This window comes from Sus scrofa, chromosome 3 (genome assembly GCF_000003025.6).
Source record: "Sus scrofa isolate TJ Tabasco breed Duroc chromosome 3, Sscrofa11.1, whole genome shotgun sequence".
NCBI lineage: Eukaryota > Metazoa > Chordata > Mammalia > Artiodactyla > Suidae > Sus > Sus scrofa.
The window spans coordinates 23,784,132-23,838,131 of record NC_010445.4 but is presented as its reverse complement, the minus strand read 5'-3'; the positions used below and the strand labels follow the sequence as shown (position 1 = coordinate 23,838,131).

General features: G+C 45.4%; 1 protein-coding gene across 2 annotated transcripts; it reads right to left on the bottom strand.

Annotated features, from left to right (window-relative positions):
- On the bottom strand, positions 2,877 to 41,329 carry CDR2 (cerebellar degeneration related protein 2). 2 transcript variants are annotated; one of them, XM_021086479.1, is made up of 5 exons: positions 40,965 to 41,329; positions 30,005 to 30,117; positions 11,002 to 11,150; positions 10,577 to 10,741; positions 2,877 to 6,957 (listed from the first exon to the last, which is right to left on the bottom strand). In XM_021086479.1, exons 1-5 carry the CDS (start codon positions 41,041 to 41,043, stop codon positions 6,093 to 6,095), a joined length of 1,371 nt encoding a protein of 456 aa, XP_020942138.1. In that variant the 5' UTR covers positions 41,044 to 41,329; the 3' UTR covers positions 2,877 to 6,092. The 2 variants fall into 2 exon arrangements, with proteins under 2 accessions (XP_020942138.1, XP_020942139.1); XM_021086480.1 differs by lacking the exon at positions 30,005 to 30,117 and having other exon boundaries at positions 40,965 to 41,041.

The window sequence follows — 54,000 nt, the reverse complement described above, 5'->3', positions numbered from 1 at the left end:
TAAAGATGTGGTACCTACACACAATGGAAAAGCCCTCAGCCACGAAAAGGAAGGAAATAATGGCATTTGCAGCAACCTAGAAATGATCAGGCTAAGTGAAGTTGGTCAAACAGGGAGACACAAACATCATAAGCTACCCCTTAAGAAAGGATACAATGAACTTCTCTGCAGACCAGATACTGACTCACAGACGTTGAAAAACTTCCCCTTACCGAAGGAGACAGGTGGGGAGGGGGAGGGATGGGCTGGGGGTTTGGGATGCAAATGCTGCAAAACTGTGTTGTGATGATGGTTGTACAACAAGAAATATAATAAAATTCATTAAGCTGAAAACATTGGCAAAGGACTTGAGCAGACATTTATTCAGAGCAGGAGCCCAGTGGAATTCCTGTTGTGGCTCAGCAGTTAATGAACCCATGAACAGTATCCATGAGGATGTCGCTTCGATCCCTGGCCTCGCTCAGTGGGTTAAGGATCTGGTGTTGCCGTGAGCTGTGGTGAAGGCCACAGACACAGCTCACAGATTTCCTATTGCTGTGGCTGTGGTGTAGGCCAGTGGCTACAGCTCTGATGCAACGCCTAGCCTGGGTACTTCCATATGCTGCCGGCACATGGAAGCCCTAAAAACACCACAACTTCAGAGCAGGAGCCCAGGGCGGGCTGGGGTACCAGAGCGGTGGTCCTGGCAGGCCAACCAGATCCCCAGGCGGGTTTCTCTCCCCTGGGACTGAGAACAAGCACAGGCTCTTCCAGAGCAGCCTCAGTTTCCGACAGCGCTCTGGCAGCCCCACGGGTTTTCCAGCCAGCTGAGGGGGCTCATCTTGGTCTTGGACCCCAGGGCTAGGCACCTAACCATGTAGCTTGAATCCCTCGCTCCCGATGGCAGAGCCCCTAAGTACGCCCTGTGATAACCCCTCTTCTGGGTCATCTGCTGAGGGTCCTGGTCTAGACCTAATCACTTTCCTACCAAACTCTGTGGTTCTTTCTTTCTTTTTTTTTCTTTTTTTTTTACAGCCTTGGTTGTAGAAGAGATACTGCTAGTCCTCCGACCCTTCTGGGCAAGAACTCTGTATGTAGTTGAAATTTGGATGTGTTTGTTGGGGATGTTGAGCTCAGGGCTCAGGGTCTTCCTATTTCACCATCTTTTTGTTTTACTGCACCTGCGGCATGCGGAAACTCCTGGGCCAGAGATCAAACCTGTAGTACAGCAGTGACATGCCTTAACCTACTGAGCCACCAGGGAACTCCCTTCACCATCTTGATCTCACCTTCCAGTTACTGTTTAATGTGTATAGAGTTTCAAAGATGAGAGTTATGGGGACAGATGGTGGTGATGTCTGCCCAACACCGTGAATGTATTTAATACCATGGAACCACATGTATACGTTGAAATGATATAGATAGTAATTATGTGTATTGTTTTTCTTTTTATTGCTGCACCTGCGGAATATGGCATTTCCTGGGCTAGGGGTCGAATTGGAGCTGCAGCTGCAGGCCTACACCACAGCCACAGCAACACCAGCTCTGAACTGCCTCTGACCTACACAACAGCTTGCGGCAATGCTGGACTCTTAACCCACTGAGCAAGGCCAGGGATCAAACCCACATCCTCATGGATACTAAGTCAGGTTCTTAACTCACTGAGCCCAAATGGGAACAACAATTATGTGTATTTTTATCAAAGTAAAAATAAAAACAAACCCCCCCAGTGTTCACATGGCTCAAACCATCATCGGGCACAAAAAGAAACACAAAGTTTAAAGATTAATGTAACTACAGAAAAATCTTGCTTGGCAAAAATGCTAATAACAAGGTTAAAGTTAAGATAACAGAATATTTATAATTTCTAGTCATAAAATTGAGTTTTCTAAATACTAGAGCTTTTAAGTTAGAAAAATAGAAGGCAAAGGACAATACAAATGGCTTAACAGATTAAAAATATACAACCTTGGGGAGTTCCCGTCGTGGCGCAGTGGTTAACGAATCCGACTAGGAACCATGAGGTTGCGGGTTCGGTCCCTGCCCTCGCTCAGTGGGTTAACGATCCGGCGTTGCCGTGAGCTGTGGTGTAGGTTGCAGACGCGGCTCGGATCCCGCGTTGCTGTGGCTCTGGCGTAGGCCGGTGGCTACAGCTCCGATTCAACCCCTAGCCTGGGAACCTCCATATGCCGAGGGAGCGGCCCAAGAAATAGCAACAACAATAACAACAACAAAAAGACAAAAGACAAAAAAAAAAAAAAAAAAAAAATATATATATATATATATACAACCTTGGAGTTCCCAGTGTGGCGCAGTGGTTAACGAATCCGACTAGGAACCAGGAGGTTGTGGGTTCAATCCCTGGCCTCACTCAGTGGGTCAAGGATCCAGCGTTGCTGTAAACTGTGGTGTAGGTTGCAGACGTGGCTCAGATCCCACATTGCTATGGCTCCGGCATAGGCCGGTGGCTACAGCTCTGATTCGACCCCTAGCCTGGGAACCTCCACATGCCTTGGGAGCAGCCCAAGAAAAGGCAGAAAGACCACAAAAAAAAAAAACAAACCCCAAAAAAACCCAATTAATAAAATCAATGCACAATTAAACTATAAAGAAACATTTTTCAGAGTTCCCGTTGTGGCGCAGTGGAAACGAATCCGACTAGGAAGCATGAGGTTGCAGGTTCGATCCCTGGCCTTGCTCAGTGGGTTAAGGATCTGGCATTGCCATGAGCTGTGGTGTAGGTCGAAGACAAAGCTCAGATCCCGAGTTGCTGTGGCTGTGGGTGTCGGGCGGAGGCTACAGCTCCGATTAGACCCCTAGCCTGGGAACCTCCATATGCCACGGGTGCGGCCCTCAAAAAAAGAAGACAAAAAAAGGAAAGAAACATTTTTCCTCCGTTAGTTTGGCAAGGATCAAAAGTTTATTGGCATGGCAATAGGCACATGAAAAGATGCTAAACATCACTGATTATAAGAGAAATGCAAATCAAAACTACAATGAGGTATCACCTGACGCTGGTCAGAATGGCCATCATTAACAAGTCAACAGATAACAAATGCTGGAGAGGGTGTGGCGAAACGGGAACCCTCCTTCAACAGTTGGTGGGAATGTAAACTTACGCAGCCTGTATGGAAAGCAGTATAGAGAATCCTTTAAAATCTCTAAATAGAGCTGCCATATGATCCAGCAGTCTCACTCCTGGAAATTTATTGGGAGAAAACTAATTCAAAAAGTATATGCCCCCCCAGTGTTCACTGTAGCACTCTTTACAATCGCCGAGACATGGATGCAACCTAGATGTCCATCAAAAGGGGACTAGGTAAAGAAGATGTGGTATATATATATACACATACATACAACACACATACACACAATAGTGTGGTGGGGCGGGGGCCTCCCGAAACAAAGGGAAGGCAACCTGCACAACCAGCATCTGTGAGCCCACGGGTAATGCCATGGCAGGATGACATGATCGGTATCCATGTGCGCAGGCGCAACTATGTAACATGAGTTATCCAATCAGAATTTACAGAAGGTATGTTACCTTATAAGGAGGACAACGGGACCAAAACGTAGTGGGAAGACTAGTGGAGGTATATAAGGCCACAGCCCGCTGCGTTTGGAGCTCAGCCTTTGGATAGGAATCCACTGAGCCAGTGCCCGTGAGAATAAACACTGCTTCCTGGAAATAAGCCTTGGTGTTCCGTCTCTGTACGAGAATCCCGCAACAATAGGATATCAGCCATAAAGAAGAATGAAACAATACCATTTGCAGCAACATAGATGGACCTAGGAGTTCCTGTCGTGGCTCGGTGGTTAACAAATCCGACTAGGAACCATGAGGTTGCGGGTTCTATCCCTGGCCTTGCTCAGTGGGTGAAGGATCCGGCGTTGCCGTGAGCTGTGGTGTAGGTCACAGACGCGGCTCGGATCCCGAGTTGCTGTGGTTCTGGTGTAGGCCGGTGGCTGCAGCTCCAATTAGACCCCTAGCCTGGGAACCTCCACATGCCGAGGGGATGGCCCTAAAAAAGGCAAAAAGACAAAGAAAAACATAGATGGATCTAGAGATTATCCTACTAAGTGAAGTCAATCAGAAAGAGAAAGATAAAAACCATATCATAAATCACATACATGTGGACTCTATAAAATGATACAAAACAGAAACAGATCCACAGACATAGAAAACAAACTTATGGTTACCAATTGCAAAGGGAGTGGGAGAGGGATAAATTGGGAGTTCAGGATTAGCAGATACAAACTACAATATATAAAAACAGAGAAGATCCTACTGTATAGCAATAGAAGAATATATTCCATATCCTATAATAAACCTACTGTAAATAATTTATGTGATTCAGTAAAATTGGAAGAGATTACTCTTATTTAAAAACTTAGAGTGATATGTTCCTGTTGTGGCTCAGAGGTTAACAAACCACCATATGCCAAGGGTGCAGCCCTAAAAAGACAAAAAAAAAAAAAAAAATTATGTATTTTCGGCTGTTCCACGTCATATGGAGTTCCTGGGCCAGGGGTCAGATCCAAGCCACAGGAGCAACCTATGCCACAGATGCAGAAAGGCTGGATCCTTAACCTACTGTTCTGGGCTGGGGACTGAACCTCTATCCCAGTGCTCTGCAAATGCTACAAATCCTGTGGCACCACAGTGGGAACTCCTAATTTATTATTTATTAAAATAGAGTTGATTTACAATGTTGAGCCAATTTCTGCTGTATAGCAGTGACCCATATACATATTATATATACATATTCCTTTTCTTTTGAGATGCTTTGGGAATCAACCAGTCAAATGCTGTTAATTCAGAACCAAGTTTGATATTTCTAAAATAACGAAACTGTCATAGAACATATTCTTTTAAAAATGTTTTTTCATACAATAATCATAATGAACACATCCGCATGAGCAGCATCTGTGCTATTACACAGTCCTGAGGAATGGAAAAAAAGTCATTGTCGATTCTTCTAGAGATATTTGTTGGAAGAAGAAAAGTGAATAGTTGGTAATAACACTGAAACAGCTTAAGCTTTAACAAGCTATGGATCCATGTGTTCATTTTCATAGGTAGCTTTATTTGGTGTTTAGAAAAATATATACAATAAATGGAACCTCCGTTCTCTTAAATAGTTTAAATTAAACATTTGCAAGTTGAGAGGATGACGACATATCCACAGACAGAACATCAACACTGTTGAAGTGGCAGGTAGGGGTTTCCGAAGCAAGTCACACACATCGACAGGCATGGGCAGGAGGGAGCAGGAGCAGCTGGCGGCCGCTGGGTTAGGCAGGCCAGACGACACACGACAGGGAAGGATTCGTCTCGCCCCCTTCAGTGGGAGTTTAAGGCAAGAATGCCTAGCTAACTAACCACTGCAGCTTTGAGTCAAAACACTTGGATGCGGGGAGGAGGCCCCCTAAGGCTCTGCTAACAAGCCAAGTGGGCCAAGCAGAGCTCGCCCGTTCAGCTTGGCACTCAGGCCACTGAGATCCATGGAGTCACAGTTCACCTGGTAACACATGTGACAAACCCAAAGGCGTGGAGTATTTGTTAATGCCGTTTATTTTGGATGAGACCCCTGCATTGTCCTGAACATTCTTCTTCATGAAGTCACAGTATCCAGCAGTGTCTGTGGAAGATATTTTCATTTGGCAGCCGTCTGACTCCTGCATAGTTTTGAGAAGTTAGGCAAGGAGGCAGTGGGAATTGCCTTCGCTTTGTTTCAACTCTGCCCTTTCCCCTGTATAATATATAATATACAAACACACACGCACACACGTACATACAGACTACACGCTGCAGGAACTCCAAGCCTGCTTCTCCAGGAGCACAGATTTGCCCTCTACTGGTTCTGGGACTTTCCAAGGAATTGCACCCTAATCATTGCACCCACCAGAGGCCAGTCTGTCACGGGATTTCCTGAGGAGCTTACAGGACTGCCACCAACAGCCACCTTCCTTCTTCGCTGTGCGCATTTGCTAAACAAGCCAAGCAAGGAGGCCAATGTCATGAGCAACACGAGGCTTTGGGATCTAGGGACACTCGTCTGAGTGGGAGAGAGAGGTGCTAAGAAACAGGCCCATCAGGAGCAGAGGTCCGCTTAGGAATGAGAAGAGAGAGATCGGTATTTTGTTCTCTGTTCGTCTATTTCCTGCTTAGTTTTCTTGATGCAACTGAAGATCTCCTTAAAAAGCGCTTTGTATTCTGGGGGCGTCGAGGCGGTGGGGGAAGCCATGGGCTCTGGGGTGACAGAGGCCGGTTCCCAGCCGCTGGTGCCGGGCTCGGGCTGGGCGCCGACAGCAGCCAGCTCCTTGGCCGGAGCCCTGGAGGTCTGCACGGCCTTGTGGGACAGGGAGTCCTCGTCCTGCTGGCACTTCTTCAGCAGCTCCTCGTACTTCACCTTCAGGGCGCTGTACTGCGTGTCCACCTCGTGCAGCAGGGAGACGCCCCTCTGCTTTACCGCCTTGGCCCTCCGGATGCAGGTCTCCTCGTGGCCCTTCACGATGTCGCCGCCTGCCAGGCTGCTCAGCACAGTCTCGCTGCTGCTGCGCTTGAGGGGCTTCCTGGGCGCCTCGGGCGGGGTCAGCAGCATCTCCTCCAGCAGGCTCTGGCTGGGCTCCCTGAAAGGGGCAAAGAGCGAGTCCGGCACCAGCTTCTCCACCCCGTTCACGAAAGGATGCTCGGACTGCAGCATCTGCCGCATCTCGGCCACCTCGGCCTCCAGCTCCAGCGCCCGGGCTCGGTAGGTGTCCGTGGCCCCCAGCTGCCGCTCCAGGTCGCGGTTCTCCTTCAGCACCAGCCCGAACTCCTCCTCCATGGTCACTCGCTTCTGCCGCTCCAGGCTCAGCTGGGCCTGCAGCATTGTCACCGTTTTCTTCAAATGCTCGTTTTCTTCTTCATCGGGGCTTTGCCGACTTTGTAAGGAAGTGATCTGCTCGGCAAACACGTGATCGTACACGAAGTGCCTGGGGAAGATGTTTAAAGACTCTGTTAACGCAGGAATGCAAAGAGGGAGGCTGATGATTTTTTCCAACTATCTATTTTTGAGGAGCTGTGATGCAACTGATTTTTTTTTGCCTACTCCATGCTAGAGCAATGGTTACAAGGAATGTGTGAGGCTGGCAAATAAACACGTGAGAAAATATAGCTTTTGTGACCGATATTTTTTTAAACATTAAAAATACTACAGGAGGAATTCCCGTCGTGGCGCAGTGGTTAACGAACCTGACTAGGAACCATGAGGTTGCAGGTTCGATCCCTGGCCTTGCTCAGTGGGTTAAGGATCCTGCGTTGCTGTGGCTCTGGCATAGGCCGGTGGCTGCAGCTCCGATTAGAGCCCTAGCCTGGGAATCTCCATATGCCGCAGGAGCGGCCCTAGAAAAGGCAAAAAACAAGACAAACAAACAAACAAAAAATACTACAGGAGTTCCCATTGTAACTCAGCAGGTGACGAATCCAGCTAGTATCCGTGAGGATGCAGGTTTGAGTCCTGGCCTGCTCAGTGGGTTAAGGATCTGGCGTTGCCGTGAGCTGTGGTATAGGCTGCAGAAGCAGCTTGGATACTTGTTGCTGTTGCTGTGGCACAGGCCAACAGCTGCAGCTCCAATATGAGCCCTAGCTTAGGAACTTCCATGCGCCTCGGATGCAGCCCAAAAAACAACAACAAAAAAACACTACAGAACATCCATTCCCAGAGAATAGCAGGATCACTGATACTGGTCAAGGAAATTAGCACGGCCCAGTGGTGCTCGGCCTTGGCCGCAGCCTAGAATCACCTGGGCAGTCAAGAGAAAACTACTGATGCCTGGCTCCCATCCCATAGATTCCGACCTAGCTGGTCTGCCTAGATGTGGGTCTCTCTCTCTTTTTTTTTTTTTTTTGCCATTTCTTGGGCTGCTCCCGAGGCATATGGAGCTTCCCAGGCTAGGGGTGTAACTGGAGCTGTAGCCACCGGCCTACACCACAGCCACAGCAACGCAGGATCCGAGCGAGCCGGGTCTGCAACCTACACCACAGCTCATGGCAATGCCAGATCCTTAACCCACTGAGCAAGGCCAAGGATAGAACCTGCAACCTCATGGTTCCTAGTCGAACTCGTTAACCACTGAGCCACGACAGGAACTCCAAGACGTGGGTCTTTCTTAAGCTCTTCATGTGATTCATAATATGCAGCTAAGTTTGAGAACCACTGCTGCAGTGATTTTTAACCAGGAACAGATGTCAGAATCACCTGGGGCAGCCTTTTATTCCCACTTAGAGATTCTGATTTAGGCCAGAGGGAGTCAAAATGATCTTGCAGTTTGAAAAACTCATGGGACCTAATCAAACTTACAAGCTTTTGCACAGCAAAGGAAACCATAAAAAAAAAAAAAAAAAAAAAAAAAAAAAAGACAAACTACAGAATGGGAGAAAATAGTTGCAAATGATGCAACTGACAAGGGCTTCACTTCCAAAATATACAAACAACTCATACAACAGCAAAAAACCAAACAACCCAATTGAAAAATGGGCAGAAGACCTGAATAGACATTTCTCCAAAGAACATATACAGATGGCCCACAGGCACGTGAAAAAAGCTCACTAAAACATCACTAATTATTAGAGAAATGCAAATCAAAACTACAGTGGGTGCCATTCACATCAGTCAGAGTGGCTATCATCAAATCAATAAGTCTACAAATAACAAATGCCGGAGAGGGTGTGAAGAAAAGGGAACCCTCCTACACTGTTAATGGGAACGTAAATTGGTACAACCACTACGGAGAACAGCATGGAGGTTCCTCAGAAAACTAAATGTAACACTAGCATATGACCCAGCAATCCCACTCCTGGGCATATATCCAGACAAAGCTTTCACTCAAAAAGACATATGCACCCGCAGGTTCACTGCAGCACTATTCACAATAGCCAGGACATGGAAACAACCTAAATGTCCATCGACAGATGAATGGATTAAGAAGGTGTGGTACATATACACAATGGAATACTACTCAGCTGTAAAAAAGAACAAAACCATGCCATTTGCAGCAACATGGATGGAACTAGAGATTCTCATACTAGGTGAAGTCAGTCAGAAAGCAAAAGACAAATACTGTATGACAGCACATACCTGGAATCTAATATGTGGCACAAATGAACCTATCTACCGATAAGAAACAAACTCATGGACATGGAGAACAGACTTGTGGTTGCCAAGGGGGAGAGGGAGGGAGTGGGATGGACTGAGAGTTTGGGGTTGGTAGAAGCAAACTATTGCATTTGGAGTGGATAAGCCATGAGATCCTGCTGTAAAGCACAGAGGAACTGTATCTAGTCCCTTGTGATGGAACATGATGGAGGATAATGTGAGAAAAAGAATGTCTATTATAACTGAGTCACTCTGCTGTATAGTAGAAATTGACAGAACACTGTAAATCAACTATAATTTAAAAATTAAAAAAAAAAAGAAAAACTGCACAGGGTAATCTGATGAATAAGGCTGCGGACCACCGAATGCACGAGCTGGCCTCTCTCTGGTTCAGGGTCCTAGACAACTTGGAACTGTACTTTATGTGTGTGATTATCTGCTTCTCTGCTTCTCCACGGGACTGAACTGTCTGTCTTGCTCACCACTCCACATACCTGCCTTGTGACAGGGGCTCCAGAAATATCTATTAAATAAAGACTCAATCTCATAACTCTTAAGTTGTAAACACAACTCTGCAGGCCAAAAAAGAACCTCTTCTATGGGCCTGCATTTTTGTTTTACTGCAATTTCCATTTTTTTCTTCACTGACATGTGAAATACAACCTCCAAATCTGTAGTCTATCAGAAGCACTGCACCTTCTTGTAAATTAAAATTTAACAAGTTAAAAGCACTGAACTAAGGAGATCCTGTTGTGGCGCAGTGGTTAATGAATCCGACTAGGGACCATGAGGTTGCGGGTTCGGTCCCTGGCCTCGCTCAGTGGGTTAAGGATCCGGCGTTGCCGTGAGCTGTGGTGTAGGTTGCAGACGCAGCTGGGATCCCGCGTTGCTGTGGCTCTGGTGTAGGCCAGCGGCTACAGCTCCGATTCGACCCCTAGCCTGGGAACCTCCATATGCCACGGGAGTGGCCCCAAAAAGACAAAAAAAAAAAAGCACTGAACTAAATACTCCCAAGTTTTTAAAAAATCAGTTTTCACAGAATTACTAATACCCAAGAACTCTATCATTTGTATGTTTGTTTTTAATTTTTGTCTTTCGTCTTTTTAGGGCCACACCCGCAGCACATGGAGGTTCCCAGGCTAGGGGTCAAATCAGAGCTGTAGCTGCTGGCTTACATCATAGTTCACGCCAACGCTGGATCCTCAACCCACGGAGCAAGGCCAGGGATCGAACCCGAAACCTCATGGTTCCTAGTCAGATTCGTTTCCTCTGCGCCACAGCAGGAACTCCCATAGGCTTTGTATGTTTAAATTCAGTGGTTTTGTTCAAAGCAGTGGTGATCTACTAGCCAAGTGGCACTTCCTAAAAGGGTCCTTTTAATGGACTGGAGACCAGAACGTGTCAGGACACAAGATGCTCCCCTGCTTGCAGTGGCCACGGGAAAGGGGGGCTCTTACTGGCGGAGGTCATACAGCTCTTTCAGACACGAGAAGCTGGGGGCCGATTTCTCCTGGTCGTGCTTCTCCTGGCTCCTCCTCCTCTGGCCCGAGGACTTCAGCTCCTCCACTTGGCTCTGGAGGTGATCGATGTTGGTTTGCAGGCATTCAATTGTTTCGGTCAGGCTGCAAGGAACAGAGGGGAGCCAGGGGCTGCTTGTCATATCACATCGAGGGCATAAGCCGCAGGGACAGCTGAGTTGCCAGCCACTCAAGCTGGCTTTTCTTAATTGGACAGGACTTCTCGTTCATCCCTATTCCCCACAGAGAATTCAGTGAAGTAACCTTACCCATATGGACCCGAACCCGCCACAGCCGTGTTCTATGCTAGTTTACACTGAATGACTTCTCCCTGGGGCTTCTTCGGTGGCGTCTAAAGTGTTTACCTCAGAATCTTCTGCTGTGAGGCCTTGCTGTCAGCAACGAGCTTGTGGTTTGTTTCCTCCAGTTCCCTCGCTGTGACATCTAACTGCTCATAAACCTTGGCGTGCTGCTCGTTCATCTGCCGGAGAAGCTCCACCTGCTTGGTCAGATACTGGGAGAGAGGGGGAGTGGGACCAGGTTACTCATTGAACAGCTAAGACACCTGCAGCATTCCAACACCAACTGGATCCTACAATTTGGTTCAATTTTTTTCTTTTTTCTTTTGGTCTTTTTAGGGTCACGCCTGCAGCATATGGAGGGTCCCAAGTTAGGGGTCCAATCGGAACTACCGCTGCCGACCTACACCGCAGGCACCACAACATGGGACTGGAGCTATGTCTGCGACCTACCCCACAGCTCATGGCAACGCCTGATCCTTAACCCGCTGAGCGACGCCAGGGATGCAGCTCACATCCTCATGGATGCTAGCTGGGTTGGTTAACTCCTGAGCCACAGCAGCAACTCCAAATTCGGTTCAGTTTTGACGCCGCTCAGTCCCACAAAACTGCCCCATTCAGGTGACAGTGGCAAGTCCCAGGGGCGCCAGTACTTTCCACCAACCAGCTATAAACTGGGGGGGGTGTCCCCATGACCTCCCCTCAGGCTCAATACTTCATTACAACAACTCACAGAATGCAGGAAAGGCCCTGACTTACATTTACTGCTTTGTTATAAAGTGACCACAACAAAGGAACAGCCACAGGGAAGGGATGTGTAGAGCGAGGGATCGGGGTGCAGAGGGGTAGGGGTGGGGGGTCCCTCGCCCTCTGCCCCATTCAGGTGCTCCACCATGAGCACGCACATCCATGTGGTCAGCAGCCTGGACACCCCCTTAGCCTTGCTTCAGAGTTTTACTGAGGTGCCTGCACAGGCACAGCTGATTACATCCCCGGCCCTGGGTCAATGAACTCAATCTCCAGCTTCTGTTCCTTCTGCTGAGTTTGGGGGACCTTCTAATCATATGGTTGGTTTCTCTGGCAACCAGTCCCTATCCCATCGCTGAGGAAATCCCAAGGGATCCTGGAGCACCTTACCAGGAACTGGGGACAAAGGTCGAATAGGTAGTTTTTCATCACACCACACCACCACAGGTTTAGTTAATGAAAAGAACTTTAAATCCCAAATTAAACTCCTTGTCCTCAAAGGAAATGAGGACTGGCCATCCCTTATATGCTGAGTTCCCCTAGTGCTTACCAACATCTCATGTATTTCAAGGCTGGTCTACTCTACAGAGCATGTAACATGTATAAAATTAATATTCAACAGGAAAATCTAAGTGAGACACGATAATTCCACAAGAGAAAAAGCATGGAACACATGATCAATGTTTAAGCAAAAATATCACATTTTAACACATAAGAAAAGCCTAGGAGTTCCCGTTGTGGCTCAGTGGCAACAAACCTGACTAGCATCTGTGAGGATACAGGTTCGATCCCTGGCCTCGATCAGTGGGTTAAGGATCCCACATTGCTGTGAACTGTGGTGTAGGCAGCAGCTGTAGCTCTGATTCCACCCCTAGGCTGGAAACTTCCCTATGCCTTGGGTGTGGCCCTAAAAAGCAAAAAAAAAAAGAAAAAAGAAAAAGAAAGAAAGAAAGAACAAGAAAGAAAAGCCTAAAGCGCAAGATTTTAGATGATTTTTGCTTGGAAAAAAAATCAATTTTTGGAGTTTCCATTGTGGTGCAACAGCAACGAACCGACTAGTATCCATGAGAAGGGGGGTTTGATCCCTGGCTATAGGATCCGGCGTTGCTGTGAGCTGTGGTGTTGGCTGCAGACATGGCTTGGATCCTGCATTATTGTGGCTGTTGCTGTCACCGGCAGCTGCAGCTCCGATGGGACCCCTAGCCTGGGAACTTCTATATGTCGTGGGTGCAGCCCTAAAAAAAAAAAAAAAGGGCAAAAAAAAAAATTTTTTTTTTTCTTCTCTGAGACGTTTTGGACAAAAAATAGGGAAAAATATGGATTTAACCAGAAAAAGATGTGTGTGTGTGTGTATACATATGTATACACACTTTTTTTTGTTTGCTTTTTTTCAGCGCTGCACCCGTGGCATACGGAGGTTCCCAGGCTAGGGGTCGAATCGGAGCTGCACCTGCTGGCCGACACCAGCAACGCCAGATCCAAGCCTCGTCTGCGACCTACACCACAGCTCACAGCAACGCCAAATCTTTAACCTGCTGAACGGGGCCAGGGATCGATCCTGCAACCTCATGGTTCCTAGTCGGATTCGTTTCCGCTGCGCCACGACGGGAACTCCAGAAAAAGATATTTTAACTTAATATTATTCAAAGTTACTGTTAATTCCGTGAGAATGTTATCACCATAATTCTCATGCATAAGAAATCTGCTAGATGATTTATCTGGGGACTGCTAAGCCTGTGTCTACACAGCCCAAGACAAAGGGGAATAGCTACAATCTGAATGCCTCAGTGCTAAGCTACCTTGATTCCCTCTCCTACTCAACTCTGCCTGAAGACGCATATGTTCTAAATGAAACAGCCCCAAGATTTCTCTGGGGCACAACCAGAAAGAGGAAAGAGATAGGTCTGAAACATAACCACTGGCCAAGTAGAAACAGACTAAAGACATGACTTGTCAAATGTTTTCCTTGAGGCTGCTTTCACAACTATGCAAGTATTTGCAAAAAGCTAACAGGTCTTTCAAAGGATGGGCGAAAGGACTTCTGATGGGCTCTTTAAATGGCAGTGTGGCAGAGCTGAAAAAAAGCCTATGAGGCCTTTTTTCAAATCCAGTTACACATCTTAGTGGCAATGTGTTGAGAAAACACTTACCTCTCCTATCTACTCATCTGAAATTCCTGACCGAGAGTATTTGGGAAATTCTTTAAAAGTGAGGAAACCCACGTGGCCTACCCAGCACCCATTTTATAACATCCCCAGGGAGGGCTGGGCAGCGCCCTGTAATCAAGCAGTAATATTCTCATCAAAAAGTATGAATAAAGATTATAAAAAGCCTCCCCCGAGTTCAGGTCAGGGTTTGCTGCCATATGAATTTGTTGCACATTTAAGGAAAAAATATTATGTAATAGAGCCTTTCAGGTTGAGAATGGATAAATACACTTGTTTTCTTTTCTTTTTTTTTTGCTTTTTTTTAGGGCCACACTCGTGGCATATGGAGGTTCCCAGGCTAGGGGTTGAGGTGGAGCTACAGCCGCCAGACTACACCAGAGTTCACAGCAATGCCGGATCCTTAACCCACCAAACGAGGCCAGGGATCGAACCTGAAACCTCATGGTTCCTAGTCAGATTCGTTTCCACTGCGCCATGACGGGAACTCTGAAAATTAAAAAATAAATGATGGATCCATTAGTACCCATCTTGTAGGACTGAGAGTATTCAATGAGATGGAGTGAGCACCCAGCATGGCCCCTGTAAAGGCCTGTGTTTATCCCTCACTCCCTCAGTTCCTACCATCTTCTCCTAGGAGTGTGTCCTCAACCTTGCTGGCAATGTCCTGGTAGGTTCCTGTCACTAATGGGATTGGGGTTATTCTCTTAGGAATCTGGAGTAGAAAAAAAGGTTTGGGGAGTTCCCGTCATGGCTCAGTGGTCAATGAACCCGAATAGTATCCATAAGGATGCAGGTTCGATCCCTGGCCTTACTCAGTGGGTTAAGGATCTGGCATTGCCATGAGCTATGGTGTAGGTCACAGATGCTGCTCAGATCCTGTGTTGCTGTGGCTGTGGTGCAGGCCTGCAGCTTTGGCTCTGATTTGAGCCCTAGCCTGGGATCCTCCATATGCCATGAGTGTGCCCTAAAAAAGACGCACAAAAATGTTTATAGGAATATATATAACAGCTGCAGGAATTCTGCAAGCCACTTTATATCAAGTATCAGGTCTCAGGTATTCTATGGGACTGATTCCCAACACCTAAATAAAGGCTGAAGAATGCATAGACCAGACACTAAGCATTAATTGACACCAGGAGCTGTCCCTGCCCAGTGATGTGAATTTTCACATCCTCCAAAGGACACATCTGCCCAGTAGAGGGCAGGTGGGAGGCCAATTCCCACGGAAGGTGGGCAGAGGATCAAAGGAGAGACGGCCTGAAGGGGGGTAGCAGTATAGCAGCAAAGAGCACAGGCTGTGGGGTCGGAATAGGGTCTGAGTCCCACTCTGCCATTTCTAACTGGGTGACCTCTGGCAAGTAACTTAGGCTTGGATCCCATGATGCCGTGGTTGTGGTGTAGGCCAGAGCTACAACTCCGATTCGAGCCCTAGCCTGGGAACCTCCATATGCAGCAGGTGTGGCCCTAAAAAGACAAAAACAAACAAACAAACAAAAAAAAACTTTACATGTGCTAAAATTCATCTGGGGGGGTCTGTTAAAGTATAGGAACCTGGGGACACTTCCCCTAAAATTCTGAGTCAATGAGACTGGGGTAGAGCCAGGATTCTGCATTTTTAGTAAATCCCCAGGTGATCTCAGTCCAAGGGGTCCATGGATCGGATCCTGAACGTGGAAAACCCTGGAAGTGTCCCCTCCCGCAACCCTACATCTCTTTCTCTTGAATCTAGAAGACATAGACACTCACTTGGATTGACAATGACTCTTAATATATACTACTTCTCCTCTCAGGACTTAGTTTAGTTGCAGTTATTCACTAAAATTAGGCTATATTTTAACTGTATCATAGCAGCATTTTTTTTTTTTCTTCTTTTTTTGGCCACTGGAGGTCTATGGAATTTGTGGGGCAGGGATCGGAGCCCAGCTGCAGTTGTGACCTATGTTGCAGATGGGGCCACGCCAGGTCCTTTCAACCTGCTGTGCCTGGGGCAGGAACCGACAGAACTTGCTTCCAGGTGCAGCAAAGATGCTGCTGATCCCACTGCACCACAGCAGGAACTCCCAGAGCAGCATTTTTTGGTACCATGTTCCTATAATTCTAATCCGTTTAAATTATATACTACTTAACCATGAATGCTCCTTCCTAAATTCTCAGTTCACCTAAATACTGACTCTGCACAAATGGCTAATCTTGGCTACTACATTTAAGAAAACATTTTAGGAGTTCCTGATGCGGCATCTTGGGACTCAGGTTCAATTCCTGGCCCAGCCCAGTGGGTTAAGAATCCAGTGTTGCTGCAGCTGTGGCTTAGGTCTCAGCTGCAGCTCGGATCTGATCCCTGACCCAGGAACTCCATATGCTGTGGGGTGGCCAAAAAACCTCCAAAAAACCTCCAAAAAACAACAAAAAAATTTTTTTTTGTCCTTTTATGGCCACACCTGCAGCATATGGAGGTTCCCAGGCTAGGGGTTGAATCAGAGCTGTGGCTGCTGGCCTACACCACAGCCACAGCAACACCAGATCCAAGCCACATCTGGGACCTACACCATGGCTCACAGCAACGCTGGAACCTTAACCCACTGAGCGAGGCCAGGGATCGAACCTGCATCCTCATGGATGCCAGTCAAATTTGTTTCCGCTGAGCCAAGAAGGGAACTCCAAAAAAACATTTTAAATAGGTGATTTAAACATATACAAATGCAGAAAAAAATGGCTTAATGAACCCTCATGTATCCATCATCCAGTGTCAATAATTATCATTACAGAGTCAATCTTGCTTTATTTCTACTCTTCCACTCTCCTTTCCCTAAGCATTTTAAAGCAAACCCAAGGAGTTCCCGTCGTGGCACAGTGGTTAACGAATCCGACTAGGAACCATGAGGTTGCGGGTTCGGTCCCTGCCCTTGCTCAGTGGGTTAACGATCCGGCGTTGCCGTGAGCTGTGGTGTAGGTTGCAGACGCGGCTCGGATCCTGCGTTGCTGTGGCTCTGGCGTAGGCCGGTGGCTACAGCTCGGATTCAACCCCTAGCCTGGGAACCTCCATATGCCGCGGGAGCGGCCCAAGAAATAGCAACAACAGCAACAACAAAAGACAAAAAGACAAAAAAAAAATAAATAAAATAAATAAATAAAGCAAACCCAAGACATCTTTTTTTTTTTCTTCCTGTCCTTTGTCTTCTTAGGGCTACAACCGAGGCATATGGAGGTTCCCAGGCTAGGGGTCGAAGCAGAGCTACAGCCACTGACCTACACCACAGCCACAGCAACGCCAGATCCCAGCCACTTCTGCAACCTACACCACAGGCAATGCCAAATCCTTAACCCACGCTCATGGCAACGCCAGATCCTTCACCCACTGAGCAAGGCCAGGGATCAAACCCGCATCCTCATGGCTGCAAGTTTGCCCTAGTCACGTTCGTTAACCACTGAGCCACGACTCGAACTCCCAAATCCAAGACATCTTAATTCAAGTGTACATATTTATATGTTTCTAAGCAATAAGACCTCATTTTAACCACAGTTCCAATCATACCATAACCTCCCCTGCAAATTTCTTAATATCATCTATTACATTTCAGTGTTAAAATTGTCCCATCTCTCAAATAGTTCGTCCAGCTTCATCTGTTGTCCTTATTTCCCACTCGAGGGGTACCTTTATCTTGAAATGGCAGAGTTGCCTCATTCCAAGCCATGATCCTCCTTCCTTTGGGGCCTTTATACCCAACCTCCCCTCTCCCAGAGGCTGGCTCCATCTAATCTAGCGGTCATGGACCTGAGAGGGTCCATGATCTTGGATGTGAGAAAAGCTACATCTTCCTTTTCATGAACTTCTGTCCTTTTTTTTTTTTTTTAAAAAAGGGCTGTACCTGTGGCATATGGAGGTTTCCGGACCAGGGGTCGAATTAGAGCTGTAGCCACCAGCCACAGCCACGCGGGATCCGAGCCGCACCTGCGACCTACACCACAGCTCACGGCAATGCTGGATCCTTAACCCACTGAGAGCGAGGCCAGGGATGGAACCTGTGTCTGTATGGATGCTGGTCAGATTTCCACTGAGCCGCGATGGGAATTCCCTTCGCTAACTTCTAATAGAAGTTCAGCACTTCAGTTATGAATGGAGGCAACAAGCCAGCAGTCTGAGTATGTGCCAAACGTAGGACTTCCTCACCACTACAGGCACAGATGCTCTCAGAGCACATGACAGTGGCTGCCTAGACTCACTGCTATTTGAAATTGCAGTTTTTAGACTGCCATTAGATCTTGGTATCTAATGTACCAATAAACACTTATATGAATATAGCACACATTAATCTTTTCACTGGCTTGATGGTCATTTCAATGTAACTGATTCCCTTTGTAATCTGATGTATTTTATGTATTTTAAGAGGATTGTCACAGACTCACGAGCCAGCCAAATGAATCCACAGCACAAGAATGGCTAAAAACGCAAGATTATCCTTTAGATCTCCGTGCAAACATAAAGGCTTCAGAAACCTTTCTGGAGCACCCCGTCTAAAGCAGCACCACTCCCAGGCACTCTAGTAACGGCCCTCAAAAACTTCAAACTTCACACTTAGGGAGTTCCCGTCGTGGCTCAGCGGAAATGAATCTGACTAGCATCCATGAGGACACAGGTTTGACCTCTGGCCTCGCTCAGTGGGTTGAGGATTGGCATTGCTATGAGCTGTGGTGTAGGTTGCACATGCAGCTTGGATCCGGCATTGCTGTGGCTGTGGTGTAGGCTGGCAGCTGTAGCTCCGATGAGACCCCTGGCCTGGGAACCTCCATATGCTGTGGATGCAGCCCTGAAAAGACAAAGACAAAAAAACCCAAAAAACAAAAAACTTCACACTTATCTTTTTTTTTTTTTTTGGTCTTTTTGCTTTTTCTAGGGCTGCTTCCCGCGGCATATTGGAGGTTCCCAGGCTAAGGGTCTAATCGGAACTGTAGCCGATGGCCTACACCACAACCACAGCAACGTGGGATCCGAGCCGTGTCTGCGACCTACACCACAGCTCATGGCAACATCGGATCCTTAACCCACTGAGCAAGGCCAGGGAGCAACCTCACAGTTTCTAGTCGGATTTGTTAACCACTGCACCACGACAGGAACTCCAAAAAACTTCACACTTAATAATAAACAACCAAATTGCTAACTTGTTAATGACTGTCTTTCTAACCCTCCTCAAAGGGAAGCCTAGATAGTATCTAGTCCATTTAGGAAAATTTTTGACACAAGGTAGGGACTAGATGGCAATTTCTAGGCTTCTGTTCACAACAGCTTATCATGCTCGGTATCACGACTCAGACTGCTGGAATGTGGACAGACTTCACTGAAAGAGTCTGAGAAGGGCTTTGGTTATAGCCCTTTAGCAAAAAGGCCCTGTTAACCACTAATTCTTTCCCCTGTTGCTCCATTTACAGACTATTTCTCTGTGTTTATTCTCATGGCACAGGTATGCCCGGGGAATCTGAAAAAGACATTTTTTTTTTTCCGCCACTGTCTTATGTGGGCCCCAAGATGTGGCTCCCTTTTAAAGAGGTAATACTCAAATTAGAGTTGAGCCCAATATAATGGAGACAAGTCAATATGCAAATGAGCACAAAGAAGCTGTTTAGAAAATGACAGTAGGTCCCCCTCATTTGACATATCAAACCTTGTGGGGAAAAAAACCCACAACGAAACCATGTAAGAACTTGTGATATTTTGGTCTGAGAGGGCTTGGCTTTAAGGGCAAGCTAAAGAATGGCAGGGAGCTTGTTTTCACGTGGTGGGAGTTTAATCCTATTATTATTAAGGCAAAACTAATCAGAAAAGCCCTTCCCTTCTCCAAGAACCTGTGAGAGGTTACCTAACAAAGGAAACAATTAAACTGGTCAGCAACTTTAAAGAAAAATGTTTAGCTTTCTCAGCCAAGTACAGACGGACATGAGGCCAGAGAATCAGAATCCATGTAGTCAGATGCTGCTTTCAGGCATGGCCTCCAAACCTTCCAATCAGCATTCATCAAATTTCTTCTGATTCCAGAAGGAAAGGGATTAGCAGGTTTCGACCCTTCATTCAAAAGTACAGCTTTGCTTCTCATCGTCTGGTTTTCTCAGTTCAGACCTTTTGATACACAGCCTCGAATGCATCTGACTGGACTGCGAGATCCTAAAAATTCAAGTGCCAAAAAGAGCTCGAGTATAAAAGTCTTTGCCGGGGAGTTCCTGTCGTGGAGCACTGGTTAATGAATCTGACTAGGAACCATGAGGCTGTGGGTTCAATTCCTGGCATTGCTCAGTGGGTTAAGGATCCAGCGTTGCTGTGGCTCTGGCATAGGCCAGCGGCTACAGCTCCGATTGGACCCCTAGCCTGGGAACCTCCATATGCCACAGGAGCGGCCCTAGAAAAGGCAAAAAAAAAAAAAAAAAAAAAAAAAAAAAAAGAAAAAGACGAAAGTCTTTGCCATATTAAAGAGCAGTGGGTATTTAAGCAGCACAGTGGGGGCCGGGGAACACAGGCAAAGGGTCAACTTATAGGCAAGAGTTTCAGCGTGTAAGTTCCGTGTGTCATCTCACACGGCATGGAGTTTGTACAGAATGTCACCTCATCTAGGAGGACAAGGTTCAGGTGATGGCGGAAAAAGCTATAAATAGGCCACCTTTACAATTGAGGAAAACCTTTTTAGAAGGCCAGCGGGATTAACACCTATTTTCGGTGGGAGAACCCTGACCTGGAATGCTGGAACAGACAGACACAACAGACTAAAAATGCATAAGGAATGCGGGAGTTCCCGCTGTGGCGCAATGGGTTCATCATCTGGCTTGTCTCTGTGGCAGTGCCAGTTCAATCCCCAGCTGGGCAAAGTGGGGTTAAGGATCTCGCATTACTGTAGCTGTCGGATTCAGTCCCTGACCCAAGAACTTCCATAAGCCGCGGGTGCAACCAGGGGGGAAAAAAAAAAAAAAAAAAAAGCATAAGGAATGGAAATTTGGCTTTTATTCAGCATTGGGATTACTCTTATATTAAGGATTACAGCCCAAATCCTCCGAATTTAGTATCAAAATGACCTTCCATAATACTGAAGAGATATTTTCCATTCCCTTTGAAAAACCTCTTTCCCCTGATTAAAATATTACATTTCTCCTGAAGGAAATTTAGGAATAAATAAAAAAGCGTGAATATGAAAATAAAAACCACCTATAATCTCACTATTAAGAACTTGGCTAGTTCTTAAGACCTATTTTCCAGTAATTGAAAAGGATTTTATTTTTTTCAGAACTACGATTCTTTCATTACTGAAACTCTTAAAATATGCTTAAGTATACTGTACAACAATTTATACTGAGTGAAATACATGGGAGTTCCCTTTGTGGCTGAGTGGTAACAAACCCGACTAGTATTCATGAGCTTGCGGGTTCGATCCCTGGCCTTGCTCAGTGGGTTAAGGATCTGGCATTGCCGTGAGCTGTGGTGCAGGTCTCAGACGAGGCTGGGATACCGCTTTGCTGTGGCTGTGGTGTTGGCCAGCAGCTGCAGCTCTGATTCAACCCCTAGCCTGGGAACCTCCATATGCAGCAGGCAAGGCCCTTTAGAAAAAAAAAAAAAAAAAAAAAAAAAAGGCAAACCATACACACTCACATAATTTCATCACCTCAGAACAACCCTGTACCAATATCATGCAAAGGCCCTCATCACCATTACACAGCAGAGCAAACAATACCTGAAAGATAATTCACAGGCCTGAAGTCTAGCTATTTGCTACAGAATTGAGGGCTTAAATCTGAACCTTCTGATAAGCAAGCCAGGACTCCTACATCCTTTCAAAAATCTCCAGAGGTGGAGATCCATGGCGTAGGAATTATTGGCAGTGCTTGTAATCTGTATCTGTCCTCTCTTAAGGTACTAATTTTTTTTTTTTGTCTTGTCTTTTTGCCTTTTCTAGGGCCGCTCCTAGCCAAGTCTGCGACCCACACCACAGCTCACGGCAACGGCAGATCCGTAACCCACTGAGCAAGGCCAGGGATCGAACCCACAACCTCATGGTTCCTAATCAGATTGGTTAACCACTGCACCACAACGGGAATTCCTTAAGGTACTGATTTGACTAAGTATTTATTATCTACTATGTTTGAAAGACCAGGAATAAACACAGTAACAGCCTTCAGTGTTGCAAAGGGAAATGGGGGGCGGGGGGAAGAGAAGGAGAATCAAATAAATCAAGAAATAAGTATAACATATAGTAGAATTTTGAGAAATGTATAGAGGGAGTGCAAAATGTTTCAAAATTTCCAAGGAGGACGTGAGCTCTTGAAAGACATAAGGTACACCTGTAAGGTCAGATGACTTTGATTCCTGCAGGGATAAAACAGGTTTCCAAGCAGAGAAGCCACAGAAACCCAAGGCTGTAGGCTGCTCACACGGCTGCAGGAAACTCTAAGAGAATCTGATCCTGTGTGATGGTGTCAGATCTCATGACTTCTCAAAGCTTCCCTTCCTCCCCCTCATCCAGGACAGAAAATCTGGAGTCTTGAGGCTGAGTAAAAGCCACACAGGCGAAGTTCCCATCGTGGCGCAGTGGTTAACGAATCCGACTAGGAACCATGAGGTTGCGGGTTCGGTCCCTGCACTTGCTCAGTGGGTTAACGATCCGGCGTTGCCGTGAGCTGTGGTGTGGGTTGCAGACGCGGCTCGGATCCTGTGTTGCTGTGGCTCTGGCGTAGGCCAGTGGCTACAGCTCCGATTAGACCCCTAGCCTGGGATTCTCCATATGCCGCGGGAGCGGCCCAAAGAAATAGCAAAAAGACCAAAAAAAAAAAAAAAAAAAAAAAAAAGCCACACAGGCTATAGGCATCTCTGAGCCAATCATTACTTTTAATGTTTGTTTGTTTATTTTTCTTTTCCTGGGGCATATGGAGTTCCTGAGCCAGGGATCAGATCTGAACCGCAGTTGCAATCTACGCCACAGCTACAGCAACACCGGATCCTCTAACCAGCTGTGCTGGGCTGGGAATTGAACATGCAGCCCAGAGTTCCAGAGACTCCACGGATCCTGCTGTGTCACAGTGAGAACTCCTCAATGTTTATTTAATCTTTTTTTTTTTACATTAAAAATGATACCTGGCAAACCACTGAGCAATTTTTCTAAGGACTGTTTGAAATTCACTAATGGCCTTTGAAAGCATACTTGTGTTCTCATCATGGCTCAGCAGAAGCAAATCTGACTAGGAACCATGAGGCTGCAGGTTTGATCCCTGGCCTTGCTCAGTTGGGTTAAGGATCTGGCATTGCTGTGGCTGTGGTGTAGGCGGGCAGCTGTAGCTCCGATTAGACCCCTGGCCTGGGAACCTCCATATGCCACGGGTGAGGCCCTGAAAAGCAAAAAAAAAAAAAAAAAAAAAAAAAAGCAAGCAAGCAAGCAAGCAAGCAAGCATACTTGTACTTCTACTGGCAAAATATCCTCTGACAATTTCCTAGTTGTCTATTTCCATGATGAGTCATAGTTCAGAGGCGTTCGCCCCAGCATTTTCAGCAGTTCTGCACTATTCTTCATCTACTCTGAATAGTTTGTTCCAGGACCATTTTCTGCCTGATTCAAACTTTCTCTGGGTGGGTAGGTTAAGAATTTATGTTTGGTTTTTAACTATATTTCGCTAAATTGAAAAAAAAAAAAAGATCATGTGTTACTTTTCGAAGCAGGAAAACTAATAAATATTCTAAAAAGTTAATTTAAAACTTGTGCAGTGACTCGATGTATGTGAAGTTCAGAGGGGGGCTAAACGAACCGAGGGTGCTGGTTAGTGGGGCAGGTGTCTGAGGAGCTATGATAATGGTCTCACGCCTTATCTGGCTGTTGGCTGCATGGGTGTGTTTATGAAAATTGTTTGAACTATATACTTAGCATTTGTGCCTTTTTCTTTTTTCTTTTCTCTGTCTTTTTGCCTTTTTGCTAGGGCCGCTCCCGCAGCATATGGAGGTTCCCAGGCTAGGGGTCTAATCGGAGCTGTAGCCACCGGCCTACACCACAGCTCACGGCAACGCTGGATCCTTAACCCACTGAGCGAGGCCGTGGATCAAACCCGAAACCTCATGGTTCCTAGTGGGATTCGTTAACCACTGAGCCATGACGGGAACTCCTGTGCCTTTTTCTGCATGTACTTTTTAAAAAAGTTTACTTAAGAGGGGGGGAAAAAAAAGACAAGATTTGAGTAAGAAAAGACCTTATAAAGGTTGGGGGGCTTCTGAAGGATATTAGGGTATAAGAGGCACATATTGCAAAGGTACCCTTCATTTGTTTGTTTAATTTTCCTTTTTTGGCCACCCCAAGGCATATGGAGGTCCCGGGCCAGGGGTCAGATCCAAGCTGCAGTTACAGCCTATGCCAGCTGCAGCAATACCAGATCCTTTAACCCACTGTGCTGGGCTAGGGATCAAAGCTGAGTTCCAGGGCTGCAGAGATGCAACCGATCACGTTGCAGCACAGTGGGAACTTTGAGTAGAGAATTAAACTCTTTGGCTGCCTGGTTATTTTTATTTATTTATTTTTGGTCTTTTTGCCATTTCTAGGGCTGTTCCTGCAGCATATGGAGGTTCCCAGGTTAGGGGTTGAATCGGAGCCGTAGCCACCGGCCTATGCCACAGCCACAGCAACAGAGGATCCAAGCCGTGTCTGCAACCTACACCACAGCTCACGGCAACGCCGGATCCTTAACACACTGAGCAAGGCCAGGGATTGAACCTGCAACTGCATGGTTCCTAGTTGGATACGTTAACCACTGAGCCACAGCGGGAACCCCTGCCTGGTTATTTTTACAAGAGCTTCAGGCCTTCCTTGTTTTAGTCTCAAAGAGAGACCTTGGAAGTCTGTTGGGACCTGCAAGTCAGCCTGGGCAGAGGTGGGAACCTGGCTATTAAGTGGGCTTAGCTAGAACTGCCTCTTCATTTCCCACTTAACCCCATTCCCATTGACTTTTAGGAAGCAACTTATTAAAAATAGAAAGAGGAAGTTCCCCTTGTGGTTCAGCAGGAACGAAACCGATTAGTATCCATGAGGTTGCAGGTTTGATTCCGGGTTAAGGATCCATTGTTGCTGTGAGCTGTGGTGTAGGCTGCAGACTCAGCTCAGATCTGGCGTTGCTGTGGCTGTCGTGCAGGCCAGCAGCTACAGCTCTAATTCGACGCAGCTCTGATTTGACCACCTAGCCTGGGAATCTCCATATGCTACAGGTATGGCCCTAAAAAGAAAAAAGAGAGAGAGAGAAAGAAAGTAAGCCAACCATAATGGCAGAGAAGAAATCTAAGACAATGCTGTCCTTAGCCAAAAAACTGCTCTGGATAAAGAGTAAAATATTGAATGCTACATTACATTAGATGGTGGAGTGTTATTTATAGATTTGGACGCTCTCAAAGATCTTTGGCTCTTTTTTCAGAATGGCAATGATTGGTTTTAACTGTTTAATCATCCTCAATACCTCAGAAAAGAAAACAAAGGTAGAAAGACAAGTAACTTAGATTATAAAGTAATTGTGGTAGTTCCCTTTGTGGCTTGGGGGAAATGAATCTGACTAGCATCCATGAGGATGCAGGTTCAATCCCTGGCCTCACTCAGTGGGTTAAGGATCCGGCATTGCCGTGAGTTGTGGTGTAGGTCGCAGGTGAGGCTCGGATCTGGCATTGCTGTGGCACTGGCTTAGGCTGGAAGCTACAGCTCTGATTGGACCCCTAGCCTGAGAACCTCCATATGCCATGGGTGTGGCCCTAAAAAGATAAATAAATAAATAAATAAATAAGGCAATTGTGTTTGTAATCTCCCACACTAACAAACAGGTATCAGTCCCTAATTACAAAAATATTTGGACTTTTTTCATCTATACTTGGGAGATACACTAAAATAAATATCTGCTCTGTTATTCAGACATAGGGATTTATAAGTGCCTTCATAGGAAACATTAATACAGTGTATTAAGGCAGCTCGATACCAAAAAAACCCCCAAAAACCCCATCAAAAATGGGCAGAAGATCTATGGAGCTCCTCGTGGCTCAGTGGTGAACGAATCTGACTAGCATACATGAGGATGCAGGTTCGATCCCTGGCCTCGCTCAGTGGGTTAAGGATCCGGTGGTGCCATAAGCTGTGGTGTAGGTCCCAGACGTGGCTTGGACCCTGCGTTGCTGTGGCTGTGGTGTCGGTTGGCAGCTACAGCTCCAATTCAACCCCTAGCCTGGGACTCCATATGCCGCGGAGGAGGGCCTAAAAAAGCAAAAAAAAAAAAAAAAAAATTATTGGATTTCCCTTCATGGCTCGGCGGAAATGAACCCGACTAGGATCCATGAGGCCTCACTCAGTGGGTTAAGGATCCGGCGTTGCTGTGGCTGTGATGTAGGCCAGTAGCTACAGTCTGACTGGACCCCTAGCCTGGGAACCTCCATATGCTGTGGGTGTGGCCCTTAAAAGACAAAAAAAAGGGGGGGAGGGCAGAAGATCTAAAGAGACAATTCTCCAAAGAAGGCATACAAACGGCCAAAAAACACATGAAAAGATGTTCAACATCACTCATTATTAGAGAAAGGGAAATCAAAACCACTATGAGGTACCACCTTACACCAGCCAGAATGGCTGTCATCAAAAAGTCTACAAACAATAAATGCTGGGGAGTTCCTGTCCTGGCTCAGTGGTTTAACAAATCCAACTAGGAACCATGAGGTTGCAGGATTGATCCCTGGCCTTGATCAGTGGGTTAAGATCCGGTGTTGCCATGAGCTGTGGTGTGGGTCGCAGATGGGTCTCGGATCCTGAGTTGCTGTGGCTCTGGCATAGGCCAGCGGCTACAGCTCCGATTCGACCCCTGGCTTGGGAACCTCCATATGCCCTGGGTGCAGCCCTAAAAAGACAAAACAACAACAACAACAAAAAACAATAAATGCTGGAGAGGGTGTGAAGAAAGCTTATTACACTGTTGGTGGGAATGTAAATTGGTGCAACCACTGTGGAAAATAATATGGAGATTCCTCAGAAAACTAAAAACACAATTACCATATAATCCAGCAATCCCAATTCTAGGTATACATCTAGGAAAGAACCATAAATCTAAAAGATACCTGCACCTCAGTGTTCACCGCAAGACTCTACAATAACCAAGACATGTAAACAACCTAAATGTCCATCGACAGAGGAGTGGATCAAGAAGATGTGGTACATATACACAATGGAATATTACTCGGCCATGAAAAGGAAAGAAATAATGGCATTTGCAGCAACATGGATGGACCCAGAAATTATCATGCTACGTGAAGTCGGTCAGACAGTGAGATACAACATCATATGCTATCACTTACATGTGGAATCTAAAAAAAGGTAACATGAACTTCTTTGCAGATCAGATATTGACTTACAGACTTTGAAGAATTTACGATTTCCAAAGGAGACAGGATGGGGGGTAGGGGGGGATAGGCTGGGGGTTTGGGATGGAAATGCTATAAAATTGGGTTGTGATGATTGTTGTACAACTACAAATGTAGTAAAATTCATTAAAAGAATACAGTGTATCAAGGTGATGTTTCTACCCAATAGAAAGAAATGCACCTCACAGTATGTGAGAGTCTTCATGTATAAGCCCTAGGACGACTGAGATCTTCCAATGAATTTAAGAACAAAGTCTATGAAACAAAACTGGAATGAGTTCCTTGACCATATATGACATTTGGCTAGTTTAATAGTTTAAAAATGTCTGGTTTTCCTGCTTGTTTAGGTTTCTGACAAATTCTAAAAGCAATAAATTCAGTTTTGGGTATGGCATGTTCTATGCTCTTTTGATAGAGAAATGTGCTAAAAACGATAGCTGGTCACTTCAATATCATCACAATTCTAGGAAAGATACACTTTGCTATAAAATTATAAAAGTATACCTCAGTCACATCATTGGCTGAATTTGTAAATCCTGAATCCTGATTGGGGGGGTGGATCTATTGTATGTACCTTTTTTTTTTTTTGGCCGCACCACAGCATGTGGAGGTTCCCAGGCCGGGGACTGAACCTGAGCCACAGCAGTGACAATGTAAAATCCTAAACCTGCTGCACCACAAGGGAACTCCTATTCTGTGTATCTTAATTATGGTGTAAAATTAAGGATACTGAAATGATACATGAAGTATCTTAGTTTTAATGACAGGTTTATTTGTATTCAAAAATTGAAATCTGTGTAATTTTGGATGGTGTTTTTCTACTTCTTTGCATTTCCAGAACCTGGTTCAGTATATAGTCAGAACTCAGTAAGTTCTTTTTTTTTTTTTTCCGCCTTCCTTTTTAGGGACACACTGGTGGCATATGGAAGTTCCCAGGCTAGGTGTATAATCGGACACCTTAGCCACAGTAACAAGGGATCCAAGCCGTGTCTGTGGCCTACACCACAGCTCACGGCAAGCGAGGCCAGGATTTGGATTCGCCTCCTCATGGATACTAGTCAGATTTGTTTCCACTGTGCTACAATGGGAACTCCCAGTACGTTCTGACCATGATGCATGGCTTCTACGTTCTAAGGCCTTTTATATTTTTTTTGGCACCAAGACACAAAAGTCTTGGTGCCACTGTACCAATTTGAGGGGAGAGAGTTGTACTTTAAGTGCAAGGCTCTTTTCGGGGTACACGGGGAGTCTGGTGCACGACATGTTCTAATGGGACAATTGTCTAGTTAATATCTATCGCGATCATCTTGTGTGTGTGGCCTACACATAACAGGGTTACTTTAATGCGACCTGAATCTAGCATCTTTCATTTTAGTTGGTCAGACTAGGGAAAAAGGAGTATTTTAATTTTTAAAATCTACTAAAAATGTCAATAAATCAAGATCACAGCAGGGAGAAAGAAACAGCTCTTTTATGATTACTTCTTTGAAAACAGGTACTACCATTTAAAATTTTTTCATCCCTCATGGACTTGGGAGAATAGACTTGGGGTTGCCAAGGGGGAGGGGGCAGGGGGCGGGAGGGGGAGGGACGGGGAGTTCGGGGTTAATAGATGCAAACGACTGCCTGTGGAGGGGATAAGCAGTGAGATCCTGCTGTATAGCACCGGGAACTATAGCTAGTCACTTGCGATGGAACATGATGGAGGATAATGTGAGAAAAAGCATATACATATGGCTGAGTCACTTTGCTGTACAGGAGAAATTGACAGAACAGTGTAAATCAACTATAATGAATAAAATAAAAGTCTTAAATAAAATAAAAATTTTGCATCAAATTTAGGACAGTGTTTGCTGAGGGGAGGGCATGTAACCGAGGAGGGGTTATAGGGGGAGCCTTCACAGTGCTTAAGTGGATCCTTTTTTCAAGCTGGGTGAGTGTTCACGGTATTATTCTCTTGTACCTCTTTGCATAGCTTCACTTTTGCACAATTCTTTTTTTTTTTTTTCCTGGGCAGCATACATACGGAGTTCCCAGGCCAGGGATCAGATCTAAGCCACAGGTGGGACCTAAGCTACAGATGCAGCAAAGCTGGGTCCTTCAACACCCAGTGCTGACCAGGGATCGAACCTGTGTCCTGGTGCTTCAGAGACACTGAGAATCCCATTGCACCTTGGCAGGAACGCCACAATTCATTTTTTTTTTTAAGAAAAAAGTGAAAAATTATGTATACTATTCACAGCTTTCTTTTGTTTCACATACTGGACCACTTACATCCAGGACACTTCACCCAGGGTGAAGAGAGAGATTTCTCTCATCATAGCAGATTTTATGTGTTGAGAAAGCTTAGAGAAAGTAAAAATCAACTTCCACACCTTCCCAATGGTTTTTTTTTTTTGCTTTTTAGGGCCACACCCACGGCATATTGGAAGTTCCCAGACTAGGGATGGAAACGGAGCTACAGCTGCTCGCCTACACCACAGCCACAGCAACACGTCTAACACCTACACCACAGCTCATGGCAATGCCCGTCCTGAACCCACTGAACGAGGCCAGGGACCGAACCTGCATCCTCATGGATACTAGTCGGGTTCATTAACCACTGAGCCATAAAGGGAACTCCTCCCAATGGTTCTTTATTCTCAAAAAAGTCTCTTATGCGATGTTAAACATTGCTCTTAATTGCAAATGTTATTTCAGTGGAACAGGATTGGTACAACGGCAGCGACATGCCACACCCCAAAGGCGACTCTCCCGGCTGAGTAAATACCTCGATTTCCTGTAACTGCTCCTGATTGGTTGTGTACATCTGCTGAAGAGAATCCTCCAACTCTGTGTTCCGATCCAGCAAGGTCTTCCCAAGCTCAGCCGCAAGCTGGAGATCTAGCACAACAGGTAAAGCTCAGAAAAGCACAAACGATTCCACTTCAACATCTTATATAACCCAGTTCTTAAAATAAGAATGAACCAAGACCCAACCTAACATATAAAGTTGAAGTCAGATCCCAGAGGAAGGTGGAAATGGCACAGAAGGAAACCTGGGTTCTACTCAAAATTCAGCTGAATTGGGGCCTTTTACCAGGTAACGTACTGGGTACCCTTACTTGTTAAGACGTGAAGGACAGAGATCTACTTTCTGGAGGTGCATTCATTAGTTTAGCAAGGATCGTTTAGCACTGCGATGCCTAAGATCATAATTATTTGCTTACGGACTGGACTTAATCATGTGATGGTTGTCTACTTTTTTGGATGGACGGTTAAGCCAAAGTAGTCTTTCCACACTCTCTAAAGTTCCCATGAATCTGACAGCTGTGAGAGCAACGCTCAAAGTAAAGTGTGTTCTGGAGTTCCTGTTGAGGCACAGTGGAAAAGAATCCAACTAGGAAGTAGGAGATTGCAGGTTCAATCCCTGGCCTCGTTCAGTGGGTGAAGGATCCAGCGTTGCTGTGGCTGTGGTGTAGGCCGGCGGCTACAGCTCTGATCGGACCCCTAGCCTGAGAACCTCCATGTGCTGTGGTACGGCCCTAAAAGGCAAAAAACAAACAAACAAACAAACAAACAAAAAGCAAGCAAGCAAGAAAGCCAAGTGTGTTGTGTTGTGATAGGTCCTGGCCTCCTAAAGGGACTAAACGTTTAGTCAAGAAAAGGGAAAAAGCATCAGTGATGAGAACACTGCCTCTGATCTCTCTCATTTTTCTTCCCGTTTCTCTCCATGCCCTTCTCCAGGATGAACAAACCAGATGCATAGAGCAACAGTAGTTTGTGTGGTAACTCAGGTCGTAGCTTATACTTTCATTTAACACAGAACCATGTCTATTTAAACCTCATTTTTCAATGCTGTCTTCATAGGCATATATGCACCTAAGACAGGATTTGTATTATATACAATCCTAGAAATAAAAATTTAGTGATACAAAAAGGGACAACAGGAGTTCCCATCGTGGCTCAGCGGTTGAGGAACCCCACTAGTATCCATGAGGATGTAGGTTCGATCCCTGGCCTTGGTCAGTGGGTTAAGGATCCGGCGTTGCCGTGAGCTGTGGTGTAGGTCGAAGATGGGGCTCAGATCCCACGTTGCTGTGGCTGTGGTGTAGGCCGGCAGCTGTAGCTCTGACTGGATCCCTAGCCTGGGAACCTCCATATGCTGCAAGTGTGGCCCTTAAAAGACAAAAGACAAAAAAAAAAAAAAAAAGAAAGAAAAAAAAACCAAAACATGGCAGCGGGGTGACAACAGTTCTAATATAGGTAACTAAGCACTTACCTGCATAGTAAATGTCACAGAGCCATCTTTTGATATAGTGGGAAATGCCCTGAATTGAATCTGGGGTCTTGTCTCGACTGCCATTTACCAGGTGAACCCTTTGAATATAATGACTTTATTTATTTTTGCTTTTTAGGGCTGTACCTGCGGCATATGAAAGTTCCTGGGCCAGGGGTCAAATTGGAGCTGCAGCTGAAGCCTACACCACAGCCACAGCCACACCGGATCCTTAACCCACTGAGTGAGGCCAGGGATCCTCCCAGAGATAATATCGGGTCCTGACCGAGAACTCCCAAAAGCCCTGCTTTCTTAACTCCCCCACATCAAGAGGAGACATCAGACAGCAAATAAGGAAACTTGCAAACTGTGAGAAACACTAGTCGTCCACACAGTCAGTGACATCAGACATGGTTCTGGGCACTGTGGACATAAGAATAAACTCAGCTAAAAAATCCTCTGCTCTCATGGTGCTTATTATCCTCTCCTGGAAGAAAGAGCAGGACAAAATACACACTAGGCAGCAACAAGTGCTCGAGAGAAAAAAAACAAAGCATGGAAGGCAGCAGGAAGAGTGTGGGTGTGGCAGGTTGAAATTTAAGAACAAGAGACAAGGGTGGCTCAAGAAGTGAAGGAAGTGGATGAATGACCCAGGTAGATCTATTCAGGGGACCAGCCTTCTAGGCACAGGCGAAACAAGAGCAAAGACCTTGGGAGGACGTATGACCGGAGTTAATGAGGAGGTCAAGATGGCTCAAGCAGAGTGTGAGTGAGTGTGAGTGTGTGTGTTGGCCTGGGGCAGTAGGAGACAAAGAGGGGCTCCAAGGTTGGCCAGCTTGTCAGGGCCTAAGGTCAAGAATTGATTTTTAGAGCTCTCGTCATGGCTCAGTGGAAATGAATCTGACTAGCATCCATGAGGACGCAGGTTCGATCCCTAGCCTCGCTCTGTGGGTTAAGGACCCGGTGTTGCTGTGAGCTGTGGCGTAGGACATGGGTTTCAGCTCCAATTCGACCCCTAGCCCAGGAACCTCCATAGGCCGTGGGCGTGGCCCTAAAAAGACAAAAAGAAAAAAAAGAATTGGTTTTCAGGTTTTCACTCTGAGTGAAATGGAACCTAGTGAAGACTCTTGACAGGACGACCCCGGCGGTTGTGTAAACAGACTGAAAGGGAAGACAGTGGCATTGGGGTGACAGGATATTGCGGTCATCTGGGTGAGAGATGACGGTGGTTTAGCCTAGAGCGGCAGAGATGGAAAGAAGTGCGGGATTCTGACTATGTTTTGAAAGTGGAACTGGAAGGATGGTTATGATTAACACATATTGATATGGGATATGGTGTGTGAGAAAGAAAAGAAACCTCTGGGTTTGGGGAGAATACATAAATGATCTATTTTATTTTATTTTTTATTATAGTTGATTTACAATGTTCTGTCAATTTTGGCTGTAAAGTGAGCCAGTTTTGTGTGTGTGTGTGTGTGTGTGTGTGTGTGTGTGTGTGTGTGTGTGTGTGTGTGTGTGTATGTATTCTTTTTCTCACATTATCCTCCAACAAAGGATCTATTTTATTTTATTTTATTTTTTGGTCTTTTTGCCTTTTGAGGGCTGCACCCACAGCACATAGAGGTTCCTCAGGCTAGGGGTCCAATCAGAGCTGCAGCTGCTGGCCTGTACCACAGCCACAGCAATGCAGGCTCCGAGCCTCCATCTGGGACCTATACCACAGCTCATGGCAACACTGGATCCTTCACCCACTGAGTGAGGCCAGGGATCGAACCTGCAACCTCATGGTTCCTAGTCAGATTTGTTAACCACTGAGCCATGACGGGAACTCCAAAGGATCTATTTTAGAAAGGGAGATCTCTGAGGAGACGTGACAGCTAGAGCTTGAAGGATGAGGACCTCACCATGAGAAAGGCAGGCAGAGGCCCAGAGGCAGGAGAGAACCTGGCACACTCTACAGCCTGACAGAGAGCCAGTGTGAGTGGCGTGAGGGAGGCTGGAGAAGCAGGCAGGGATCGAGTCATGCACAGTTTCACAGGCCATGGTAAAGAGAATGCACTCTTTTTTTTTTTTTGGCAGCCCTGCAGCATGTGGAGTTCCCAGGCCAGGGATCAGATCCGAGCCCCAGTTGTGACCTACAGATTCTTTAACCCACACTGCCAGGCCGAGGCTTGAACCTGCATCCTGGTGCTGCAGAAATGCCACTGATCCCTTTGAGCCACAGTGGGAACTCCAAGACAATCTGAATTTTATTTTACCTATGATGTAAAGTCATTTCACTTAGTGTGGAAAAATATACTTATTATGAAAACAGGGACCCTCACCACATGTGAATTGTAAAAAATGTTTAGAGGTTAACAAATAAGGTTTAACCTGTATTCATTATGACCTAGATATTAAAACCTAACCTAGAGCATGACACTGTAAATCAACTATATGTTTTTTTTTTTCTTTTTACGGCCACACCTGAAGCATGTGGAGGTTCCCAGGCTAGGGGTCCAATCGGAACTGCAGCTGCCGGCCTACACCACAGCCACAGCAACCCGGGATCCGAGTTACATCTGCAGCCTACATCACAGTTCATGGCAACACCAGATCCTTACCTCACTGAGCAAGGCTAGGGTTGGAACCCACATCCTCGTGGATACTAGTCAGATTCGTTTCTGCTACGCCAATGGGAACTCCCTAAATCAACTATATTTTAATTTAATTTAATTTTTTGGTCTTTTTTTTTTTGCCTTTTCTAGGGCCACTTCCCACGGCATATGGAGGTTCCCAGGCTAGGGGTCTAATTGGAGCTGTAGCCACCGGCCTCCACCAGAGCCACAGCAACGCAGGATCCTAGCCGAGTCTGCGACCTACACCACAGCTCCCGGCAACACCGGATCCTTAACCCACTGAGAAGGCCAGGGATCGAACCTACAATCTCATGGTTCCTAGTCGGATTTGTTAACCACTGCGCCACAACGGGAACTCCACTATATTTTAACTTAAAAAAAAACAAAAAAAAGATTGATAGGAAAAAAACCCCTTAACCTAGAATTAGTGGTAACGGGAAAGCAACAACTTTTGCTACCTGGCACTGTCCGTTTGAGAGTATAATTAGCATTGTACTTGGTTAGTTTCTCCTGAGAAAACAAAGCAGCAAAATCCACCACATACCACTCTAGCTCATTTCAAAACATTTTACACCCTTTTAAAATAAAACAGAATGCTGTTGGTAGAGAGCTGTTAAGATACATTCTTTTGTGATTTACATATTAACAATGTCTATTAATGTACCTAAGGTTTTGGATACCAAGGCTATGAAATAACAGCCTGTATTCACAAGACAGAGAACCCTTGCCAACTGCGCAAAGCATTTAAGAGACATTAATTTTTTTTTCTTTCTTTTTTTTTTTTTTTTTTTTTTTTGGCAGAGCCCGTAGCATGTTCCCCAGGCAGGGATCAAGCCTGCAGCAACAAACAGCGGTGACAACGCTGAATCCTTAACCGCTGTGCCACAAGGGAACTCCAAGGGACATTCATTTTTATATCTTTTCAAGGTAGTTAGCCCACATTTTCCACCAAGAAGCACAAAGATGCTAAGCGGCCTGACAAAATCTAGGTGGTGAGTCACAAGCAAAAGAGAAAACACTGTCCACAGATGTCAACGTTCCCCCCTCACGATTCTCTATGACCCACGTGCCCACAGTTTTAAGTCTATGGGCTGCGATGTTCACACATTTCTTTGCTTAAGGTGGAGGTTTCACATTCTCCTAGTTGAGGTAGTTTATCTTTCATGCGTTTTCGCAGATGGCAAGGGGAAATTAGAGCTGAGCTCAGCTACTGCCTGAGCTGCCAGGGAAAACACATACAACCCCAGGCAAGTTAATATCTTGTTTTTACTAAGGGCAAAAGGAACTACGTGGGGCTGAGATGTTCCGGAAATAATTATTTTGTACTCACAGGCTGTGTAACATGTATACACAGCCCCGCGTAGGAGCCATCACGCTGAATTATTAAGGACAAAGCATGTAAACATCACCTAGACATCACTCAAGTCTCTCCTGGCCTCTGATAAAGTGGTGAGTAATCCCCCCCTGGGAAGGACCAGAGACTCACCAAAGATAATCTTTTTTTTTTTTTTTTTGTATTTTTAGGGCTGTGCCCGCGGCATATGGAGGGACCCAGGCTAGGGGTCAAATCAGAGCTTTAGCTGCCGGCCTACACCAGAGCCACAGCAACACGGGATCCGAGCTGCATCTGCGACCTACACCCACAGCTCACGGCAACGCTGGATCCTTTAACCCACTGAGCGAGGCCAGGGATCGAACCTTCGTCCTCATGGGTGCGAGTCAGATTTGTTTCCACTGAGCCACGACAGGAACTCCCTCACCAAAGATATTCTTAACTAGCTGATCCCAGGAGTTCCTGCCATGGCTCAGCGGTAATGAACCTGACTCGGATCCATGAGGATGCAGGTTCAATCCCTGGCCCCACTCAGTGGGTTAAGGATCTGGTGTCGCCAGGAGCTATGGTGTACGCCAGCAGCTGTAGCTTCCATTCGACCCCTAGTGTGGGAACTTCTATAAGCCTCAGGTGCAGCCCTAAAAAGCAAAAACAAACAAACAAAACAAAACACGCTGAGCCCCAGAAGCCAGACTAACTTGAGACTACCGTCAACTACTTTCATACACTTAGGAAACTACCTATGCTACTTAATACTTTCCTGCTCCTGCTGCTGCAAAAAGAGATGCCGAGTATAGCACTCTTCCGGCAAACAGCAAACAGAAGAATCTGAGACTTGTCCTGATCGCAATCCTTATTTCCAGTTAAACTAAGCCCCAGCCTGGCTCAGTAACCTGAAGTCTCAGCCTCCTACATATTTCATAGGATGTTTAAGGATAGAATTCGGGCAAAACAAGTCTCAACTACAAGAAAGCATCTGTGAAGTCACACTGTATAATAGGACATTACTTCATCTGTTAGTTTAAAGACAAGAGTCTTTTTTGGTCTTTAAAAAAAAAAAAAACAAAAAAAAAACCAACGCTCACTTCCTGTTGTGTTAGCATCTGGCTTCCATAACCAAAAGGAGCCCAAACCTGGCAGTAAGCCCAAGAAGGTTTTTTAAATAACTAGGGGGGGAATGGGAGAATATTCAATGTCCTTTATTTATATTTTTAATTAATACACCAAAGAAAAGGAAACAATATAGTTTTGAAGCCTTATGCACCTGTTTAACTCACTTTGCAAAAAGGATTTTCATTAAGAGATTGTCTTTTCTAAATCCTAGTGAACCGGCATAGGCAGTCACTAAAAATACCACAGATTTACTGCAGACTTGAGAACTGCAACCTTTCAATACCTTCATGTTTCATATTCTTCTGCTAATCAGTCTTTGCAAGTGATGACAGTCTATTTTAACAGTGTGAACTGTTAACTTCAAACCGATACTCTACTCAGCCCTATGCCTTCGGCAAAAAATTAGCGCTAGCAGTCAAGAGATTTTTTTTTTTTTTAAAGATCTTCCTCCCAGAATTCTGAAATCTTTATATTCCACTGCTATTACCTTTCTCTTATTTTACTTTGGTGTTTTCAAAAACCCAAGGACATCGTATTCCCATGTTAGCTGGAGTGTCCAGCAGTAATCCAATAACGTTAAGGCTGAAAGCTTTTGCTGTTACAAAACCAAATGCGTCATTTGGTGAGGCTTCTGTGTAACTCCTGTTGCCAACGTTACTATAATTGGGAAAGCAAAAAACCCGGAATATAAACATCCAGAAAAATGATGGTGTCAGTTTTAATGACCCTCCAGACAGTGATTCAGCAAATTAGTTGCTCACATGGAACAAACGTACTCATCTTGAAAAGAAATAGCAGACTTAGGATGCATTTAAACTAAGACTTCATCTGCTGAACCACAGAGCAGAAACCCGAATCCTTATTTGAAGCTTGCACAGCTCACCAAAGGACAATTATAACAGCAGCTCTTCCAAAAGAAAACCCAGTCTCTGAAGTCTTTCCACCTTGTTCTCTGGGACACATTTCAAAGCAGGCACCATCATTACCTGCACAGGAGGCTCCTGCTGTCCCAGAAAGGATCTGACCCACAAGAGATCATTGTCAGTATTCTTACTGCGCCAACTTAGCCCTCTGACAAAAGGCGGTCTCATCATCAAAGCGTTTTGGAAAAGCAAAGGGTTTTCTCCTTCTGCCTGCACACAGCTTTGCAGGTTTCCAACAAGGTAATGGTAAACCAGAGCCTTCTGAGGTTAGAAGCTTTCAGTAATTTTACTTTATTATTATTATTTTTTTTTTGTCTTTTTGCTATTTCTAGGGCCGTTCCCGCGGCATACGGAGGTTTCCAGGCTAGGGGTCGAATCGGAGCTGTAGCCACCGGCCTACACCAGAGCCACAGCAACGTGGGATCCAAGCCGAGTCTGCAACCCACACCACAGTTCATGGCAACGCTGGATCCTTAACCCACTGAGCAAGGCCAGGGATCGAACCCACAACTTCATGGTTCCCAGTCGGATTCGTTAACCACTGCGCCACGATGGGAACTCCAATCCAGTCTATTTAAATGATGCCTCCATGTGCGAAAGGGAAGAAAACACTGTAGTTCTATGACTTTGAGAACAGGATCTTAGAAAGCTGTTTCAGCAGCTCTTTCCAAACACGGCTCTCTCCGGAAAATTAACAGTGAAGATGTTAAAAAAGGGACAGATGTGTGCACTGCATAAAATCCCATTAGATCTGCTTCTCCAACTGTTGAAGACGTCAGACCTGCTCCCAAACTTTATTCAGCAGCAAGTATCTAGGGAGGGGTCACCCTGCCAGGCTGTGTGGTGGGCACACACCAGGAGGCAGCAGCATCTCTACTCAAGAGATTCCTAGATGGTCCACTTCATGAGTAGGATCCTGTCTACACTACTGTGTGGACAGACTCTGTGGCTCCACTGCCTAGATGACACAGAGCAGATAACAAAAAGCTTTGAGAAATTAACAAATTAAAAAAATCCGTGAGAGGGATGGACTGGGGGTTTGGGATTGGCATATGCACACAGAGGTATATGGACTGATTGGCCAGTGGGGACCTGCCGGATAGCACAGAGAACTCTGCCTGATATTCCGTACTAATCTATGTGGGAAAAGAATCTGAAAGAGAATGAAAACGTGTGTATATGTATAACTGAATCTCTTTTTTTGCAGCAGAAATGATCACAGCCTTGTAAATCGACTATACGGCAATAAAACTTAAACATGGGAAAAAAAACCAAAAAACAACAGTGGGGGAAAGAAATCAGCTGAAAGTTTAGGAGTTCTCTAACATATAACTTATTGAAATTGGAACAAAGATATCCTTCTGTTCACATGGCAGCCTTCATTCTTCTCCAGGCCGTATTCACAGTTGGGACTATTGGAATTTCATATCTATTCCTGCCCCACACACTTGGTTATGACATAGAGGGTTATGTCAAAGTCCACTGTGGTAACAGATGTAAACGTCCTTTGAAAAGCATCGAACAAATTCCAAACGCAAACTGGCACTGAGGAAGTTTGGACCTGTGCCCTTTAGGGTTTCACGGAACTTGAACATCTGATGACTTTGTTTTGATCAGAGGTTAAAGAGTGTTGCATCGCACCCTAAAATGTGGCATCTGCTTCTCAGCAGACTGAAGTATGACAATCAGCTGTTCCTAACGACCTCCCACAAGGCGAAAGGGCAGTGTGGGCTAAGGCACCTGAGAGAAGAGAGCCATGAAAACAGGGATCTTGTTTGAGTGTCGGGATGAGCTTCTACTACCTGCTAAGTATTATGCTAGATTCAAACCAACCAACCAACCAACCTACCAGCCTGTACAGATCTACGCCTTCTAAACACAGTAAAAAAATACTTAGCTTTGATTACAGGATGAACTGCGGAATGTATTATAGGGGAATGCTGCAAGTGCACAGTGGTTGCCTCATAAATCCTGGAGAAAGTATCAAACTAGGCCATCAACCCTTAGGGGGAATTCTGAAAACAGGTTAAAATGTAAGACAAATGTGCCTTGTGGACCTTGTGAATATGATGGCAAATACGGCATGCACTGCAGCCACTGAAGAGCTTCGACTATATAAGCATAACGGTGAACTCCTGCGACTGTCCACTCCATACTGATGTAAGAAATTATCTCCCCCCTCCCAAAGAGCTCCTTATGTTCCTTTTCTAAGTATGAGTCATTTAAGCCCATATTCCCCAGCCCCCAAGTTCAATGGTTAGCATGAACAAACAATCACGGTCATTTAATAGTCAACTACATGAGGTGTTAATTTTTTGTGCCAGTTTAGAGCTGAAAAAGCTGATGTGCACAGCATTGCTGAAACAGAAGAGGCCTGGAGAAAAAAACAAAAAAACAAAAAACAAAAAACCCACAACTCCTGAGGAGTATTCAGCATCCAGGATGAGGGCTGAGAAAGTTTACTTTGGAGTTTGGAGTGGAACCCTAGCTCCCCCAACAGCAGTACTCAGTACTTCTTTGCCATAGCACTGCCCTACGAAATGAGCGAGCACCTGTGTGAAGGGGCCTGTTAGCGTCTGGCACACCAACAGCTTCCCCAGTTGCAAGTCCCTGCTATTAAGAGGCAAAAAACTGGCATTGGCTCCAAAGTGAAGGCCCCTCTAAGGTGTCTCTCTGGAGACAAGAAATCCAAGACAGGCTAGGGCCTGTTTTAAACGAACACCTGTTTTTAACTAGAAAGCAAGGGTGCAAATTGAAGGAAGGGGAATACCGCTGAAGTGCCCTCAAGTCATGTCCCTTGCATCTGGTGAACACAAGCAAAAATTTTCCCGCAACTGAAAAAGCCGTAAAACAGGTGGTGAAGAGATAAGGTTTGGGCAGAGGCTACGACGACTCCCCAGTCTGAGTGTGTGGCTTCATAAATACGTTCTCCCCCACTTAATCTGGAGGAAGGCACTTGGCAGCGTTAGTCTCCGCTTTGCCCATCTGGAAAATGGGGATAACACAAGTTACTCTCTCGCGGAGTTATGGTGCCCATCGAATGTGTGAAAAGGGCTAGACAAGGTTCCTGCCACCTGCAGCAGCTCACACTTGGCACCGACTGTGTTTTCTCCCGGAGGCGGAGAGGCAGCAGGGGCCCCTGAGCCCAGCAAGGGCTCCCCTCTCTGCTCCGAGTAATGCCATGGGGATTAAATCAGTTAATCTGGGGAAAGCGCGTCAAACGGTGCCTGGCGCCCAGCTAGCAGGAGGGGTGATGATGGTGATGCTGATATTGGTACCTGCGCAGAAGCCCGAGTCCCGCGCAGCGCAGTTCCCCGGGGCGGGATGGGCAGGCGCGACAGTCCCAACACCAGGTGAGCGCCAGACCTTCCCTGCACTTGGCATCTGTTGGCCCCGAGGAAAAGCAACTTTTTAAGTTTCGCGGCGGGAGAAGCCGTGAGCCGGCAGCGCCCCGGCCAGGCCCTGCCAGGCGACCGCGCCCTCACCTTGCTGGAGGTCCTGGTGGTCGTACCACGGCTCGTCCTCCTTCATCTCAAACTCCTCCACCAGGTTTTCCGCCAGCATCTCGGCCGGCTCTTCCGGGGGCAGCGGCCCCCGCCGCCGCCGGCCCGCCTCAGCCGCTGCCCCGGGCTTTCCGCCGGCCCCTCCGCCCTCGGCCAGAGCCGCCCTCGGGCGGGACGCGCCGCCGCCCTGGCTCTGCCGCGCAGTCCGACCACAGCTAGCCGCCGCTGCCGCCGCGGGGCGGCTCGCAGCGCAAGCCTCGGACCGGCTTTCCGACTCGCCTCGCGCAGCTCAAAGAGTCCCAACGGCCAGCGCCCAGGCGCTAGCGCCCCGGCCGGCGCCCAGAGCCGGCTCCTCACGCCGCAGCCCGGCCCAACGTGGCACTTTGGCAGAACCCTCCCCGATCTGGGCTGCGATTCAAACCCCCGGCGGCGCCTCAGCCAATCGCGAGAGGGATGTCGGCCGAGCGGCAGCGACATCGTCCAATCCCGTCTCACTGCAGTCCCGCGGTTCGCCGGGTTTCAAGGGCAAGCAGCCAATGGGAACTCCGGGGGAAACAAAGAAGGCGGGAAAAGGGGAAGGGGTGCGGCCGAAGGTCCCGCCCCTCTCTGCTTTGAGTAGCTACTGGGCGTATTCGCGTTACACAGGTGTGGATGTGGCGGCCTCAGCGGCCACTGTGGTGGGTGTCGGGCGCGCTGGCCAGTGGACTGGCTGCGTGGGCGTGAGGGGCGGGAGTCTGGCCTCGGAGCATAAGGCAGTTGCTGGCAGGCGGCGTGAAGGGTTCCGGGATCCTGAGATCCGCTGTCCCGCCGGCCTCTGCTGGTCTTTTCACGCCCAGATTTGGTCTCCTCTACGCAGAGAAATTGAGGGTCGGTCGAAAGTTTAGGGCTGTTAGCTATTTTCTCCTTGATATCTGAGTACAATCAGCTGAGGATTGTACTCACTCCCCCTGAAACGGTGAGCCTCAAACCCACTTGAGTATCTGGGGACAAACAGGAACCGGTGCAGTTGACGGTAACTTAGCCTTAAAAAAAAAAGAAAGAAAGAAATTGCAGGCATTTTTGCATACTTTTAAAAAGATTCACAGATCACAGGACTCTGGAGTCATAATGTTAACACCTGCAGAGAATGCAGTCGAAGCACTAGATGGCCAGCAGAGCAGTGAACACTCGTCTCCAAAGACAATAGCAAAATAAATAACTGCCGGTAGGTTGTGGATTTCACCAGCATTGTGCAGACAAAACACAGACATTTTAAAATAGGGTTACAGACCAGAAGGTCAGTGTTCTCAGCCTTGATGTAACGGTAATGCACAGCTGACAGACAACGGTGCTGTCTCTTAAAGTAGAATGCGCACTAATAAACGTAGAAGGACTTACGGTGTTAGAAGTAATAAAAGCAGAAATGGTAAACTGATAAATTCTTTTCTTCTGAAGCCAAATATGCTAAAAGGTAAAATGTTACTGATAAATTTTTTATTGCTAGGCTAAGACAGAAGCTAGGTTGTGCGTCTAGCTAGTCTAGCCTGTACTGCTCTAATTGTCAATATTCTGGTAGAGAAATTAGTCCCTAGCCGAAAGAAAATAATCACACCCAACTATCTTTTTTTTTTTTCTTTGCTTTCTAAAAAATTTATTTATTTATTTTGTCTTTTTAGGGCTGCACCCATGGCATATGGAGGTTCCCAGGCTGGGGGTCAAATCGGAGCTGTAGCTTCGATCTACACAGCTGATGGCAATGCTGGATACTTAACTCCCTGAGGGAGGCCAGGGATCAAACCTGTGTCCTCATGGTTGCTAATGAGATTCGTTAACAACTGAGCCACCGCAGGAACTCCAAACTCAACTATCTTAATTTAAAAGTCACTATGGATAGAGCTCTTTGGAAAGAGAGATGATTGGATTTAGGATTTGTGGATGGTGATTTGTGGAAGCTGAAGGGGCAGAAACATGTCTCTGATCGCTAAGAGACAGTTTTTTAGTCTCTAATCTGCAAGATTGAAAGTGCTGACTTTTTCCTCCATGGCAGAAGCTTGTTTTTGACTCCAAATCAAATGGGAAAGTGCATCGAAATGCTCTTTTAGAGTCTTCAAAAATCAACAAGAAACATAACAACAATGAAATTCAAGAATGATCCGGAGATAAAAGTTACTGATGATTTAAAATGGCACGGCAAGAAAACCCCAATACAATCCCCCCCCAAACCCAAATATAACAACAATAAACTCAGCCTTTTTGTATTAGTGGGTTGTTTCGTTTTTTCTTCTTGGCCACACCTCAGCACGTGGAGGTTCTGGGGCCTGGGATCCAACCTAACCACAGCTGTGACAAAACCGAGGCCACCAGGGAACCCTATAGGTTCTTTTTAAGGACACTATTTGGGGAAACTTCCCTCTCACCTGAAAAAGCTTGAACAAAAATTGCCTTGAACAAGAAAATTAGTTTTTAATGCTAAAAGCCTAGCTTTGGAGGGGTCTCCCTCATTCTTGTAGAGTCATAGCTGAAAAGCAATCATCAGTTGCCTCTTCAGCAATATTATTATTTGGTTTTGTAATTGGTTAGTGAATAACAACTGAAGTTGATTCTAAAAGGAGGCTTTGGGGTTTTCATTTAATAATTCATGCATATTTAGTGCATCTACCTGCTCAGCCTAATTGTTCCCCCGTTTTGCTACATTTATTTATTTATTTATTTATCTTTTTAGGGCCGTATCCTCGGCATATGGATGTTCCCAGGCTAAGGGTCAAATTGGAGTTGTAGCTCCTGGCCTACACCACAGCCACAGCAACGCCAGATCCGAGCCGTATCTGTGACCTACACCACAGCTCACTGCAATGTTGATCCTTCACCCACTGAGGAAAGCCAGGGATCAAACCTGTGTCCTCATGGATACTAGTCAGATTCATTTCCGCTGAGCAGGGATGGGAGCTCCCATTTTGCTACTTTTAAACTCTTTTATATAAAACATTTTGTGTTGAAGAAGAACCATTTTCAGAAGTCTTTTATTCCTGATTGTAAGATGTTCTTTGGCGTTTTGTTGCTATAGTAAAAATAGGTAATGATAGTTTTTAGATAATAGTGGTGGCTTTAAAAAAAAACTCTAAGTGGGAATTCCTGTTGTGGCGCCTCGGAAACGAATCCGACTAGGAACCATGAGGTTGTGGGTTCGATTCCTGGCCTCGCTCAGTGGGTGAAGGATCTGACGTTGCCGTGAGCTGTGGTGTAGGTCGCAGACACTGCTTGGATCCCGAGTTGCTGTGGCTGGGGTGTAGGCTGGCAGCTGTAGCTCTGATTGGACCCCTAGCCTGGGAACCTCCATGTGGCCCTAAAAAGCAAAAAAAAAAAAAAAAAAAGAAGAAGAAGAAGAAGAAGAGTGCCTGGATTTTGCTGGGCTAAATTTGTATCTTGGCTTTTGTTTCTACTGACTCTCTTGTTTTTGGCCCTCTTAGTAACCCAGCGGCCTCTACCTTCAATTTCCATTCTCACTTTTGCCAAAAGTAACTCTGAGTGAGGTCTTTCAACAGTAGCTTTTTCAAACCTGAGAATTACCTTTAAAGCCAAAAATGTTGGCTGACTTCCACATAATAGTATTTCTTTTTTTCAAGTGTTGGAGCCTGCGTAATGACGGACAAGTTCATGTATTATATTTTATCATTACAGCAAAATCTACAAATGTTTAAGCGAGTACACATATGGGCACAATATTCTTTATACTGTTTACAGACAATGCCTATGGGTTTAATAGCCCTTATGATAATTCTAGGGCCCTCCTTCCCATAGAATTAAAATCTTTTTTTTTTTTTTTTGTCTCTTTGCCTTTTCCAGGGCTGCTTCCTGCGGCACATGGAGGTTCCCAGGCTAGGCGTCAAATCGGAGCTGTAGCCGCCAGCCTATACCACAGCCACAGCAACGCGGGATCCGAGCCGTGTCTGTGGCCTACTCCACAGCTCACAGCAATGCCGGATCCTTAACTCACTGAGCAAGGCCAGGGATTGAACCCGAAACCCCATGGTTTTTGGTCGGATTCATTAACCACTGCACCACGACGGGAACTCCCAAAATCATTCTTATGTCTACCTAATACACAGCGAAGCTCGGGGACTTAGGCAATTTGGTCATTTGAGCCAAATGCTCACTTCCACCTCTCACTTGCTCTCCCCTTCCCTAAGAAATTGGGTAATATAGACTGAGGTGCCTGCTTAACTCCCAAAGATTATTTAACCAAGAAACATCTCTCAAATTATCTGACTATTTGTGTTTCTGCTATAGTAACATTTTGGAGACCCGTTCATTGTAAAAGAGGAAAGTCATGGTGTTGTCTTAAAACTATAGTCAACATTAAAAGCAAGATGAGTTTTGGAGTTCCCACTGCGGCATAGCGTGTTAAGGATCCAGCATTGTCTCTGTGGTGCTTCAGGTCACTGCTGAGGCTCAGGTTTGATCCTTGGCCCAGGGAATTTTTTATAAGCAGCGAGCATGGCCAAAAAAAACCCAACCAAACAAAACAACAACAACAAAAAAACAAAAACAAAAAAACCAAGCTGAGTCTATACCTCTCTCTTGCTTGGTTATCCTGTTCCTGTTTTCCAGCTGGATAAATCAGGTCCCTGAAAGGGTAGAAAAATAGGCAGGTTTAAGAGGAACATCTGCTTCAGAGCAAGGACCAAAATGTGTCTTTTTTTTTTTTTGGTTTTTAGGGCCGCACTAATGGCATATGGAGGTTCCCGGGCTAGAGGTCAAATCAGAGCTACAGCTTCCAGCCTACGCCATGGCCACAGCAACAACAGATCCTGAACCCACTGAGCAAGGCCAGGGATCGAACCCGAAACCTCATGGTTCCTAGTTGGATTTGTTTCCACTGTGCCACTATGGGAACTCCCAAAATGTGTTATTTCTTTATCCATCTTGGCTATATCCTTTGAGCCAAAGTTACCATAGTATGTCAGCAGATCAAGAATACATCTCCCGGAGCCTTAAGTGAAAGGACAACAAGGGCTCCATCTCACCTGGGCTTGATGAAAGGCCACGCCTGAAATCTTGTACAGATGTAAAAAAAGCTTTACATGGGAGTTCCCGTTGTGGCGCAGTGGTTAACGAATCCGACTAGGAACCATGAGGTTGCGGGTTCGGTCCCTGCCCTTGCTCAGTGGGTTAACGATCCGGTGTTGCTGTGAGCTGTGGTGTAGGTCGCAGATGTGGATTGGATCCTGCGTTGCTGTGGCTTTGGCATAGGCTGGCAGCTACAGCTCCGATTCGACCCCTAGCCTGGGAACCTCCATATGCCGCGGAGCAGCCCAAGAAATGGCAAAAAAAAGACAAAAAAAAAAAAAAAAAGCTTTACATAGTAGAAACTGAAGACAGAATTTGGCACTTCAGTCCCTAATGTGATCATAGAAAATGCCCGAGCAATGGGTTTCACATTAAAAATGGCATTTTCCGTGCAGAGGAATTCTTCTTCCTTTAAGAAGAAAAGCAAATGGTTAAAATTAAAATGCATTACTTGCATACAATAGCTGATGGGTAGCAAAATTCCACTGGCCACTGGTTAATTTTAAATACAAGTCCAAAACCACCAGCTGTGAAAGTACTTTCTTATCCACTTACGCAACAATTGAGATGTTGCCAGGAACGCTAATTTGCATAGAATGTGGCTCTACTTGAATATATTTTTAACATCTAACTTATAAAAGTAAAATATATCCAAGATTTGGACAAGTTTAACTAGTGGCCAGGAAGGTATGTTTAAGGATTATCCTCCCTACGTGGGACAGTGCAACAAAAAAAGAACGATGAGGAGACCACCTTTATCTCGTGTCAGAAGGAACAGAAGCAAGCCCATCATCTTAGTATAAAGTTGTGCCTTATGATTTTCCAAAGACCTGATTCTCCACAAGCTAAGAGAGTTACCAAGAAAAGGTGGTATGGCACAGCAGGTTAAGGATCTGGTGTTGTCTCTGTGGTGGCATGTATTCAATCCCTGGCCTGGTACAGTGGGTTAAGGATCCAGCATTGCCACAGCTGGCATGTAGGTCAAAGTTGCAGCTAGGATTCCATCCCTGTCCTGGGAACTTTCATATGCCGAAGGTGTGGCCAAAAATAAATAAATAAAAATAAAAATAACAGCTTTTTTTTTTTTTTTTTGGTCTTTTTAGGGCCACACCCATAGCATATGGAAGTTCCCAGGCTAGGGATCTAATCGGAGTTGTAGTTGCCAGTCTACACCAGAGCCACAGCCATGTGGGATCCAAGTTGCAGCTGTGATCTACACCGCAGGTCCCAGCAACGCCAGATCCTTAACCCACTGATTGAGGCCAGGGATAGAACTCGCGTCCTCATGGATACTAGTTGGATTCATTGCCGCTGGGCCACGGACAGGAACTCCAACAGCTTTAGAGTTTAAAGGGCAAGCTTTGGTTATCTGGAAAATGACTGTATGTGGGAAAATTAGAATTAAGATATTCTGTGTCTTGAACAGTTTCAAATGATGCAACTGACAAGGGCTTAATCTCTAGAATATATAAACAACTTATACAACCCAACAGCAAAAAAAAAACAATCAACAATGGAAAAATGGGCAAAAGACCTGAATAGACATTTCTCCAAGGAAGATATACAGATGGCCAACAAACACATGAAAAAATGCTCAACATCGCTGGTTATAAGAGAAATGCAAATCAAAACTACCATGAGATACCACCTCACACCAGTCAGAATGGCCATCATTAATAAATCCACAAATAACAAGTGCTGGAGGGGCTGTGGAGAAAAGGGAACCCTCCTGCACTGTCGGTGGGAATGTAAACTGGTACAGCCACTATGGAGAACAGTTTGGAGATACCTTAGAAATCTATACGTAGAACTTCCATATGACCCCGCAATCCCACTCTTAGGCATCTATCCGGACAAAACTCTACTTAAAAGAGACACATGCACCCTCATGTTCATTGCGGCACTACTCACAATAGCCAGGACATGGAAACAACCCAAATGTCCATCGACAGAGGATTGGATTCGGAAGATGTGGTATATATACACGATGGAATACTACTCAGCCATAAAAAGAATGACATAATGCCATTTGCAGCAACATGGATGGAACTAGACAATCTCATACTGAGTGAAATGAGCCAGAAAGACAAAGACAAATACCAAATGATGTCACTTATAACTGGAATCTAATATCCAGCACAAATGAACATCTCAGAAAAGAAAATCATGGACTTGGAGAAGAGACTTGTGGCTGCCTGATGGGAGGGGGAGGGAGTGGGAGGGATCTAGAGCTTGGGGTTATCAGACACAACTTAGAATAGATTTACAAGGAGATCCTGCTGAATAGCATTGAGAACTATGTCTAGATACTCATGTTGCAACAGAAGAAAGGGTGGGGGGAAAAATGTAATTGTAATGTATGCATGTAAGGATAACCTGACCCCCTTGCTGTACAGTGGGAAAATAAAAAAAAAATTATTAAAAAAAAAGAGATATTCTGTGTCTTGAAATGGCCCATGGTACTCACAAATTGTATTATTACCTTTAGAGAGTCAGGATGGTCTTAAAAGAACATATATTTTGGAGTTCCCGTTGTGGCTCAGTGGAAACGGATCTGACTAGGAACCACGAGGTTGCGGGTTCGATTCCTGGCCCCGCTCAGTGGGTCAACAATCTGGTGTTGCTGTGAGCTGTGGTGTAGGTCACAGATGTGGCTTGGATCCGGCATTGCTGTGGTTGTGGCATAGGCTGGCAGCTGTAGGTCCGATTAGACCCCTAGCCTGGGAACCTCCATATGCCGAGGGCGTGGCCCTGAAAAGACCAAAGACAAACAAACCAAAAAATGTATATTTTATCATGTTACTTGTTTACTACCACTACCAATATCTTTGATCTAATAAGTGGTTTTGCCAGTTCGAGATGGCGAACGCTAGTATTTTAACCTTTCCTGATGGAATTGTGTAAAACTGTGCCACGGTCTGTAAACAGACCACTGCTCTCTGCAGAGGCACGGCCATGTGCCTCGTGGGGAGATAGTCTAGCATCATGATTGAAAGCACAGACCCTGGGGACAGCCATACTGGCTCAGACCCTGGCTCAGTCATTTATTATCCAGGCAAGTTGCTTAACTTCTCCAGCCCGCAGTTTTCTGATAAAGGGCTAATAATAGTACCTGCAGCGTGGGGTTATTCGAAGGTTTTAATGAAATAATTCATGTAAAAACTTGTTTATTGCATAGACACAGAGTGAATGCACACTGGTTTGGGGAGTAGTAGCTTTTTTTTTAAATTAAAGTACAGTTGATTTACAATGTGGTGCCAATTTCTGCTGTACAGCAAGCTGTTGTTATTATTCATTTTTCAGTATGTACACCCCCTGCTGAAAGCAATGGTCTTTTTTTTTTTTTTTTTAACTGATCAACTTTGGTTACTGCACATTAATTAAAAATTCCAGGGTCCTTTTCATCAGTAATAAAATACAAGAAAATAATCCTGTTTTGTTTTTCTCCTAGATGATTTTAATGATCTGGAACGCTCTTAATGACCTGACTGGGTATTTTCACAACAACTCTAAGGCTGACTGCTGTTCTAATCGTCAGAGTTCTGTTCTGCACGGAGCCCCTCTATATGCAGTAGCCTTCCTGCTGCCTTGGTTTCCTGGGAAATACTATCACGAAGGTGACTGGCTGAGCAGGCTGCACCTTGTGGTATGGTATCATCATGTGCTTTCGACGGCACGCTTACCTTTGTTCAGCAAGCTCAGTGTGTGCTCTTTGCTGAAATCTTCACCAGATACGAAAGTCGGCTTCAGTTTGTTAAAACCAACCAAGTGGCCTCACTGGTGGGATCCACCAGTCTCCTTTTCTGTGGCCTCGTCTCTGATAACGTGGAATTTGTGCTCAATTTTCAGGCCATCGCTGTTGTCATTGCCATGCTTGCTACCACCAGCCTTTAGCACATGAGCCACTTAGAACCCAAGAGAAGCCCCGAGGAAAACCTCTTCTCCGAAAGCGAAGAGGGTCTCCCCGGACCTCCACTGTTTCATTGATGAGACAAATCTTGACCCAGAGAAACTTTTGCCTTTTTCTGATAATGAATTTCTTCCAAGTCTTCCATTTGACCTTCTTTAATAACTTCATGATGATCTTTGTTGATAACCTCATTCGCCAGGATGTCCTTCATTTTTCCAGAAGGAGCATCATGTATGGGGCAGGCTTTACCTGTCCACAGGTACGTGAGGATTCTTTCTTTTTTTTTTTCCTTTTTAGGGCTGCACCTGTAGCATATAGGCGTTCCCAGGCTAGGGGTCGAATAGGAGTGGTACCTGCTGGCCTGTGCCACAGCCACAGCAACACTGGATCCAAGCCGAATCTGTGACCTACGCCGCAGCTTGCGGCAGTGCTGGATCCTTAACATGCTGAGCCACAGTGAGAACGCCATGATTCTTCCTGTATCTTCCAACAGGGATTACAGATATAACTCTGTCCTGGCTGAGGAATGAAAACCTGATTATATCAGTAGTTTGAAAAAAAAAAAAGACTCACCTTTATTAAGAGATCCAAAGATTCAGAGTCTCAGACATTATAAAAGATTCAGTAGCAACATAATGGAAACAAGAGATGCAAGGGAAAACAAGGAAGGCGGACCCAATGAAAGCTGAGCAGTGTGATATTCTGAACCTTTTGGCTTTTGAATTTTATTCCCCTGAGCTTCCTCATTTAAACCTCCACAGAGCTACGGAAGAAAATACATGGCTTCGGAGTTCCCATTGTGGCGCAGTGGTTAACAAATCTGACTAGGAACCATGAGGTTGTGGGTTCAATCCCTGGCCTTGCTCAGTGGGTTCAGGATCTGGCATTGCCGTGAGCTGTGGTGTAGGTCGCAGATGTGGCTTGGATCCCACGTTCCTCTGGCTGTGGTGTAGGCCGGCAGCTGTAGCTCTGACTGGACCCCTAGCCTGGGAACCTCCATATGCCGCGGGTGTGGCTCAAGAAAAGGCAGAAAGACAAAAAAAAAAAAAAAAAAAAAAAAAAAAAAAGAAAATGCATGGCTTCCTATAAGCATGTCGTCTTCTTTATCCTGACATTTAAGGTTCCTGTGACTGTTACAGGGAAGAGGTACTTGCTCATGAATTCCTGAAGTCAGGTTTCAAAAACACTTTGAGAGAAGACTTAGTTCTAGAATTCCAGAGGGTTAGTGAAATTCCATGGCCATGACCATTATTGCAGAGGGCGTGTCCTCCTTCAAAAACTCCACCAAAAACTCTACCAAAACCTCTATGACCCGATTTAGAGCGTTGATGAATAAAACTGCTTCCCTAACTTCAATGTATCCTCCAAAAACATGCCTTAACTTAGCCTGTGATATGGCTTTTTTCCAGTTTTCACAATTTAAATATGTTATCTGTACTCTTCAGAGATAGACTTTTTTTTTTTTTTACTGTTTGCTAACTTTCAAAAGTATTTAAACCATGTGGGGTAGAAATAGGGAATGTTTTAAGTGTTGCCATACTTTCTTAAGCAAAGTGTATGGGATAGAATTTGTTTTTCTGCCATTAGCTCAGGGCCTTCTCCTAGTTTGGGACTGTATACACCATAACATTTAATATTCAATTAAAATTGGAGTATATCCGCTCCAAATGCAATGGTGGATAAGCAATGAGATCCTGCGGTAGAGCGCAGGGAACCGTATCTAGGCACTTGTGATGGAATGCGATGGAGGATAATGTGAGAAAAAGAATGTGCATATATGTGTGTGTGTGGCTGGGTCACTTTGCTGGACAGTAGAGAACTGACAGAACATTGTAAACCAATGCTAATGGGAAAAATAAACATCATTAAAAAAATAAAATTGAAGTATAGTTGATTTACAATATTGTGTTAATTTCAGCTCTATAGCAAAGTGACTCAGTTATACATACATATACACACACACATATACACACACATACACACACACTCTTTTTTAAAAATATTCCTTTCCATTGTGGTTTATCATAGGATGTTGACTCTGTTTCTCTGTGCGATACAGCAGGACCCTGATGTTTCTCCCCTCCATGGAACAGGATTTGGCATAAAAAGGAATGTGATATTACTACCCACAACAACGTGACTGAAGATCTACAGGGACTAAAAGCAGGTAGGTGGTGACCTGGGAGTGAGGGAGGGTAGGGAAGGGTTAGAGGGACGGGTGACAAAGTGCAAGAACACTTTGGAGAGTGATGAGTATGTTTACGCTTTTGATTGTAGTAATGGTTTCACGGTGCATGGATAGGTCAAAATGTACCAAATTGTACAGATTAAATATGTGTAGTTTATGGAGAGTCAGTCATACCTCAATAAAACCATAACCCAAATCTGCCTTTATTTTTACTCTTCCCCCCCCCTTTTTTTTTTGGAGAGGATGAAAAGTTCTAAAATTGATTGTTGTAATGGCTCCACATATCTGCAAATATACTATATTAAGATATACCAGCTTACATCTGCTAACCCCAGCTTCCCCTCCCCACCCCCTCCCCCTTGCAAACCACAAGTCTGTTCTCCTTGTCTGTGAGATAACTCCCAGTTAGAGTGCTTACTGGGTGCCCTGGACTATGCCAAGCACCGGGTATACATTATCTCATGTAATCCTCGACTCTTATCCTTACAAATGAGAAAAGGGAGGCTCAGAGGCCTTTAGAGTCCTGCAGTTTAAAAACAGACCTGTGTGTACATGGTTTGTTTAGCAGAGTTTACCAAATAGAGTTTCATTTTTGGCTTATCAGTATAGGCCCAGGTGCTGTGTGTGCATAATAAAGTGATGCTCTCCCTTTCTGACAATTTTGAGGTTTGTCAAGCTATTTGCTCCTGTGTTTAGTGACCCAGAAGTGGGAGCTGTTTGAGTTCTTGCCTTTATTTATTATTTAGGCTATATATACATTCCCACTTTTAATCATATACTTCCTACAGTATCTTCTCTTCTCTAAGTAAAAGTAAATTTGTTAAACTTTTCCATAAAATTTTTCTGGAGTTCCCATCGTGGCTCAGCGGAAATGAATCTGATGGTATCCGTGAAGACGCAGGTTCAATCCCTGGCCTCGCTCAGTGGATTAAGGATCTGGCATTGCCATGAGCTGTGGTGTAGGTCACAGATGCAGCTCGGATACTGCATTGCTGTGGCATAGACCGGGGGGGGCGGGGGCTATAGTTCTGATTCGACCTCTAACCTGGGAACCTCCATATGCTGTAGGTTTAGCCGTAAAAATAGAGAAATAATAAAATATTTCTGTAAGAAAAGAGTAGATAAATATTTTTAAACGGCCTCATGGAGATGTAACTCATATACTATATAATTCATTCACCCAGTTAAAGTAAATAATTCAGTGGTTTTTAGTATATTCACAGGTATGTGTAACCATTACAACAATCAATTGTAGAACATTTCATCCTCTCAAAAAAAAAAAAAAAAAGAAGAGTAGAAATAAAGGCAGTTTTTTGGTAATGGTTTTATTGAGGTATGATTGACTTTCCATAAACTATACATATTTAAACTATACAATTTGGTACATTTTGACCTAGCAAAGTGTTCTTACGCTTTGTCACCCGTCCCTCTAACCCTTTCCTACCCTCCCTCACTCCCAGGTCACCACCTACCTGCTTTTACTCACTACAGATCTTCAGTCACGTTGTTGTGGGTATTAATATTGCATTCCTTTTTATTGCCAAATAGTATTCCATTGTATGGGTATACCAGTGCGGTTTACCCTTTCACTCTTTAATGAGCATTTGGGTTGTTTTAAATTTTATTATTTTTTAATTTTTAAAGTCTTTTTAGGGCCACGCCTGTGGCATATGGAAGTTCCCAGGCCAGGGGTTGAATCAGAGCTGTAGCTGCCAGCCTACACCACAGCCACAGCAACGCCAGATCCAAGCCACATCTGCTGCCTACACAACAGCTCACGGTAACCCATGGAGATCCTTAACCCATGGAGTGAGGCCAGGGATTGAACCTGTGTCCTCATGGATGCTAGTCAGAATCATTTCCCCTGAGCCACA

Bases quoted from the DNA above. Each gene is read 5' to 3' on its own strand.
- CDR2 (XM_021086479.1), bottom strand. From the start codon at position 41,043: ATGCTGGCGGAAAACCTGGTGGAGGAGTTTGAGATGAAGGAGGACGAG. The intron at 30,118-40,964 runs GTGAGGGCGCGG...CTGTTGTGCTAG, and splicing joins CCACCAGGACCTCCAGCAAG to ATCTCCAGCTTGCGGCTGAG. The intron at 11,151-30,004 runs GTATTTACTCAG...CCTCTCTCCCAG, and splicing joins AGCAGTTACAGGAAATCGAG to TATCTGACCAAGCAGGTGGA.